This window comes from Trifolium pratense, linkage group LG6 (assembly GCF_020283565.1).
Source record: "Trifolium pratense cultivar HEN17-A07 linkage group LG6, ARS_RC_1.1, whole genome shotgun sequence".
In the NCBI taxonomy this organism is placed as follows: Eukaryota; Viridiplantae; Streptophyta; class Magnoliopsida; order Fabales; family Fabaceae; genus Trifolium; species Trifolium pratense.
The window spans coordinates 30,205,628-30,273,215 of NC_060064.1; the positions used below are offsets into that span (position 1 = coordinate 30,205,628).

Consider the following 67,588-nt stretch of genomic DNA (forward strand, 5'->3'; position numbering starts at 1 on the left):
CCCTTTCCGATGTAGCCTTCGTATGCGATGGTCTGTTCGGCCTTCACGGCGGCGTCACCACCTTTATACCTCAACTGGGGTTGTAAATCGTTCAAGGTTTGTCGGTTAACTCGTAAGGGTCAATTTTCTAACGGTTGCAATTTGTTCGTTGTTGGATCTGGACTCGGTCGATTTGGGTTCTCAAAGATTTTTCTAATGGATTGCTTTCGCTGGTTGGTTGGTTGTTTGTGCTAGAGACGGATTGTCATAGTCACTGTGGTGGTGTTTGGTGGGACAGTTTTGCTTTCCAGCAGTTTCAAATCGGTTTTTGCATCGCACCCCTGTTTGTTGGTATTGGGCAAGTTCTTATTTGTTGTGTTGGTCATGCTTCAAGATCTGATTTGTTTCCTTTCGGATGTTTGATATCTCGTCTTTGTTTAATGTGGGACTGTGACTCGAAAGAGTCTCTGATGTTTGCTGTGATTTATTGCAGGGGGTTGTTGGTACGTCACTCGATTCGTGTTGGTGGCCGACTCATTCTCCGTCTTGAGTTGTACCCTCGTCATTATATGTTTCACGCTGGATTGTATGGCTCGAAAGAGTCCTGATTTCTGCTGTTATTTTCTATGGAGGGTTGCTAGTACGTAAATCGATTCGTGTTGGCGGTTATGATTATTGAGGAATTTTTCTTTTTGTTTTCTTTTTTTCCTTTTATTTTGGTTCTTGAGGGTTAGGTTCGGCCCCTTCTTGTATTATATATATGAGCACTTGGCAAATGATTAGGGTTTACAACGTGTGTCAGATCTGACATATCTTATATTCTCTTTGATGTCATTATGCTCTTAAATCACCTAAAAAAATATATCAATTCAATAAAAAAAGATAAATGTTGTGTCCCCGCATGAACTTAACTCAGTTGGCAGCGACATCGCATTATATATGTAGGGCCGGGTTTCGAACCCCGAACACCCCACTTATTCACTTTAAAGGTGGAATTTCTAGCTACTAAACTACTTGACAAAAAAAAATGCGTTATTGGATTCATCATATTTATTCCTCCCTATTAATATTAGGTGGTTCTTTATCACACATCCTTTTAGTACATTTATTCTTTTATTATTTGTGGTCTATCTTGAATTACATTAATTTGTGATTTGTAGGTTTGGGGGCAAAATCATTTTGTGTATTTGGTTCGTATCTTTACACCCACAGATGCAAATGATGGGACCAACAATAGTGATATTGATACCACAACAAATGATAGTGCTGATGATGAGGGAGTGACTTACTTGGAGAAAGATTTTCAGATTTTCAACCAATGGAGCCTCCTCATGATTTCGTTACTTCAGGTCAGTAAGAGATTTCTTAAATACAGCTATTGTGCAATACTTCTGAAATAATGTGGAAATTTTAATGAACAATATTAGGTGCTCAAGAGCTATGCAGCACATACATCAAACATGACATTGACACGTCGACACCGACAATAATCTGAAACAATTACACAATTTAATGTAATTATAAGTGTCGGTGTCGTGCCGAGGTCTGACACAGACATGTGTCCAACATCGAAACACACCTAATCTGATAAGTGTATGTGTTTCATAGCTCAAGAGTAAGAGTCAATCGTCAAGCAATTGTCTAACACCTCAATTCCATCAAGAAGATTATATGAACTTATAGTTGTATGCAATTCTTGTTGGGTCATTAGGAGGTCCGGGAATCATCACATTGGGTCTTGAACAACGACATAAGTGAGTTGACACCACATCTTAACCCTAAACTTTAAGACATTAGGTTCATGGGTCCTCTTACATATGAAGTGTTCAACGTCCACTTATTTATCCAATGTGAGACTGAACTCACACTTGTAATACCAATAATCTACCCCCTCGAGTGTGAGTTCATCCATTCCTTATGGTATGCTCCCCCTCAAACATAAGTTTTTTCGTGGAAGCTTTTTCATCCACTTGCAACGCCATTGGGAATCCATCAACGAGACATGCCGCTTGAACACCTTGTCAGGAAGACTTTCAACATAAGGAATTGGTTCAACCATTGGCTCTGATACCACTGTTGGGTCATGAGGGGGTCCGGGGATCATCACATTGGGACTTGAACAACTACATAAGTGAGTTTGACACCACATCTTAACCCAAAACCTTAAGTCATTAGGTTAATGGGTCTCCTCACTTATAAAGTTTTCAACATCCAATTTTCTATCCAATGTGAGACTCAACTCACACTTGAAATTCTAACAATTCTTCCCACAAGTAATCCAAATCTTTAGGATTTATTTCGTCGGCATCGTTTTTCGATACATTTTCTCATCATCTCTTTTTCGGTACATTTTGTTCCTCCTTCTGTTCCAACTTGCTTGTTTCTTCATTGATGGTTGGCTATTCTTCAATTGGGCTTAGAGGATTATGACGCTGCTCCTTTGGGCTAGCTTTGGGCCCAGTCCAGAGCATATCAAATGTGAGACTCAACTCACATTTGAAATACCAACAATATCCCCTTAAAGTGAGTCCATCCATTCCTTATGGGTATGTTCCTCCTCAAACATAATCTTTTTCACTGAAGTTTTTTCATCCACTTGCAACGCCGTTGGGAATCCATAAACGGGACGCGCCGCCTAAACACCTTGTCAGGAAGACTTTCAACACAAGGAGTCGGTTCAACAATCGGCTCTGATACCACTATTGGATCATGATGAGGTCCGAGGATCATCACATTGGGCCTTGAACAACTTCATAAGTGAGTTTAACACCACATCTTTACCCAAAACCTTAAGACATTAGGATAATGGGTCCTCTCACTTATAAAGTATTCAACATCAATTTTCTATTCAATGTGAGACTCAACTCACACTTAAAATATGAAAAATTCTTCCCACAAGTAATCCAAATCTTTAGGATTTTCTTCCTCATCGTCGCTTTTCGTTTTCTATACATTTTCTTCCTCGTCATCTCTTTTCGATACATTTTATTCCTCCTTTTACTCCAACTTGTTTGTTTCTTCATTGATAGTTGATTCTTCTTCAGTTGGTAGACTATCAAAATTCTTCATGTAGGTATCTACCATTTCCTTGCAGGCATCAAGATTTAACGATCTACCACCTCTACGATCTTGTTCTTCATGAACATGATTTCTGCTTGCAAAAATGGAATGCAATCTTTTTGTTTGAGCTCTTTTTTTCAAATGTATCCCTTCCCATTTTCCTTCAAAATCCATATCATTGAACCATTAAATCGCATCGATCCTCTTAAGCTTAGAGAGAAGCTTAAGAGGATGCGATTTAATGGTTTAGATGATATGGATTTTGAAGGCAAATGGGAAGGGATACATTTGAAAAAAAGAGCTCAAACAAAAAGATTGCATTCCATTTTTGCAAGCAGAAATCATGTTCATGAAGAACAAGATCATAAAGGCGGTAGATCGTTAAATCTTGATGCCTGCAAGGAAATGGTAGATACCTACATGAAGAATTTTGATAGTCTACCAACCGAAGAAGACCCAACTATCAATGAAGAAACAAGCAAGTTGGAGCAAAAGGAGGAACAAAATGTATCAAAAAGCGATGATGATGATGATGATGATGATGATGATGATGATGATGATGATGATGATGAAGAAGAAGAAAATGTATCGATAAGCAATGATGAGGAAGAAAATCCTGAAGATTTGAATTACTTGTGGGAAGAATTGCATAAAAATCTTGATGGAACCGAGGCAATTGCTTGACTCTTACTTGTGTATTTATTTATATGATTTGTTTTTTAGTTTAATGTTTATATAGTTGTTATATGTAAAATTTTACTTATAAATTCGAAAGTCACCGAGGGTTTCGACAAGGCAGCTTCGAGCCATGCATCAAAGACATTTCGACAAGGCTTATGTTAGTCGATTGGCTTTTTGCATCTTTTAAAGCAAATGGGCTTATTTTGGCCCACAATCTTTCTTTTTACATATTAACCAATCACATTGTTAATTTTATAAATTTTAAATTAAAAAAATTAAAATAAAAACAAACTGCACATTTCTTTCTCATCGTTATGTTATTTTGATTAAAAAAGAAATATTATTTTAAATTTTTCATTATAAAGTCACGAATGTGTTTATCATAAAAAAACAAACAAATATTTTGTTATTTTTTATTACATTTGTTTTATTTATTATTTATATATTTCTTTTTTTTTAAGACATTATTTATATATTTTAAAAATTATATTTAATTGTCATCGGTTGAACCCTAGTTCGATCCCAGTTGAACCTTTGAATCTTGAACCTTTTATTTATACCAGTTCAATGTTCAATCCGATTTTAATTATCTTGGTATTTACCATTAAAATGGAGAAGATAAATCCAACTTATATCAAAACTAAACTATCACAGTTTTGACATCATTTTAAAATATTACAAGCGGATTAATACACACTCGTAGATAGTTTCATGAAAGAAAAAAGGAGGATAAATGATAAAAAAAAAAGGGGGGGGGGGGGGGGGGGGGGGGTCAAAATAGAGGACAATATTTATATGTGACTCTCTACCGAGACAACTCAAAAAAGGTCACCGACCAGGGGCCAAGACTATGAACACTCATCAATACCTAGTTTGAATTCTAGAGTACAAACAATCAAAAACACACTCCGAGTTTTAAAATTCAAGCTGAATATTTCTAAAAAATGAGAATGGCTCAAGAGGCTTTTTTTTTTTTTGAGGAAGGCTCAAGAAGCTTAGAAGGAGAAAGTCATTCTACATTTGATAAACAATTTAAAATTATTAGACAATTTAAAATTATTAGACACACTAACGATAGTCAACAATACTCTTTTGCTTTTTATTATTTTAATTGAACGGAAATGCTTAACACAATTAGAAACTCCAAAAAAAAAAAAAAGTAATTAAAGTCTTCTAAAAAAGTATTGCTTCAATCTGACCTAGTCATTATCTCAATCATAAAAATTATTAAATATGTTAAAATTTCAAACTGCGTTAAAATTTTCAAACTGCATTAAAATTTTAAATATTTTTTAAATACGTGTCTATGACGGAACACAAGGTGGTCCATATTTATACTGGTGTATATACTATGAAACAAAAAGTGATCACTTTGAACGATTCAATGTAAGAGTGCAGAAATACATAGCTTTTACATACTTTCTTTTAGGTTTAACAGAAACATTTTAGTTTAACAATACAAACAGTCATCTCTATGATGCCATAGCAATCAATCATAAGATGGTATATGCCACAGCTACAATGCAGATTCAGCGGACACAACATTTATTCAACATAGCTCAAACCCTCAAACATGTTACCCCCAACTTATCCAATGATGATCCGCCAAAAACTACTACTTTCCAAGCTTACGCTTCATGGAAAATCTGCCAAAAGCACACAGCAGGCACACTGAAACCTATCTATTATATCGCATAATCTGTTGTTTAGGCTGCGGAACCAGCTTGTTCACATAGGTCCATTAGATCCAGGGTCTGCAAAAAATTCAGAAATTGCAACCCATCAGAGAGAAACAAATAATAAAAAATTATTATCACAAAATATTGTTGTTCTAAGTGGAAAAACAATATTCCCTCATACCTCTGGAACTGACAGCTCAAGGCGAAACTTTGGACCATCATAATGATGCAATACTGGCCTGAATGAATCTTCTTCCAGTGCCTTGCAAATTTTCCTGACACGGATTCTTACCTGTGTATGATGAGGAACACATTATTATCCATTCAACATCTTCCAGACAAACTAATATATGGATCCACTCTATCAATTCAAAACCATAGATTATACCTGAGCTGGGAACCTTGACTCGCCTTTGCATTTTTTATCCTCCCATGCAGTTGGATCAATGTTAGAGCCCCCAAAAGTTGCTGCCTGCAACCAAGGACTTTCAATGTAAGCAAATTGACTAAAGCACATTTGGTCTATCTTCAACTTTGTACTACTACTATTCAAATTGAGGATTGGCAAGGAAATATATAACAATGGAGACAGAAATCAAGGGACATATTTTCAAAGATAGATGACTGTGTATCTCTAATCAGAACATAGAAAATAGCCAAGTAATGGAGACAAAAACAATAGAGGCCATATTTTAACAAAGTCATTAACATTCATTGAATTAGGTAATCCCGTCACCAGATTAGCCCCTATGAAAATTTCTGCTCAACCAAAACTCCCAATCACTACCCCCTACATCTAATTGCATCAGTGAACAGTGATAGAAGAATGTTCCAAATTTACAACATAGAGGTATTAATGCCATGCCTATGTTTGGCAGAGAATTTTAGTTCCTAAGCCACAAGAATAGGTTTCAATTACATAGCTCCCAACTGTTCTTCGATGTTATCCTCATTTCTTACCAATATCATTTATAACTTATAAGCACACAATTTCAATCCTTCATAACCCTAAAATATTATAGTATTTCCCTGCAGAGACTGGAGAACCAACGAAATTAACTGTAATCGGAGAAATTAAGAATTGCTCACCTCAAAAATGCCATGTAGCTGATGGGTGGTATAGTTATACAGAAATAGAGGTAATCCTGGTGTTATTGCCCTGACAGAATCTCGATACCTAGGAGGCAAACCTACCAAAAAAAAATTAAAAGTCAGCTGTCAGCAAGTATATGAATAATCATCAGGATTGAAATAGAAATTACACTTTGGTGCACACACCAAATAGCTGACGCTTTAAGTCTTCCTGCATTGTGTCATTGTTACAGACAAAGATATATCCTCCAAGCACCTCATTGCGTGGGAGTGTCTCTGCTGCAGGCAAGGTCTTGAACCTTTTGTCAGTAGCATTTGTATTGTTTTCATTGTTGTTGTTGTTGCTGTTATTGTTGTTGCTGTGGGGATCTTTGTTGAGCTGAACATTACCGCTATACTTGCTACTGTTCATATTACCCACCAAGTTTGCATTGCTTTTCTGGTAAACAGCATTCATGTTATAAACACCATTTCGAAGCGAGCTTTTGCTCATACTCTCAGTAAACTTAGAGTCCAAGTTTAACATGCTCAAATTAAGCGTGTCAAATTTGTTCTCCTCTTGGAACCCAAATTTATCCCTTGGCCTTGTTTCAACAGGACCCTTTGAAAGATCAAGGTTGTTAAAGCGCTCAGCCTTTGATCTCTGCTCAGCCAACTTAGAAGCAACCATTAACCATTTGTGATCCTCAGATGCTTTTGAGTGTCCGCGAAGCTCATCGCCCAACTGCCAGAAGCTATTCATGTTGTCCATCTTCTGAAACCAAAATTAAGTTTTAGATGCAACATAATTAAATCTCATTAAAGAAAAACAAAATTGTGTCAATCAAAAATTCCGTCTCAACTCTCAAGACTAACACATCAATATAAGAAACAAAATAAGTTTCTACTGGAAGAGTTCAAAAGCTCAACCAGATCTATAAACAGATCATAAAATCAAAGATTAATAAACAAAATCAAGCAATTACAAGCGAAAATTCGTACTTAAATGTTCAATTAAATTAAATAAATATTGAATACAAACAACTACAATTAACTACTAGTTAGTTACTACTAATTTGACTTGATTCTAAGCTATACCAAAATTGATTAAAATTAAAAATTAGGCACATAATTAAGCTTCTTCAATTCAATATTTCAATTTACTACACCATTGAAGTTACCAGCATAACAATCGCAATTACAAATCGGGAAGATAAGAACGCGAGTTAAAAGCTCAATAAAAAAAACTTAAAGCAAAAAAGAGCATAATCAATTGAAAATCGAAGATCTAAATAACGAATTTACAAACGAGAGAGGAATTTACTTAAATGAGTAGAGAGAGAGGTGAAAAGGAAGGTTGGGAATGGAGAATTGATGGCAGTGAATTGTTGAAATTTGGCAGATAAAGAAGAAGCCCTAGATTTGGGGATCGAGAGAGAGAGAGAGAGTACCTTTTACGACTTGGCTGTGAAACTCGAAGACGCAAAGTGTTTGGGAGAGAGAAACTCAAAGACCAATCAGTTTGCTTAATAAGCTTTCTTTTACGGAAATGCCTGCTTATGTTTCGCCCAATTACACATATTGCCACCTGTTTAAAAATAAGGGTGCTGTTAACATGTGCATATAGGGTACATGTTAAGGTTTCTATAATTAGAAATGTGTATTTAATATTATAAACGAATTTAATGCTTAAAAGATATAATACACATGTTTCGAGAAAATATTTCTATATTTGTATTCTTAACATATGCCTTAGGTGCACATGTTAACATTTGCCTAAAAATAATTACTATTGTGCAGAGTACTCTCTTTACTCTTTACTGTGCAGTTAAATCCAAACCCCCATGAATCCAAGTTGACCGGATTTGGATTCGGGTGACATCCGATACCACGGGTTTAGTTTTGAGATCACTCAAATCCGAACCCGAAACCCAAGCACCCACCCGAATATATATATATAGGGAAGGGATCAAATTACACCTGTGTAACATTTGAGTAATGTTACACTGCTCAATAACGCTTTAACGAATACAAATTTTACAAAATTCACCGTTGGATTGAAAACTTATATCGTATAGATCATCCATGTTGAATTTTACAAAAATATAAAATCGTTTGATATGTTATTAAGACCGATGAAGATTAATGGTTTATGCGTTTTTATTGAATACCGTTAATCTTGATCTATCTCAAAAATATATCAAATGATTTTAGATTTTTATACAATTCAACATGGATGATCTATGCGATATAAGCTTTCAATCCAACGGTGGATTTTGTAAAATTTGTATTCGTTAAAGCGTTATTGAGCGGTGTAACATTACTCAAATGTTACACCGGTGTAATTTGATCCCTCCCTATATATATATATATATATATATATATATATATATATATATATATATATATATATATATAATTTAATTTCTTGAAAATCTATGTTGAAAACTATGTTACCAAACTATATTATTGACCTATACTAATTACTAGAACTTCGACTCGTGCAGTGCACGCCCTGGTCTGATTAGTTGTAATATGTAACGATGGAAAATATGGTAGAAAATTTTTAATATTAAATGGTATATGAAAAATTGTAGTAACATTAACCATTAGTTCAACAATAAATTTAGATAAATTTTCATACAACAGAGATTATAATATATTACGAAATATTTTCTTATAATGTAGGTGTCTTTAAAACATGAGTTAAGTTTACTATATTACCCATTGAAAAGTGATTTATGCCATGAAAATCACATAAACTTTTGAAAAGTGAAATGATTAAATAATGGTATATTAGAAATAGTAGTATTAATTAGTTTAAAAGTAGTTAATTTTTGCTTATATTTGTATCCAAAATTTGAAGTATTTTTTTCTTATATTTGTGTCCGGAGGAAGTATAAATTATAATAGATTAGAGGAGTGCTAGCAACACACTCCAATAACAAACACACTCTAACACACTCTCTTCTATTGGTTAAAATTTATATGGGTCCCATAAAAGTTATATGGGTCCACATTTTTTTATGGGACCCATGTGAATTTCAACCAATAAAAGAGAGTGTGTTGGAGTGTGTTTATTAAAGAGTGTGTTGCTAGCATTATTCAATAGATTATTAACTAGACATTATTTACCGTTCTTTCCTTAAAAAGGTTAATATAAAATAAAAATAAAAACTACTATAATATTGACCATTTTTGTGTGTAAACTTTGTACTGGTGGTGACGTGGCGTTGTATGAATGTGTACTCAACCTTGATTTCACGTGGTCCTCGCGTTTAGACGCTGCCGACCATTTTGCCATAAATTTGTTTAGAGTGAAAAAAAATTGGTGAGCCTATTACGGCTACCATACCTCTTATCCTCTTATTTTTTGTGGTATTTATTTTTTTAAAGTGGTTTAGTGACTAGAAATTTTATCATTAAAATGATAAGTGGAAAGATTGGATTTGAACTCAACTCCCTGCATATATAATGCAATCATGTCAACTGAACTAAATTTACGAGATTTTTGGTGGTATTTATACAACAACTAACTAGAACAAACCAATGTTGAATTGAGAGATATGCTTAGCTTTGAATTTGAGATTGGATTCAATGTTTGTGAGGTTACTATAAATTAGATTTCTCTTTAAAAAACTTTACAAATCTATCTTAATAAGTCATGGATGTATATGTAGTTGTCAAGTACTATATTAGCATTTAGCCTTGTACAAATACCTCATCAGAACTACCTCTTTTGTCAAGTTACTTAAAACAGCTTTTCATTTGAAGCAATTTTTAGATTTAAAAAATAAAAATAAAAATTTGTAACTAAGACAAGCTGTATGTCTAGCTGGACGGAGACTGCAAGAATAGAGCCAGCTATAATAATCATTAAGGATTGAGATTGAGACAAACATTAATATATAAAAAAATGAATTGAGGAAGTTGTTAAATGTCGAAGCTGTGTTAGACACCATTAGGGGTGTGCAAAAAATTTGGTTATCCTTAACCAAATTACTAACCAATCCATATTTAATTTTAGTTTGCAAAATCCATTTAAAAAAAAATCACATCACTTCAATAAAAAAACACCAATTATAAACCATAACCACATTTTGTAATTTGGTTTGGAATTGGTTTGAAAATTTAGGCCCAATAGCTAATTCAGGCCCAATCTTCAATTTTTTAAAATTCTTTATTATATAATAAAATAATTAATCAAAAGAGGGGTGGAGGACCGGTGGTCAACGCCGGACCATCGGCGGCCGGTGCGGCGGCGCTCCGACCGGGACGGCGGCGGACGGCGGTTTCCGGCGGACCTCCGGCGGCTTCCACGGCGGCCGGTTGTGGTGCTCCGGCGGCCGGTTGTGGTGCTCCGGTGGCCGGCCACCACCAACCACCCATGCTATTTTAATATTATTTTATTTTAAAAATCAGATTTTTAATAATTATTTTAAAAATAATTAAAAAAATCAGTTTTTTTTAAAAATAATTAAAAAATCAGTTTTTAATGTTTTTAGTTTTTCAAAAATTTAGTATTTTAATTTTTTTCCTATTTATTAGTTTTTTTTTTATTTAAAAATCAGATTTTTAAATTTTAAAAATTACTCTTTTTTTAAATAATAAAAAATATTTTTAAAACAATATAAAAAAATAAGTTTTCGGCTAAGTAAAAAATAATTTGGGTTTAAAAAAAATATTTTGTGGGTTGATTATAAACCAATTCAATCATAAAATTAATGAAAAATTATGTTTTTAAAATAATTAATAAATCTATTTTTTTTAATCAACTAATAAAAAAAACTAGTTTAAGTAAAAAACCTATTTAAAATTGGATCATGTGAATAACTTAAATTTTATTACAAACCGGTTATAAATTGGTTCGATCCGGTTAATAACCAAATCCAAATTAGTTTTAAAAAATAACCGGTTTGTTATTGAAATGGTTTTGGTTTAGAACCAAAACCATCAATTAGGTGTGGTGTGGTGTGGTTTCCAAACCATGCACACCCCTAGACACCATACATTGTAAACAAATGTAAAGAAATAGCAAGCATGTGGAATGCACCAATGACCACAATGTAACATGTTAGCCAAATTCAACACACTTGTAAACAACTAAGACAAGCTGTATATAATACCTCACCATTTGATACTTCTTCCATACTATATTCTTGATTCTGTAACACAGCACTACACTCTATACTACTAGGGACAGTAGGGACAAAAAGTGCTTAAGAATTTAGATTAGCAACAAGCCACCTACCTAGATATGGATTAGGTTAAGTGTGACACACATCTCGGTTGTCTAATTAAGATTGGATGATTCAGACTTTAAATTATTTTTTTAAAAAAAAGTTAAACCGTCAATCACATTTTATCATGGACAACTATAAGTCAATCACATGGCTTAACTTTTATCGGTGTAAGTTGAGCTTAACAAAACAGGTTAAATTCTCGCAACATGGTGGAATAAAGTTCAAATCTCGATTAGGAGATTAGGTCTCCACATTTGACATCCAACAATAATAATATGATTATCTCAAGTACAGGAAACTAATGCAAAACAAAAATTGTATAAAGAAGATCACATTCTCTTGAAACAATTATAAACAAAGTTATTTAACTTAATAACTCCTTAGTAACACCGAATTTCATCAAACCAGCCGTGAGATTGTAAATTTGTATTGAATAAATCAACCCCGTTCATAAAATTTTAAAAAACAATTAAAATTGTAAAATTAAGATTACAGAAAGTAAGCAGTAACCAAATATAATTAAAGAATGAGATCTTTTTTTGCCGTCCTATCTGCTGTGCGTTCTACGGGTTTCCAGTTTTACCCTTTCGCTACTAAAGTAGCGGCAGGCATTATGAAAATGGGAATTTTTTGACAATTGTCATCCACTACTTAAGTAAAGAACATTATTAAAAACAAATTTTGTAGAATGTTTTTGGGGTGTACTGTATTTGCTATCTAAGAAGCAGACACGAGTATTTTTATAGATTCGTAAGACGCGCGAGAAAATTGCGGGATTGCGATAGAAAATCTCTTAAATAATTGAAATGTAGTTGGAGTGTGCATATCCTCCTTGGGTTAGATTAGGCCAGGTGTTGGTTGTATTTTCAAGGTTTTTGGCCTTAGACATTTTTTATGGACGATCGATCATTTATCCAACAGTTAATAAAAACAAATTACATACATCTAAATTAAATTTTGTTAAAAATTTATTTACGTGGTTTGTTCTAGTTAGTTGTTGTCTAAATACCACAAAAAATCTCGTAAATTTAGCTCAGTTGACATGATTGCATTATATATGCAAGGAGTTGGAGTTCAAATCCAATCATTCCACTTATCATTTTAATGGTAAATTTTTTAGTCACTAAACTAAACCACTTGAAAAAAATAATAATAAATACCACCAAAAATAAGAGGATAAGAGGTATGGTAGCCGTAGTAGGCTCACCGATTTTTTTTTACTCTAAACTAGGTACATACCCGTGCGTGCACGGGACGCGCTTTTGGCGTGTTATATTGCGTCGGGGCGTTAGGTCGTAAGGGGTCTTCGGCGCGTTAAGAAGTTGGTTTCAACGAAGTTAATTTTATAAACAGAAAAAATTAGTTTATTTAAATTGTTGTATTATAATTTATTGACTCAACGATCAATTTAATTAGTTTATTAAAAAGTCTATTAGTGAAAAAAATTCAAAATATTGTTGCTTTACTGATAAATATATATGATCATGTTAAAAATAATATTTGTATGCTATAATAATTAGAAGAATAAAGATTAACAAATTAATTTTGATTAAGACAATTTTCCGTAATATAAATAATTTTCAAAATAACTTTATGGGACTAAAAATAATGTCTTCAACAATGTTGTTGAGTTTGGTAACATAATACAGATAACAATATAGGAAGACAGTACAATCAATTTAATTTAAAAGACAATACAACTGTGTAGTCTACATAATACATAATAATGAATGCAGAAAAATGCAGTCATATCTATTATCAACTGAATGAAGGCGGATTCTATAGACAAAGCCTTGTATTACTTGTTAAAAGCCATACCTCACTCTTTCAGATTAGACAAAGCCTTGTATTACTTGTTAAAAAAAGAAGATAGATTTCTATTATCTAAATTCCAAAATCTCTCAAGTGAAAGTCTTTTTGTTAATTAATGTGATTACATTGATATTGTTCATTTATCAATTAAGAGGCAACCAGATTATGAAAATTGATCTTGCTTGCATGAGGCAAAGTTATTTTGGTATCATTTAGACTTCAGAGTGGTTTAGACCAAGGTAGTCAAAAGTCGAGATCCTAAGTAAGATTGGGGAGGGGTCATAAGATCGTGAATCGGGGGATCGTAACATGGATTGTATGATGCTACTTTATTGAAGATCCGGAAGTGAAAAAGACTTTATCAAATTGGAAACAAATGAAGATACAACGTGAAAGTGGAGGAGAAGGTGATCAACTCAAACAAATAAAGATACAACGTGAAAGTGAAGGAGAAATTGATCAACTCAAACAAATAAAGATACAACGTGAAAAAGATGTTGCTCGACTCAAACTTGAGCAAATTCGAAACACCATTCGTTTTAGTGAAAACGAAGATTCTATGTATGATTTTCATAAGCTCATTCGATGTTCTTTCACTTATTATTAGAGTTTGATAGGTTTGTATCAATTATGTTGATTGATGTTGGAATATTATCTTGTAAAAGTTGTACGATCTTTTTCTTTTTGTCAATATTTTATCCGATTAAGTTTTTTGGATAATGTTTTTAATGAGAAAGTGTAGTTTTGTATCTTATCTTCCTATTATACCCTTATTTTAATTCACCAATATTTTTTTTTCACACACTTTCTCTTTCCAATAAATTTAATATATTATGTACAAAAAAAAATGTTATGTACCAAAACAAAATTTTTAAAAAAAATTATTTTTTCAAATATATATTAAATCTTTTACGGACATCGCATTATATGTGCAGAAGCCCGGGTTCGAATCCGGAACACTCCACCTATTCACATTTAAGGTGGATTTTCTAGCCATTAGACTACTTAACCAAATAAAAAAAAATGTATCAATGAATATATTTATATATATTTATTACTTTATTCGTTCATTTTTAAGTGTCAATTTAAAATGTATCAATGGAAAAATATTTCACATTATCTTTCTAATATATCATAATTTTAAGGGTTCCGCTAACATGTGCCCTAAGAGCATATTTTAAGGTGTAATTAATGAACTAGTATCTCACTTAATGTGTTTCAAATATAGTAATAATCAAGTTTATTAATTAAAAGATATGGTCCACAATATTTATTAATTATTTAAATCAATTACAAAGGCAAATTGTGATACTTGCCAATCATCATCATGATTACACGCATCTGACATTATATGCATCCTTAATAATCTAATTTTTTCGTTTTGTTAACAATCAAGATATCCTATTGTAAAAAAAAAAAAAAAAAAACAATCAGCATATCTTTATGCATCCAAAATATGGCCAAAAGTTAATCATTTAAGTATTTATTTTAAGTGTTTATTTTTTGGATTTAATTAATCATTTAAGTTTTTTTTTGGTGAATAAGACTGAGTATTATAGTATTATGTTGTGATGGAAACGATTGTTAGTGCTATTTTGGATTTTGAATTGCTAATATGTTTTGGAATTTTATAATACTTATAATTTAATATTTTTAAGTAAAAAAAAAAATATTTGACAAAAAAAAAGCTGCTTTTGTACCAAAAAAATTTAGTTGCGCGTGTAATCATATGATGATGGTTGGAAGGTATCAAAATCTGCCTTTGTAATTGATTTAAATAATTAACAAATATTATGGACCATATCTTTTAATTAATAAACTTGATTATTACTATTTTTGAAACACATTAAGTGAGATACTAGTTCATTAATTGCATCTTAAAATGTGCCCCTAGGGCATAGGTTAGCATTTGCCTAATTTTAATTTAATACACCAATAAATTCCTATTTTTAGCACACACTTTCGCTTTCCAACAAATTTAATACTCCCTCCGGTTCTAAATATAAGAGACAATTTATTTTTTAGATTCGTTGAGAATCTAATGCATCTAGTCAATAATATGAACTAAATACATTAGATTCTCAATGAATATAAAAATCAAACTTTCTATGTTTAGGACCGGAGGAAGTATATCATTTACAAAAAAAAAAATTTAATATGTTCCATTGAGAAGAATCGACAGTTATCTCGAACCACCGAGAAACAGAGAGGGACCCATACCACGTAAGCAAAAACAGTTAATCTCATTCTTCACTTTTCATGAAACTTCTCGAATATTCCGAAACCAACAATATTCATTATAAAAATCTGCTCCACCAGTCTTTCAATAACACAACAACAACAGCAACATTAATTCTCTCAAAAATCACTAACATTATTAACACAACTACCTTAATTCTCTCAAAAATCAGAAACATTATTATTCACATTATTATTGACACAACAACATCATGATGCAGTTCAACAACAACAAGAGAACACCAGCAACACCACTTTCCTTGTACGGAAACCAATGTAATTATCCTCGTTACAACAAGACACCGTCGAAGGTGGTTTCAATTCCAGTTCGTTTTGTTGGGTCAGAGAGAAACAGAGCCGATTCAGCGACGAAGATTCAGAAGGTTGCAAGAGGGTTTCTTGTGAGGAAGAATTTGAAGAAGATGTTGAAGATTAAGGTGGAATTGGAGGAGATTGAGAACAAAGTGAATAATGAAGAAACGGTGAAGATGATGAAGAAGGAGCAAAAGGAGAAGATAAGGATTGGTGAAACTATCATGAATTTGCTTCTTAGGTTGGATTCTGTTAGAATTTTTAATTGTTGTTATGCTCTTAGGGACTTAAGAAAGTTGCTTATCAAAAGGGCTATTGTTCTTCAAGAATTTGTTGATCAAATTCAAATGATGACAATTAAGGTTGAAGATGAAAATGGTGAGGGTAAGTGTGATGGGGTTGAAGAGATTTGTTTGGAGAAGGAAGAAGTGGGGAGTGAAGAGGAGAATGAGGGTGGTAAAAAAATTGAAGCTTTGGTGAATAGCATGGAGAAGGAAGATGGGGGGTGTGATGAGAAAATTGAGGGAGGTGAAAAAATGGATTCTTTGGTGAATGAGGAGAAGGATGTGGTTGGTGGTGAGGGTAAATATGTAAAAGAAGAAGAGAATTGTTTGATAGAGGAAAAGGAAGATGAGGATGAGGAGAAGATGGAGGTTGAAGAAGAGAAGGAAGAGAGTGTGGGAACAAGTTTAGTGGAGGAGGAGGGAATTGAGGTGGATAGTGTGGTCGTGAAAGAAGAGGAGGGTAAAATTGGAATTGAATGTGAGGAGGTTGATGGGAATAGGAAAATGTTGAAAAGGATGATGGAGGACAATGAGAAAATGATGGATATGATGGCACAATTGTTTGAGAGAAATGAGAAGCAAACATCACTACTTACATCTCTCACACAAAGGGTGGAGCAACTTGAGAAAGCATTTATTTGTGATAAGTTGAGTAAGAAGAATAAAAGGAGGAATGTTGATGCCAAACATAGATGCTATAATGGTTACATATGATGATGAGTTTTGATTTGATTTGTAATTTTGGCTTCTCTTTTGTAATGTATTTTGTTGTTTCTCAAGTAAGTTTTTATTGTTATCAATGTAACTAACTTCATTGAACTTTTTTGCCAATGGCCTTTTGAATTTTGGAAATGAATTTCTTTTTCTTTAGTTATGAATTTCTCTTAACAGAAAATCTGATTTTAAAGGAAATATAGTAAGACACAGAAATGAAGTGGCTTGGAAACATAGATAACTTGAGTTATTCATAGTTTGCTGCAACACCGAATCTCAACAATCAAGTTTTCTTTGCTGCCAACTGCCACTGATGCTTGCTTTGAAATACTTCTTGATCAACTCATCTTTCCACAACATGTTTCCTTGAGTAGGCCACAAATTCAATCAAAGATTCAAATAGATTAAGTGAATGTGACTATAGTACTATTTTTATGCAACAGAAAGATAACAAGGGTGGTTTAGCCTTCATTAATTGCATTGTGTGATTCTGTGCATATCATTTCCAAGGCTTCTTACCATGTTACTTTGAGTAGTCATGACTTTAAACCAACTTATGTGCATAAAGTAGAAGGGACTGGAGTCCAACAAAGCAATAAGGCACTATCATTAACATTGAATATGTAAGGCAGTAAGCAATTAAAATTGGAAAATTAACCTTTGATTCAAGTGAGGCAAAAAATGTGTAGTCCCTTCAATGTGAGACTTCTACAACTTCTCAAATTCACACATTAATTCCAAGTCTTATAACTTTTGTTTATTTCTTACCAAGTTTCAACCAATCTTTTCATACAATTTCCAGCAGGAATGTAGTATTATGAATGGTGTTTGGAGCCGGGTATATGTATTAACAACTGATTTTCTTTGCGGTCTTGGTGTTTTTGGTGTTGTTGTTTTAAGGGCGTGGGTTTTTCTTTTGTTTGGTGGGATGGTGTTTTGTCTTTTGTTTAGAGTTAAAAGTGTTCCCTGCCTGTTTGTATCTTTCTTCTCTATCCCTCTCTAGGCTCTTCTTGTGCCGAGAGTTGTGGTTAATAAATTGTTTGCTTTTAAAAAAAAAAAAACAGGAATGTAGTATTATAGTAGTATGTCTTTTAATATCATTGTATTGCTACAACCTCTGCAACATTTATAAAAAAGTCATGGTCTTGCACTTTTATAATCAATATAAATATTAAGTAGTGTATATTACTTCCTCCGGTCTTAAATATAAGCAAAAGTCAAAATGTATTTAGTCTAAATCTAAGCAAATACATTTTGACTTTTGCTTATATTTAAGACCGGAGGGAGTATATTATTTTAGTCGGAAATGATGGCTGGAAGAAAGTCAACACTTCATGGCAAATTACCAAAAATCTTAATTTGTCAACAATTCAAGCCTTTGGTGTCAATGCTATGTGTCATTGTATTTTAATCCTTGACCAACCGCTATCAAGAAACGTTTCAAACCCTCCATGTAATAAGCCAACCGATAAATAGAAGCTAATCAATACTATAGTTACATACAAAATAATAATCCTAAAGAAGAGTTTAAGTTCATAGAGCCTGCTAATTTCCAAATATAATGGTGTGCTTTTTTCTCCCCTTGTTCTTATTGCTTCTTACTCAATTTCCTGCAAATATTTGCTCATTATGCAACCATCATGACAACTATGCCTTGCTACAATTCAAGAACTCATTTGTTGTCAACACTTCATATGAGTGGTGGTCTCCTTGTTACTCCAATCCTTCTATGAAGATAGAATCTTGGAATAATGGTACAGATTGTTGCGAGTGGGATGGTGTCACATGCAACACTGTATCAGGTCACGTGGTCGGTTTGGATCTTAGTTGCAATGGTTTCGAAGGTAAATTATCTCCTAATAGTACTATTTTCCAGCTCAAGCAACTTCGACGACTCAATCTGGCTTTTAATGATTTTTTGGAATCTCCTATCTATTATAGAATTGGTGATCTAGTGAGTCTCACACATCTCAATTTATCATCCACCAGATTCAGTGGTAAAATACCCTCCACAATCTCTCACTTGTCGAAATTAATTTCACTTGATCTTAGTGGTTCGATGAGACTCGATCCATTCACATGGAAGCGTCTCATTCTTAACGCAACTAATTTAAGACAACTTCATATCAAAGCTCCTTCTCCTCCCATTACTCTAATTTTGGCCTTGACTTTATTGTTAAACTTACTTTTACATGTGTATCAAAATACCACTAACAAGAAGATACACATTCAAGAATATTTTTGTAACTAGTTCGATGAGACTCGATCCATTCACATGTGCATTGCTACCAATTTAAAAATTCATATATCTTGTTCAAAAGATTCGCACATATGCATATGATATGAAGCAACATAATTTAATATAAAACGATTATGGCCATGATCTAGCACGCACAGGACAGGGACAGGGGTATCAAGATTGTGATTCTGTCTACCTTGGTTTAGACTCAGTTGAATAGAACACCTGGTAATTGATTATGTTAGTTCCTTTGTTGTTTACCCTCATTGCTCAGCTCAGTAATCACTGTCATACTATGATAAAGTATTAAAACTCTCCGTCTCATAATCATAATGATTAAGACACTGAGACAAGTTTGCTGCCAAGGGACATATCCTGTTTTTCCTTCTGTGCAAGCATTGATCTAGTGCAATATCCACATTGTCACAAGCTTGCATTTAGTCAATTCTAAATGTTCAGAAGCAGAATTTGAAAGAACAAATTGAAATAGATATGTGGATCTAGCTAGTTAGCTCAATGACTTCTGTTTAAGGTATGCAGCACCGAGTTTCTTTTCTTTATAGTACTAAGCACTATGAAATACTGACAGAGACATAAGTCATATCATCGACAAAATAACTAGTTACTTGTAAATTACTAAAAGACTAAATGAGCTAAAGGCTTGGTTAAAACAAAATTGAGCTAAAGGCTTCCAAGAGCTAGTTTTCACACCATTAAGCAATTTCATGCTAAGACTAATCTAAGACTAATCTCAACTTCATGCTAAGATTACTCTAAAATTCTAAATGACACTGCATATTCAAACATGCTATGAATTTACAAACGATTCAAATTTCAAACATTTTGCATATTATACTATAGCATATACAAATTCAATCACATTATTTTTTGTATATGAAATTCAATTATTGCTATCCATGAAACACTATACACATCAAATCTAACCTTTTATACATTTCTCCCCATCAGAAAAGCCTATATACAAATCACATTCCATCTATTTCACTAACTCAGTTCCGCTATCAAGCAATCCACCAACGCGATGAACAACTACGAATTCATCACGATACATATCCGGAACAATAATATTCACACCATTAAGCAATCTACGACGAGGGAAAACACTTACTCTAATATCAAAACCATCAAAAAGAGTCTTCAATCGAGCATCATCCGGAAAACGAATCAAATCACGCCACCTAATCAATCCAAGAACAACATGTTTCTTTAAAATCGCCACATTTCTAACTGCCTCATCGGGTGGTGCAAATACAGTTATCTTCGCGCCAACTGTTAATTCTGGTAACAGATTTTCAAGAAACACGGCGGTTAGGGAACAATTATTGGATCTGAGGATATGACCGAGAGATTCCGGTTGGGGGAGATAGAGAGAAGATGAATTGAAGAAATCGTGGAGAGAGAGGATGAGAAGGGAGGGGTTTTCGAAGAGAGGAGTGGTTGAAACAGTTACGTTGTTGATTGAGAAGTGGTGGTGATGAGAGAGAGAGGAGGTGGTGATGATGAGAGATGAATTTGGGAGGAGAGTGGGTAAAGGAGTGGAGATAGGGAGAGATGTGAGATAATGGAGAGGGATTTTGGAAGGGATGATGTGATATTGAAGGAGGGAGAGAGGGAGGGGACCATGGCGGCGGAAGGCGGTGTCGGAGGGGACGAAAATGGTGGCGGAGGTGGTGGAAGGGAGGGAAGAAGAAGCTAAACGGAGTGTGAGAGACATGGAGAGGAAGTTGGAGTTGGTGAGGGTTTGTGCGGCGGTGGAGAAGAGGGGTTCGGTGGATGATGTGGCGGTGGTGAGTGTGACGGTGAGGAGGAGGAGGAGGAGAAGAAGGGTGTTAGGATTTTGTTTCATTGGAATTTGAGATTTTTGCGGTTTCTTTTCTTGGAAAGAAGAAAATGTAGTTTTCAGTAATGCGAGAATGAAATTGACATTTTGGCGGGGAAATACACGGATTGCAAATTTGTCTCGAATCCAGAACTATAGTTAAGTAATGTAAAATAAACTCGCGTTATATCATTTGAATACTCATGGATAAATAATTTTGTTGTTTCTTTACCAAAAAAAATAAAAAATTTGTTGTTTGTTCATTGGACTATTAGTTTTTTTTATTTTTAAATAAATTGTATTAGAAGTAACATTTATTATTTTCAAGATTAAAGGAAACTATCAAGTTTCGGTACAGATTTATAATAATAAAATAATTTCATCGCTATATGAGGCTTGTCGAAGTCTTCCCGAGTTTCCGTCACTCGTAAGAAGGGTGGTTTTGATCACTATCAGTGTTTCTGTTAGCCAGGCTTGGGTTATGAATGGAGCGAATTTGGTAGTCGGTATTGAGATGCTTTTCCAGTTTTCAGATGGATATTGTAGAAGGAATGAGATTCTGATTTCAAGGCTTCGAATGAGGCGGTGCAAGGAATGAATATTGCGAATTTGGGGTTGAGTAACATTACAAACCCTCTTCTTGGTCCAAGGCTTCGAAGGAGGCGGTGCGAATAGAAATGGATAGGATTTTAACTCAGAAAGAACCACCCTTTTCTTTAACTTGCATGGGCTAATTAATGGATTGTGGCCTAGTAGAATTGAATCTTTCTTTTATCACCTCCCGTGTTTCTTTTCTGCCCCCATTTTTCCATTTTTACCCTTGTTTAAAAACTTCATAACGCGTTTTCCGAAATTTTTCTAGTTCAAATTAGGAAAAAATTTGAAAAACATATTTCGAAGTTTCGGGAGCTAAGCCAAAGCAAAAAAATCGGAAAACACGTTCAAAAATATTTAGTCAAGGGCAACAATGGAAAAACGAGGGGTGGAAAAGAAACACGGGAGATGGGGAGAGAAATCTTGAGTAGAATTTAACTTGTATGGAATAATTATTGGATTGCGGCCCAGTAAAATTATCGCTCAATACTTCAAATTTATTTCTCAGCTCACGACCTAGACTAGAGTTATCATTATCGTACTTTGATTAATAATCATGTAAAAAGTGAGAGATAATTTTGCCATTCATATTATACTTCATAATATAACATAAATACTCTTTTATTTAAAATATATCACGTAATATTTTAAAATATATTTCATATTTTAAAACTCATTGCCCTATATTATAAAACTCATTTGACTGAAATGGCAATCATGAACTAAAAAAATTTATTGTTTTTGGTAAGTATAAGATATTAACCACTATATTAAGAAATATATCATACTAAATTGTTTAGAAATATTTATATTTTTGAAAAAAAGATAATTATTTATATAAAAGTTGTAAATGTAAAACATTTTTTTAAAAAATATTTTTTCCTATAAAAAAACATAATTTTTTAAATTTTATAATTAAAGTTGTTCAAATTCAAAAAAAATATAAAGTTTGACTGTATGTTTATATATGGAAAAAATATAAATCATATATTATTTCTTTACTCTGATACTTTTTTAGGTGAATTCTTTGATATTAGTTTTTTATATATATATAGACCCTGAGTTTTGATTTTAATATGAATAAATTGTATTACTGCTATTGATAATACTAAAGCTATTCAAAATGGTCAAGCTTTCCTTCGTGCCAATTATTGTCTTGTTCCTTATTTTTTCAGGTATACTAGTTTTTATATCATATTTTATGGAAGTGTGTTGTGGAAGTGTTTGGTAGTGTTTACTAATGACGATGGTTGTGGGTTCATATAATGACTAACATTTTTCATTTCCAATATTTTTTTTTGGAAAATGCTAGTGTATCAGATGCACTAGTTAAACAAATTTAAAAGGAAATTTCGTCTTGAAACAAGTGTCCCGGATACTGTTTAAGATGACAATTTTATTTTAATAAAATTAATTACTTGTGTAAAATAGTTTAACAATATAGTATAACATCTGTGTTGACTGTTTGGAGCGGACTGCGAGATGGGGACTTAGCTGCCTAATTTTTCATTCTACTGTTGCCCCATTTATTTTTGGCTTGCGAAGCTGCTTTTGTATTCTGATGGGCCGATCACTTTTGATTCGAGATCAGGAGTTAGAGTCTTAAGTCATCTTTTCGGGTCGGGTTGATGGTGTGTTGACTGTGGAGTGTGTACTAGGTGGTGTCTGTTTTTAGCTTTATCATTGGTGTTCCGCTTATATACGGCGCCTTTGCTTTGTAGTTCCATTTTTCCCGTTCTTTGTTCGTCTTGTGCAGAGACCGATTATTATTAATAATATTTTGCCGTTCAAAAAAACAATATAGTATAATTATAATTTTGTTTTCACAGTTCTTTTATAATATAATAATTATTTTTTTTTTCCTAACAGTTATAGCAAAGCAAAGTTGGGCAGATCAAATGTGCACCACCAAAAAAGCAGGTGACTGCGACCTTAATTCATGCAACCAATGGTGCATTCAAGCATTTAATGGTCATGGTCATTGTAGTGTCTCAGGGGACCCTCGTTCAAAAGCTCAATGTATTTGTATCCACAAATGTTAAGCCTAGAACAAAAATATCACAATTGCTCTATTTTAATTTTAAATGTAAGAGAATATATCAAAATAAATTTAATCAAATCGCCGGAATCATATTTATATTAGTTTATTAAGTGTTTTGCATATTTATTGTGATCTAAAATATTATTTCAACCAAGTTGCTATTGAAAAAAGCCACAATTTTCTTTCAAAAATTTATGCGGGATATGCTAGTTTTCAACTTTGTTTTTTCGCTATTTAAGTAGTGTACATTATGAAAATGAGAAATTTTGCAGAATTTTTGAAATCCATCATTCGCTACCCGTAAACGACAATTGCTCTAACATACTCATATTTTTTTTTAAAACAACATACTTATAATTATAGTGCATATTTTTTTTACAATCAATAATTAACACTTTAAAGATAATATAATCAAATGTAATAACACAAATGTTAATAAATTTAATAACACAATCAAATTTCTTAATCTTGGTGATTTTTTCAAAAGGATTTAATATTTATGGATAGTATTTTCAAAAGTTAGAAATATTAGTATTTTCAAATTTATAGTTTACTGCTTATTACAAATACAAATATTAGTTAGGCTTTGTATGTGGGGTCATCTTTTCATTTTACGTGGAGTAAAAGTATTAAACATTAAAATATGGGTTCAGTGAGTTTTGCTTAGTTGACTGTACACAGTGGCGTCTCCGAGTTTTTGGAGGCCCCGTGCGAAATATGAAAGTGAGTCTTTAATAAAAAAACGTAACTTTTTTTTTACAAAAAAACCATCATCGATTTAAATTGCAAATAACATAAAATTATAATCATTCTTGTAATTAACATAAAAAAGATTCATAGTCTAACAATAACAACAAAATACATTATAGCTACTTTGCTTATAAAAAAAACATTCTCCACTTTATAGAAACAAAAGAACATCCCTATCGGTAATTAACTTTGGGAGAAAAAGAATGATGAGAATTGGGAATTGGGAAACACAATTAAAATAAAAAAATTGTGATTTTACATTGCAAATTTTAGAAACCCTAACTTGTAAAAATTTAGTCTTTACCTTTGTTTCAACTTTAATGAAGTTTTTGAGAATAGAAGGAAGGAGGTTAACCGACATTAATGCCGCCGGTGATGGCGGCAGGTCGACGCCTGGTGGTGGTGAATTATTGGAGTTTTTGAGAAATAATACGTAGAACGCAAAACGCAAGATAGACTTCTCTTGTCTGCTATTTTTTTTTCCTTAGGAAAACGGGTTGGGCTGGACCTTACTGCCCTTACAACATTTTCTAACATAAATAATTATTTTTTACACCCCCTAACTTACTAATACCATTACCCTATAAAAAAAATTGTGGCCCTCATTTTTATGAGACCTTGTGCCACGGCCCATGTCGCACATGGGCCTAGGCCGCCCCTGACAGTACATTGCATTATATATGTAGCGGTTGGAATTTGAACACTGATTATCTCATTTATTTACCTTAAGAGTTGAATTTTTAATCACTAAACTACTTGACAAAAAAATATTAAAATATGTTATTAGTTAAAAAAATATTAGTTAAGCGAGGTCGTAACGTTCAACACTAGCAATTTTAGTATTTCTATCGGTTGAGTTAGGATTTGTGGACGATATAATTTACATTTAATTTTAAAAAAAAAGTAAAAACAATTATTGAAGAAGTAAAAATTATTTGCCCCATTAGATTAGCTTGGTTCATAGAAATATTACACTATATACAAGAGGCCGATGTTTCATCGTCGTTCAAAACATTTATCCACATTAATTTAAAACTGAATTTTTTTGTTTTGTTTTATTTATAAAGTAAAATGGAGGTAGAATATTATATTCCTCCTCCGCCTAAATAGTAGTATTCTTGTTAGGTCATACTCTTTTTTTCAAGGGTTATGTTAACTTGTGCCCTAAGGACACATGTTAAGCTACCTAAAAATAGAAATATAGTATTTAATGATACAAAAAATTTAATGTTTAGATAATTAAATACACCACAAGTTCAATAATTTTTTTCCACATTTATCTTCTTAACATGTACCCTTAAGGGCACAAGTTAACATTCTCATTTTTTTCAATTTCAAATCCCCCAATTAATTTTTTCTTTTATTGGTGAGACCGCCAATTAAATAATACCGCGTAACTCAAATATTCCCACCAATCCAAAAATTCCCAAATTTTAAACCTCCCTCTTCATTCCACATCCATTCATTTCAAATCCCAACGCACCGTTTCATCCTTATCAATCATCACCCCAAGCCCATTTCCGTAATTAAACACCAAAACCACCACAGATTTTTCTATGTTAAAATCCCCGTATTACCCCTCCCAAATCTTCTCATGAAAGCTTTCCCAAAATATTTCAAAATCACGCGCGTTTGTTTCCATCTTCTCCCGCACGCTTTTCCCAAACCAAAACCCCGCAAAATTTTCAAAATTCACCCGCTCCTATTTTCACTCACAAAATCTCTATTTAAACCCTTTCACTCTTCACTCATTTTAACACCTAAACCTAAACCCTAAACAACACCAACAACCAAAATCACTTTCTCCAAATAATCACTTTTCCCCAATTTTCCTAATTCACCAAACATGCCTGCATTTCCCGATGAACCACTTCTCGCCCCAAACCCTGACCGTTTCTGTATGTTCCCAATTCAATACCCTAAAATCTGGGAAATGTACAAAAAAGCCGAAGCTTCATTCTGGACCGCCGAAGAAGTCGATCTCTCGCAAGATCTTCCACACTGGCACAACCTAACCGACGGCGAACGTCACTTCATCTCACACGTTCTCGCCTTCTTCGCCGCCTCCGACGGTATCGTCTTGGAGAATCTTGCCGGAAGATTCATGAAAGAAGTCCAAGTCTCCGAAGCACGTGCTTTCTACGGTTTCCAGATCGCGATCGAAAATATTCATTCTGAGATGTATAGTCTCTTGATTGAAACTTATATCAATGATTCTATTGAGAAGAATCGTTTGTTTCATGCAATTGAGACGATTCCGTGTATCGCGAAGAAAGCTGATTGGGCTATGAAATGGATCGATTCATCTGATTCATTTGCTGAAAGAATCGTTGCTTTTGCCTGTGTTGAAGGTATATTTTTTTCTGGAAGTTTTTGTGCAATTTTCTGGCTTAAAAAACGTGGTTTAATGCCTGGTTTAACTTTTTCAAACGAGCTTATTTCACGTGACGAAGGTCTTCATTGTGATTTCGCTTGTTTACTTTATTCGCTTTTGAGAAAGAAACTTAGTGAAGAGCGTGTGAAAACTATTGTCCGTGATGCGGTTGAGATTGAGAGAGAATTTGTTTGTGAAGCGCTTCCTTGTGCTTTGGTTGGAATGAACGGTGAATTGATGAGTCAGTATATTGAGTTTGTTGCTGATAGGTTATTGGGTGAGCTTGGTTGTGGGAAAATTTATAATGTTCAGAATCCTTTTGATTGGATGGAATTGATTTCGCTTCAGGGGAAAACTAACTTTTTTGAGAAGCGCGTTGGGGAGTATCAGAAAGCTTCTGTTATGAATAGCTTAACTGCAAATGGTGGTGCTCATGTTTTCAAGTTGGATGAAGATTTTTAGATCAAGAAATTAGGGTTTATCTATTTACTAATATTTTAATTTCATTGTCTTGTTTAATTTAATTAATAATTTTAGGGTTGTGTTGATCTGTTTCTTGAACCATTTTAAATGGTTGAGTTGTTTCTTAGTTTTATTTTTCTAGTTTTTTATGATGATCATTGTATAAACGCAGTTTACAAATATTAATGAATCTTCTTTCTTCTGTCAATAATTATTATTATTATTATTATTATTATTATTATTATTATTATTATTATTGATCTTGTTGTTTATTTGTTCATTGATTTAATTTAAATATTTTGATCTTGATTTTGACTAAATTAACAGTTCGAAATTGATGAAATATGAAAATTAAATAAATTTAGTTTCTTCTGTCAAAATTAATTTTGTATTCAACTAATTAGGGTATTTTAGAAAGAAAAATAAAGATGTACCAAAAAAAATAAAATAAAGAAAGGGTCATCTCCAAAAAAGAAAGAAAGAAAAGGCAATATCAATTTCTTTTACTTTGATTAATTTTTTGTAATTTTTTTATAATTTTTTTATGAAAATCGAAATTAAGAGTTAAATATTTAATTTTTATGAGCTTTTATGGAAAACGAAATTTATAAGGGTTAAATGTTTAATTTTTGAGGTTATAAAAAATTGACATAGATAAGATTCGTTTTAGCTTAGATTCACTGTGAGGAGTGTTCATTTTGAGCATCTTTAATGGCTTCTGAAATGCAGAGCAGTGGAATGTTAACTAGAGAACAACTTTTCCATCTTTTCGAGCGTTTTGCTACTCTTACATCCCAACCTGGTACCCTAATTTTGTTTCACAGTTTATATACTATCTATTTCAATGCTTGATTTTTCCAAACCCTTTTTGAATTTTCTTTCAATATTGTGTTTGTATATGGTATCTGAAGATGTGAAGAAAAGGATTTTAGATGCTGTTCTGGATAAGCAGGTGAAATTTTCTGGGTATTTGTCTGGAGATTTATTTTTGTTGTTCCTCCCTGTTCTTTGCTCTCTCTGTTGGTGTATGAATTGGGTTTAAATTTAATTGGGCAATTCATGTTCAATTTTGAAGACCAAACAGGGCATTATGTTAAGATCTGTTTACTTACATTTTTTTCTTCTAAAATGTGTTCATTTTAAATTATTAACAAGGAGGTGAAAGATTCATGTAGTGAATAATTGTGATAGAGTGAAAATAGAAGTAGATAGCTAGAATGCATTTTTAGAAAGAATTAAAATAATGTTAACATTTTCGGAATTTCTTAAAATGCTGAATCTGTTTTCAAAATTGTTAAAGAATATGGACAGAGAAGTATTGAATTTATATATTCTATAATGTTTATTGGTTGAAGCAAAAATGAACCAAGGAAACATGGAAATAATAGTTTTGACTAGGATCTTTCTGTGGGTTTGGCTTGAGTTTTATGAATGAACAGACTATTTGAATTCATCGTATCAAATAAACGTCCAAATTGGTTTCACATTATACTTAAGCTCTTTTATGTTATAAATGTCAATCTGTAATGTGTTTTTTTTTGGTCATTTTTCTTGAATTCATAACTGATGAGCAGGAAGCTGTTGCTGTGACCACTACAATACAAGAGGAAATATTTGTGGAGATGGGTGTTGGTATGTTTTTGAATTGAAAAATATGTGTGTAATTGGTTGTACTTTGGATTTGGAGTATCAATGCCTTGTTTTTCATATCATTAATCTAAATAGTCACAACAGTTTTTGCTTTAACTCAACTCATCCTCCTGCTTGTCTCACAGTGCATTCCTTCTTGAAAGTTCAACTGTACATGCGCTCGCACATCTATAAACTATAAATTGATAGATAGAGATATATGCATATTGCATATATGTGTACATTTTTCCCCCAGGCCAAAACTAACTGATGCTTCAAATGATATTTGCTTTTTATCAGTTAAACAGACACAAATGATAAAATTTGGACTCTTGGTAGTCACTGTGATGGACTTATGATGTGATATTAGGTTTCTGAGTCCACAAACTGAGTTATAACAGCCTCTTCAAGGTTCACTAACCTCCCTTTTTGTCGTATCTGCGTCTATTTAAATTCCAAACCACGAACTAGGCTTTATTCTCTCTACTGCACTTTTTGTTTCCCCTGTATTTCTTTGCTTCATAAAATTCTTCTACGCCCCCCACTAAATTTCCTTCTTATGTTTGTTTTTCAAATTCAAATTTTGAGCTTGTTGTTTTGGGGTACCCTGAATTTGTGTAGGAGCTCAAATTTGTTTATGTGAAGTTTGAATGTAATTCATGTACTAGTTTGTGTTGTTACATGAATTTTAGTTTATGGGGTTTTTGGGTCTGCACAAATTGCCTGTGACAGCACTTTAAGTAAAGGGTGGTTTCAGTTAGCTACTATTTTGATTTGAACCTGTGATTTTGATTGGTTTTAGTGGAGGTGAATGAGGTTTTAATCAAAAGCTATTATAGGGAGATGAATTGAGCTGCCTTGAGTTTTGGAATTCAAAGAATTTAAGTTTGAATAAGTAAAGTATTTAAAGATGAATATGAGTAAAAACAAGCCAAGTACAACGTCACTACTTATGCTGTTTATATGGTTCTTTGGTTTTTCTGTCAATTATAATTTGGTATTTACAATCAACTGCCATTAGGTTGGAAATTTAGAAACAGATGAGTTAGGATACCTTGATCCTGTTATCAGGATTCTTCGAAAGGTGATAGGGAAGTAAATTCTATGTTTTAGTGACCGCAACAGATGCAGTTTACAACCAATTGCGATACCGGTTTAAGTACTACAGATAGGTCACAATTCCCTTTTGTGTGTAACTAGCTCCTAACTGTCATTAACTACTCCCTAGCTATTGAATGTGGGCACAAGTGCACAACTAACACTTCTGGCCCATTTCGCTTAGTGGACTTCTGTCTTTCCTCTCGAACACTACATTTTGAATCAAAGGCCTACTAGTGTCAATAACCTGCGGGGCTGTATCTGTGATCCATAACCTGTGCTTGCTTGGATTTTAGTTTGTATGATTGAATTTTGAAATACAGCCTATTGGAAATTCTGCCATGGTTGCGGTCCACCCCTACCTGCCTTAAGTGTGTCATTTGGAAACATGGCCTACATTGGTTTTAGTCTCACATTGCCTTGAAACATGGCCTAAGTAGCTCTTATAAAGCTTCAGCACTCTTACTCTTACAAGTCGATTTTGTAGGGATTGAGTTAGGCCCAACTTAAATTCTAAAAGATGATATAAAAAGCTGTCATAGATCTATTGTTGGGTTTCCCACTTCATCCATGGGTGTGAGTGGGTGTGAATACTTTGAAGGTCTAACTGCACCATTCTCTCATTGAAAGAACTCGAGTCCTTCATGTTGCTCTGGCTACCCCTTCCGCTTCCTCAAATTCCTCCACAATCTTCACCTTGAAATGTTGCTTTACAAACATGTTCAGGTGTGAAATTTTCATCACAAGTGAAGCAGAGTTCTTCCTTCCTTCTCTCCCAGTATCCTCGATACCTACTCACTCCATTTTAATAATATCTAAAAATCAAACACAAGAAACTGAAGTAACTCGTCTAGTAATGATTGACAAGGTTGTTCAAGTATTAGAAGTGACTTTTGAGGATTTTCAAGCCAAGTCTCAGCAGAAATCACCTCTTCGACATCAGCCTCTTCCAAGCAGTCTTTAACATCACCCATATGCATTCTTCATAGCCTTTGATGGCTTTCCAGTCTGTTTGAAATTTATTCTCCCCCGTAGTTCTCATTCCTTGTCACATTCCACGGTTGTTATAAACCCAGGAAACTGCAGTTCAGAACAAGGAATCAATGTGTTCATAACAGAACAAATAATCAAAGCAAATGAGAGCAGAATCATATTTGTGCAGTAAAAATAGGAAAGTGAATCAGTTTTAAACCTTTTGTATGTCAAAAAAATGCTAGCTGGTGTTTTAACCCTTACACTTCTTCCTACCCAAAAATAGATGGAAGCCATGTCACCACAACATAGCCGGTTTTCACTATGCACGCATACTAAGCCTATCAGGCATGCCAAACACAGTCAATTCAACTCAACATTCCATGCTAACTATTTGATGGCAAGTTAGCGATTTGGTCACATTTGCATAATTTGAAAATTGTGAGGATCAAATTGGACAAGTCCTAAATTAGGGAGATCAAAAGGGTGATTTAGCCATGAAACTTAAGGCATCTTGATATCTGTGGGGGTAAGGTAGACATTAATATGCAAACAATCTGTTTTGCATTTCTTTTCTCTCTATTTTAGTTTAGTACAACTGTGAGGTAACTTGCGGCATTTTGATACTTCGTACTTTGATTGATATATGTAGAATCTGTGTTATCATCTGACAATCTGATCAAACTTGAAAGTAATTTATTCTGGTGACTAAGGCAACTTGTTAGCAATTTTGTACTACTTCATCACTTTCTTAAGGATATCTTGTATTATACACATCTATCTATTGTATGTATATTTTTGCCTATATTTATCTATTCATTTGTTTGTTTACACAACAGACCCAAGATTTGGTCTTTCATGCTTGGGAAAAATCAGTACTGTATATGAGAATGACCAAGATTTGGTGATTCAATTTTATAAATTCCTTGCCAAGTATGTTCTCTCTATCTTTTTGTGTAGCATTAACTCATTTCTATCCTGTTAAAAATTCTCTTCAATTCTTTGAGCAATTCATGAAAGAAAGTACATATAATGTCAATATCTTTTTCTAGCTTTGAGTAGCAAAATAATTGATACCCCCTTATTAAGGTTTTTGTTTGGATTGGAAGAAGTTGCATGAGAAGCAGGGATCGGCTTCCTAAGCAAGTATGACTAAAGGAGGTCTAGGCCACTCGAAGTGACTGGCACATCTGTTTTTGATTCTGTTCTGTTGAGTGCAAATGGAGATGAGAGTTTTAGACTAATTTTCTGTGCAAACTTGTCTTTCTTTAATATCACATGATATATGACGCATAATTTCAAAGTTAATACAGAAGTAATCAGCAATTTCTGGTCTAGTTCTATTTTTTACAAAACAAAAAAGGAATAAGTGACACCGCTTTCGTCCTTTGAAGCCATAGAATCTTCATATTAGTTGGAATAAGTTTAAAGTTTTTATTCGTGCTGGAAAGTTTTGAAAGAAAGTAGTGCGTAGTTATGTTTATCTTTTATTCATTTTAGTATTCTGGATCAGTCTTTCTGTACTCTCACTTCTATCAAAAGTCTATTTTTTTATTCTACACTTTATCTCCTATCCCTTCAAATAAGGATTAGCAAGCAGTTTTTTAATGCAAAAATGGCCTTATACTATGAAATGGCAGAGAAGAGATGGCCTGCGATGAAGCAGAGCTTGGAGAAGAAGAATTTGCAGAAAAAATGCACTATCAACAAAACATACAGGAACAGGTAATATTTTCAACTTTATGTTTTAACTTTTCGGTACCTACATGTGTACACTGCTAATAGTCTAGAGAGTAAATCTTCACAGCAACTAGAGATGCTGCAGCACATGCGCAAGTTTAACTTGGATGATCAATCTGCTATACTTGAGAAGGTAAACGCTAGCTTTCAAATTAGAGGCACTTTTCTTATCAAATTATGCTTCCAATAAGACAAATACAACAGTCATTGTCATCTGATGGTTTACAAGAACTTCTGTGTATAAATCATAATATTATTTACATGTAAGTGTGATTGATAATAGAACAAGTAGTTATATGCAGTCTGATAGTATTCGATCTTTTGAGCTTTCTTAGTTGGGCTATGGATTTATAGAGCTTATGCAAACAACCTATGACATGTAGATAAGGGTTTTCAGCTTATTTCCATAAATTTTTTCATGATAGCTTATGATAAACATGAAAACAGTTTGATTTTATTTTATTTTGCAATAATTTATACATAAGCACTCACATGCTAAACACTTATTAGGCAATTTATCCAAACAGAGCCTAGTTTATTTGAATTACATTACTTATATTCTCATAGAAATATGATTAATATCCATGTAAGTTGAATGATGAATTCAGTCTGTATTGCTCTTTCTAAAACTTCTGTATAATGTACGAATAATTCAACTTGGTTTTGCTTAATTGCTTTGCACATAGTTTCACAGATTGACAATATTTATTTCTTGTTGATAATTATGTATTAAGTTAAAGTAGTTGAAAACAAATTAATGAGATGAATTTTCTAGTTGCACAAGCAGATGGAAAATGGCAATTATGAAAGCGAGACATCCATTTTGTCAGTTGAGCAGATGGAAGAGATAATTCAAAGGAAGGTGTCCCTTCTGTTTGCCCTAAGTTAGATCATGTTGAGAGTTATTTTGTATTTGTATTGTATTGGCCAAATCCATAATCCATGATATGTATAATACTTCACTTATCAGCCAAATACCTATTATTCCATGATGTGTTGTATTATTTCATTTCATTTAATTTCATTTAGCTCTTACACTTCTAACGTAACTGAATTTTATTAAGCCAAACCCCACCTGATATTTGCATTTTAATTCTACCAAGTTTCAATGCATTTCCTAAACAGTCAACTTTATTTCATTTTAAAGGAGGATTGAAGACATCAAAGATTCAATCTTGTAATGAAGTAAATTTCAAGAGATTCGATTTCGCAATTTTTGATGTCCTATGATCAAACATTGTTTGGCAGTTAACCGTTTCCAAACCAAGTGAATGTTAAGAGAAGTTTCATATCGGATGTGAGATGACCTGAATATGTGTTTATAACTGAGGGCAATTCTCATCATACAAGTCGGTTTGTAGGGTTGAGCTAGGTTCAATATCAAATTCTGGTATCAGAGTCTCTCCAGAATCTGTCGGGTCATCCGATATCATGCCACCTACCATTTATATCCACACACCAAATAGTATTTATTTTTATTTTGCTTTTGTTCCTTCATATTTGCTCCAATGAAGGGTGCAAAGGCGGAACCATGGCCACCCAAAATGGAAATTACTAAAATACCCTTTATATTTTTATAACACTATTGATAAAAAAAATGATTTTTTCCCTCATAAAATATATTATTTTAATGTATATAATTAAATTTGTTGAAGATCAAATTTATGCTATGATTTAATTTTTTTTATAAAATATAATTTTTATAATGTAATTTTTAACTCTTCTAATGTAATTTTTTTGGGTACCTGGGCAAAGGAAATGAATGGTGCTGCATTCTGTGTCTCTATTAACTCTTCAAAAAAGTTATGTACAAATTGTTAGATTTTTTACAACTAAACTACTAAAAGCATAGATAAATAAGAGGGGAAAACAAAGAAAAAAAATCACAATTACAAATTGTTGGATTTTTGTGTCTATAGATGTAGTTTTTTAGAGGATTAATTTTGCCATTTAAAAAGGATTAGCAACATAATTTCTTGTCCACCTAACTTTCATTCATGTGTATTATCTTGAAAATATTTAGCAACATAAATTAAAATGATATTTTAATTGATTGTAGTGTGTTTGTAATTGTTGGTGGATAATCAAGTATTATTGCTAAGTTAGAGATCAAACTTGGATATTTTGACTCATAAACCTATTACCAGACCAAACTACTTCGGGTTTAAACGGATTGGTTTGAATTGAATCTGCACTTGATCGAGTTCGGGTAAAATGCGGGTTGGGTCACCGGGTCACCCAAACCCGTGAACTCCGCTAACCCTAGCCACCAAGTCATCTATATAACTACCATATATCATGACATTTAAATTAAAAAATAAAATACACAATTTATTTTCTTTTTCTCATGTACTAAATATGACTCTTAGGTCTGTTTGGGAAGGGGAGGGGAGAGATTTTAATGAAGGAGAGGGAAGGGGAGGGGAAGGGAGGTAATGCATTTTAATTAATATGTGTTTGGTTCAAAAGAGATAGAGATGAGGAGAGGGGAGGTGAAACATTTTAATTGAGTATATGTTTGGTTCACAAGGGGAGGAGAGAAGTTTTATAATTAATTTACAATTTTAACATAGGTGCTTGTTGTATGTATTAATGTGCATTAATTAATTTTAACATAAGTTGCAATATGGTCTGACTAAATGTTTATAAACTAGATGCAATTTTCACTTTATAAGCCGGTTTTGTACGGTTGAGTTTGACCCAAAACTCAATTCTAAAATACCTAAAATTATATAAATGAGTAAATTAGAAAAAATCTAAAAATAATTAAAAGAAAAAATCTTGTAAGTTGCGATCTTTAGATTCTTATTTTTTATTTTTATTTTTATTTAAAATAGAAGAACACAGAAACAAAGTGATATCAATAGAAAGGTGAGGAATGACTAACCAAGTCATTGGGCTCAAATGGTTAATGAGCTTCATCAAAAAGAATGGATTTCAGGAGAATCCGGGTTCGATTTCTGGCCAGACTTTACTTACCTCGCGGCCGAACTCTGGTTTAATAAGGCCTCTTTCTCCTAGGAATCCGAGGGTTATAAACCAAAAAAAAGAAATGTGAGGATTGACTTCTTGCCGGTAGTGTTAAAATTCAGCATTTCCCTTGTATATATATAGTATTACTAGATTAATTTGGCGTCTCTTTAAATATGGTGCTCTGGGTATATAAATATTTGTCGTTGGAAATGGTATAAATAATATTGTTTGTCACTCCTGTCAGAATTAAAGTAAACCTCAAATCTCTGCGAAGCTTTGTATGAAGATTAATCACAAGTGTATGAAGTGGCTTAATGTCATAATAAATTCTTCAAAGAAAGAAAATGGAATGAAGAAAACACTATAACCAATTTAGCAAAATCCATTTGCAGTATCAGTAACATTAGCAGCTGGTGGAATAACAAAGTGCCAAAGTTTCCTAATACCACCAACTCTATATTTCATGCACAAAAATTCCTTAGCATAGAGTTTCTCAACTTCCCTATCCACATCATGAACAAACACGTGTGTCACTCCGGCTTTTTTTCTCCCACGCGCCATCACTGCTGCGGAATATATAACTGCCATCCTCCCTGGAGCTGACGGAAAGTATCCCCTTGGCGCATCGATCATAATCACATCCCAATCTCGATCATACACTTCCTCTGGCAACTTTCCCAATGCCAGCCTACACCGATGATCATCTTTGAGTGGGTGATCATCCGTGCTGACTGCCCCACAATCTTTCTTGTAGGAAGATAAGAGTGTTTTCGCCTCATTGAGGCGCGTGTTATAAAACACTGTGTGCGCGCGTAGGATAGGAAAGCGTTTGAGGGAAGACATTGCCCACTTAGGATCTTCTTCGAGAAATAGCGTGACACCAAGTGGATTAAACGAATCCCACATTAGCGAGTCATGACCAATTCCAAAGACAAGAAAGTTGCATGGCGCTAGGGATTGTAACACGTCAAATGGTCTTCGGATCTCGCCTTTGGTTTGTTGGGGAACGTCACGCGCAGTTGCATAATGGAAAATCGTCACAAGAGGGATCGCAGATGATTCAAACTCCTCGGCAATGATGGATTGGGCTGGCGTGAGGGATCCGGCTGTAGAACACAAGCCTTTGGGATCTATTTGACGGGAATAGAATAAGAAGAGGATGGTAGCGGCTGCGATGATTGTTACGACGTAAAGATAATATGGATTGTTGGAATTAGGAGTGTTTTGGTTTTTCTTTTTGTGGGAAGGTTGTTGGAATGATTTTGGAATTAAAGATTGCATAATGTTTATTTGGGTATGATAATGTGATGATGAGGTTTGAATGAGTGAGTAATGTGATCATGGAGAAAAGATGCATGGAGATGAAAAACGAATTCATAGGTGTTAGAGTTAGAAATGGCACTTCCTTGTTGATGATGATGAGTTTTCTAAAATTAGCATCATTTAGACATTGTCACCTTAATTTGTGTGGTAAATTGTTGAAAATAAACACTGTTAAAATACTTAATAATTAAGGTTAAATATTAACTTACAATATTATGCACCTAATACCTATCATGTTTAGTTAAGGTACGATGTATCAATTTTTAGTCCTCTTTTGAAAAAAACACTGCTTTTGTAAATTAGGAGAACTAAAAATCGATAGAATTTTTATAATTATAGATCAAACTTAGAAATCTAGATTTTATAAGAACTATTAACTATATTATTAATTATAATTAGAGAAAATATACAACAGAAATTAAACAGAGTTAGTAAAGACAAGTGTTTCATCAAATTTTTAGTTACCTTCATTGTTTGATTTAACTCTTGTACAATGGAAATATAACTTTTTTTTGCACGTGCAATTTTTTTTTCCCACAATGTAAAATCTTAGTTTTTGTTTGTTATAATGACCAAACAAGGAGGCTTCAACCGAAATTACCATAATCGACATTAACAGTCAAATGTGACATGTTCTGTCCTTTTTGTCTTCTATAGTAGAAATCATAATTAAGTGGAAAGATAATGCAAAAAATAAGAAGAGCCTTGGCTTAAGACAAAAATTGAAGCTAAAAACAATAGGAAAAAAATAGTGCAAATTCTCAAGGATTTTAGAATTCTATGTAATAAGAACAAAAGTAAATCCAATCAACTTCCTTTAAGAATAGAAATATGCTGAAATGATGTACCAAAAAAAAAATAAAAAAGAAATATGCTGAAATTAACAGGAATAGTGTAATTAATCACAATAATTGTCAACAAGAAACTGCAACCATTTGCAATGACAAACATACAAAAAAGCTGCGAGAGTAATTTCTTTCAACTATATAATAATACCAAACTGGCTATTCAGTAAAGAGATTATAAGTTTTTTTTGAATAAGCTAAATTAGCCCACCCAAATTGGCACCAGAGAGAATCGAACCTCAGACCTCAAGAGGAGCACACTCCCAGGTCCCAAGCCAATACCAATGCACCAACCCAAGTGGGTTTTTAAAGAGATTATAAGTTATATGTCTAAATAGCTCAAAATCTCCAAATCATTAGCCAGATATACATTTCATGGGAACAATGCCTATATTAGGCTCACTTAGCCCAAGTGAGAGCACAAAAAGATAATCTAAAAGCATGCTGTTATTACATACTCCAACATGATTATATTTTCCAATTTTCAACTTAATCAGCTACTTCAACCTTGGGACATAAGACATCTACAGGGATTTTGTAACAAGACAGTATCCGGAGATCAATCGATCTATCATTCATCAATCAAGAATGCAGATTGGTTTGAGTGAAAGCTTATTATCTCTTTGTAACGGATGAATCTGAGTTTGATCCCTTCCCATGCTGAACAGCTCGTGGGACAAATGTCATGCCTTTGGGGTTACGGCGACCAAAGCTGATAGATGAAGGAGTTGAGTCAGAAGTATTCAATTTAGAGACTGCTGAAACAAGGTCATCTATGGCTGCATTTTCCACTTCCATCATTCCTGAAGTATCCTCCTTATGAGAATGAGAAGGTTTTTTGCGTTGAGACTTCATCCTGTGTTTCTTTGAAGGCAGAGCCTTCTTGAAAAACTCGAATGATGTAGGGAATTTATGCTTGTCGACCAGATGCTGATGCCTACTTTTGTAGCTTTTGAATTTCAAACCACAACCTTCCACTAAGCATTCATACTGTATAACAAATACAGAAGAACCATGTTATGGAATTTAATATGTGAATGCAAACAAGTAACATGCTAAACTACCCAAAAACAGCATCGACGACGGCTAAATCCTTTTTTCATTAAGTGAGGTGGGTTACATGAATCAAATGACATTATAATATCCCTATCACTAGTTATCTATAATGATAACGATAGATAGTTTAATTCCAAATCCTTCTTAGTGGTTCGACCTATAGTTTTCTTTGGTTTCCCTCTACCTTTAAGTGTAACTTTTGGACTATCTTCCATTGGATGTACCTTCGTACAAACACACTATCTTCCATTGGATGTACCATTGGACTATCTTCCATTGGATGTACCTTCCAAGCATTATTCGAAATAACTGAACCGTAAACAAGGTCTTTGTTGATGCAATTTGAAAGATTATAAATTTAAGTACGAAAAAAATATGGGAGTACTTTACAATAAGGAAGTGAACAAACACCCAACTAGTTAATTCTTCAATGTCAAGTGTATGATAGAAACAATACTATGTAAAAGTGTTTCATGCCATCAAATCGAGACAAATTTAGAGTTTAGACATATAGTACCATGTCATAGCCACGTGCAACTTTTGCCTGAAAGAACGAATCATGAGCTTCCGATACATGAATGCTAAGCAAACGTGATGTTGGGTAGACTCTAAAACACACAGAACAGGATGCAGTATGTCTTGCATTATAGTGATTTTCAAAGTCCTCCATTGAAGCCAAACGCGCTCCACACCCAACAATGGGACAGAAGACTTCCCTGCGCAAAGGAATAGGATACAAAATGAGGCACTCACACAAACACATTGTCATTTTATAAGTCCATCATACAGTCTTCAACAAAGGTAGGTATTGAGTCTAAAACCAATCAAATTTTGTTTCTCAACATAACTAATTAGATGTAAAGTAAAGGAAAACATTTTCGAGATCTAGAAGAAAGTAGAATAAGAGAAAACTATATAACTAGAAATGAGAATCCATCAAAGACGTTTCTCAAAATCTAATAATAGCAACACCTTCTATCAGACATCTGCTGAGTATTGAGTAAAACCTAATAACAGTGCGTTAAATTACCATGCTTTATTCTAATACCTATTGAGTATTATGTATCATATGTCTATGACTCCATGTTACGAATTTGTTAGAAAAAGATCCACCAACGCAACATAGGTCTCAAAAATAATGTTTTTTTAATGTCTCTGTTAAGAGTCCCACATTGGATGAGAGATAACCTGAAGATATGTTTATAAGTGGGGGCAAGCCTGACTTTCTAAGCCAGTTTTATAAGGTATTTTTTAATGTCTACAACCACGATTGAGGTCTTATAAGTCGTATTGAATCGTGATCTCCGTAATATCAAGTATTACGACACAACCAAGGTTTTAAATATCAGTCAATTAAATGCTTCACAATCCTTGATATTGTGGAGAGCCGCAGTCAGATGTAGCTGATGCGGCTTTAACCGCAGCTGCATTGCGGTTTCAATTCAACAACATAAAAAACTGTAATTTTGCATTGCGGTCCGGAAGTCGTGGACCTCTATTTAAAACCCTAGACACAACAACATTTTATAACCAAGTTATCTATTTCCTCTTTTCATTTCAGCTTAAGCCCCAACATTTGAAAATCATATACTACTTCTATTCATGCTTTAATAATTAATCAAAACAAGAATATGAGCTAAAATACAGTTATGAATATTAAAATAAAGTAAGCAAGATTAATTAATAATAGGAAAACAATACCTTCCATCTTCTTGTATGAAATCCTCTAGCTGTTCCTTCTCTTCAGTTAATTCCAAAGCAACCTTATGAAATAAAAATAAAAATAAAGTAAAAATTCACATTTCAAAATAAATTGATTAAATAAAAAAAGAAGATAAAAAATTAGAACCTGTTTAACAAGAAGTTCTCGTTCGAGGTTACCGATAGCGAAGAAAGGGGAATCGGGTTGGAATCTACGAGGAATGGGTTTCCAGAACGGAAACTCTGAATCCGGATTCTGATTTTCAACATCCATTTCACTCTTCAATCAGAGAATTGAGAACTGATTCTGAAAGAGTTTTTGCTTTGTTTTAACTTTTTTCAATTTTGAATGTTAAGTTTGAATCCATTGATATACGGTGACCATTTTTTTTTTCTTTTCTTTCGGGTCATTAGTTTTGGGCCATCTCCATTTTCGGGTCATTACTCCTGAAAATTTCTACTCCGACCCCGCATGTTTCTTCTATACCCCCAATTTACCCTTTTTTACCATGAAATATTGACTTTGGTTTCTACAAACCGAAATACTTAAACTTGATTTCTAGAAACCGAAATTTTCAATCATTTTCCAGTTGCATACTTAATTGAATCGTTATTCAGTTGCATACTTAAACTAATTGAATCGTTATTCAGTTGCATCCAAGAGCGTACGACAGAGAAATTGAACATCCAAGAGCATACGACGGAGAATGACGGCGGTTACCAACGGGATCGAAAAGCGTACGATGGAGAATTGATTTGAATTGAATTTATTCATAGAAATATTTAAACTTTTGAAAATTTCGATTTATAGAAACCAAAGTTTTGCAATATAGAAACATAAATGCAACTGGTGTGTTTAGTTACAACAGTGATGTTAGTGATAATTACCTTATGTTTGAAAATTTCGATTTATAGAAATTAAAGTTTTGATTGAGAATTTTAATTTCTATAAACCAAATTTTCGCAAACCAAAAGTCAAGGGACAAAACAGGATTATTGAGAGGTATAAAAGAAACGTGGGTTCGGAAGAGAAATTTTCATTACTCATTAATTTGAACTTCAGTAAAGTTCATGGATTTTTCTCTCCCCATGTTAAATCACTATTTTTAGTCCATAACATCAACTTATTCGGCCAAAACAAAAAAAACGTGATGTGATTATACTTGGTCACACATGATATTAGTTGAAGTGAAAATTAAAATAAAAAATCTCTAAGGTGTTCCCAACATCATAATTTAGTTAGCATTTAATTTTTTTTTTAACTTCTAGGTTTTCTTTGGAGGAGTTTGGAAGTGGGAGAAAGAGTGAACGTTTTGGAGGAAGAAAAATAGAGAGAAAAATAGAATTTTTTTTCTTCACAATTTATGAGTATTTTTGTAGGGAAATATAAATGAATGTTTATGATAAATATATTTATAATTTTAAAAATATTATAACAACATAGATTGAATTTGAAATATAAATTCTCCAAAACCCTTCAAAAACCTCATCCGATGCCAATTTTTGAGTTCTTCTAAATTATGAGAATTTTGGATTATAAAAAACAAATATCTCAAAACTCTCTCCTCTCAAAGTGTCCCATTCTTTTCACTTTAAAGAATTAATTTGTAACGAGTATGAGTTTGCCAAGGTAGATACAAAATAATATATATTTTTTGGTGTGTAAACAAATGTGAAAAGAAGTTGTTACTTTTATTTATTGTTACCAAACGAAGTTGTTACTTAGTGAAGTCATTAACAACCATAAGCAAATAAGCTTTGAATGAGCATAGCCTATTAACTTATATAAATAGATTGAATTTAAAAAATGAACAAAACGAGAAATGGTAAATGCAAAATGAATTGAATTTCCATGTTTTGTCAAAAAAGATTAAAAAAAAGTCAATAAATTTCCATGATGTGAAGTGATAATATATATAGAAATATAGAATCCAATTTGAAGACGTCGTGTGGATGCAAATGTCAAAGTTGCACTGGATACATCTTAGTCAGGTTAAGGAGTCAAAATCATCTAGTAACTATCAATGAGCTCACTTCCAAATTTCCAGTTTTTATTTTGCACCAATGATCATGTAACATCAAATAACTTTACACATAATTAAATCAATTATTTAAAATCAAAATCTACCTAACAATATGTTAGTTTGTACTATAAAATTTAGAGCTTATGACTGTGGAAATATATATATTATGAAATTTTGATTCGAATCTGCGTCCCAATATAGTAAAGTGTAGAATAATATATTTAAATTCGTGCCCTAACACGTTAAATATCTACGCAGTTATTATCTCAATTGTTTATACGCGATCAAGTGAGTGAAAACACTTGACATTATGTTTTAATTCAGCGTGTCATATATTAAAATGTCATACAATCTTTTCTACTCCCCCTTTTCTGGATGAGTACTTATACATGGACACTCGATAAATGAGTACAGCCCACTGTTGTGGTGGTTGATGGTTATCGAAAGCAAAACTCCGATTACACCAGTGGTTGGTGGTGGTGGCGGAGTACTGGTGACTTTATAATGATTGGTGGACAGTGGTGGAGGTAGGGCTGACCTAAGGGTAAGCCAATAATCTAAGAAAGTCTAATTAAGATTAACAGCACCACCCAAAATTTAGATTGGGCTCATGTATTCTGGAAAAATAGAAGGACTAACCTCCACCAAAGGAAATGAGTCAAATAGTTTTATTTTTTTTTGAAGAAAATATTCTTTTAAGCTAATTTGATTGAGTAATTTTGTTTTATTTCTTAGAAATGCCTTCAAAATTAAGCTGACACGGTCATTAAAAGAAGGTAATTTACATCAAGATGTAAGATTAAATATTAAAAAAGTAAATAATAAAAGATCTCATTCGTCAATTTATGATCAGATAGTTCACCTACATTATTACGTCACGAAATAACGGCATAAAATGATGTCCGGATGTCTCTCTCCTGCCAAAACCCCAAACCGGTTTTCCCCTAAAAATATAATTTTTATAATTATAAACAAACACAAATTGGTTTCTGTTTTACTTAAAACTTTCTTAAAAGAAATTTTATTTTATTATTTTTTTTTGTATTTTAAACAATAGAAAGTACTAGTTGCATATGTATAGAATATTTCCCATATATATAATATAACAAAAAAAAAGTATACATGAGAAGATTTAATCTTGATGATTCAGTCTAACACGACAACATCTAAGGGGAGGCTTTCATCCCTGCGGGACCCTGACTTTTGTTCATAACTTAATATAAGTCTTTTGAATAATTAATGAGAAAATGCATGTTTTTAGTGTTAAATATGCTTGGATCTCAACCCCAAAAGTTAGCTCAAAGGGTGAGTTTGCCCTCACATATTTATACACTTCACATCCCGGGAACCTAAGCAATGTGGGACTTCAAACACAACAACCAACATATTCAACATTTAGGTGGTTTCGTTTTCAAGGGGTGTGTTATATGAATACGTTTTTATAATGGAGACCATGTTATTTTCAATAAATTTTAATAAAATATGATATATCTATTTTCTGTATTTTGTCATTATGATTTTCTTTTACTAAAAATAGTATGAATTCATATATATATATATATATATATATATATATATATATATATATATATATATATATATATATATATATATATATATATATATATATATATATATATAAAAAATAGTAAGAATTCATTTTTATTAGACTCTTTTGAGAGGTCTTATGGACCCTACATTTAATATTTTTTTGGGATTTCATTTTTTTTAGTTTTCATATCAGTATCCGACCTACTGGACCGTTTAATCTGATTCGAGTGTCAGTTATTTATTTTGAGATTTCTTAACCAATTAATCGTAGTTATTTAGATGAGACTAGTATATATTTTGAGATTAGTATATATATATATATTTCGTAATTTTCTAATAAATTAAGAGCTTAATAAAATCCCAAGTGAAAACTTGAAGAGGAAAATTTTCATTTTGACAAGTTAAAATGACTGAAGCTTGAAATTGACCAAGACATTTTCCAGCTATATATATATTTATATTAACAACTAAAACAAGTGGTTTGGAGGGTAACCATGTAATTCAACTTTTTCTCATTTTTCTTTAAAATTTACTTTTAATATAGTGCTAATTATCTCTATCACACGTATATAAATAGAAGAAGAATAAATCATCATATATAGTAGAGTTGTGGATACATTTGAATATAGCTTAAGCTTACAAAAATTAAAGAGAGGTAGAAAAAGATGGGAACTATAAGAATTATTTTTATGGCTTTGGTTATGGCTCTTAAGATTTTATCTAGTGAAGGCCAATTAGTAGAGAATTTCTACACTTCAAGTTGTCCTAATGTTGAACTTTTGGTGTCTCAAGCAGTGACCAATAAATTTACTCAGACTATCACCACTGGACAAGCAACTCTTCGTTTATTTTTGCATGATTGCTTTGTTGAGGTATTTATACACTTAATATATCCATAATACATAGATTAATCTTATCTTTGGTTCCTTTCTTATTTCTTGATTCTCCATTATTGTTATTGAATTGTTTCATTCCTTTTTCCTTCTTCATATAACCCTTTGATTTTGTGAGTATCTTATACTCAAATTAAAGGAGTCAATTCAATAAAGTTGGGTGATTCTAAAAAACACCCTTCGATTTTTCGGAAAAAGTCTTGGTAATAGTTTAGCGGCAAAATTCATATACACTGATGAATTAATTTATTTGAACATATCTACCGATATAAGTTGTGTGAGACTGTTTTAAAGAACTTAAAAAACATATACTATGACATATTGTTCATAATCTGTTTTCAACTTTACGTAAGTTTTACAAGATATCTTATAGTTATATGCAAATAATTTACTTTATTTTATCTTAGAAAAAAAACTCATACATAATCCTTTAACATAATCATTTATTATGATAAACATTTTGCCTATAAGTTGCAACTAAGTTGTTTATGTTAGGATCGGAGCCCAACAACTTATTATCTAACCGTTTATCCAATAAACTTAAATGTTGAGAAATTTTTCTGCTAAACTCTTTATAAAATAGAAAAATTTCACTTGTACCAAAAAAAAAAAAAATAGAAAAAATTCAAGCTAAAACAATTTTTGGTTAAGACATAAGTAAAGTATATTCAATATTTATTTCGGTTTGTCCTAAGGCCGGATACCAAATTTTAAAAAAAAAAAAAAATTTATTCCGGTGAGGATTCAACTCTGGGTATTCTTGATCATTTGTCGTTAAATGAGACTCAAGTATATGTAAAGTAACTAATCTCATAAATTAATGGTAACGAAGAAGAAGATCATGCCATAATGTCATGACATTGACATAATTAATTAGTACGTAGTTTTTTTTTTTGTTGTGATAGATAGTCGAAATTGACAAAGTTATCATAAACCCTCATACATAAGTGAGGAAGCCAGGGTTCGAACCCCAGTTATGACGTAGGACTTGTGGACAATTAGTAGTTTCTCTTTGTTGCTTCTAATGTTTTTTCTTTCAAATTATTTTTAATATGTTTTATAGTCATAAGTGCATTTAAACTTATTAAACCTTTGCGACTTTTATGGCTAGCTGGTGGAGGCTTATTCTTATTTTTCATAGGTCTTTATCCTAAATATGACATCCACTAGAATATTTCAGTAGGTCATATATAGAAAATATTTGAAATGGTATGCTTGGCAATTGGCATATACCATCTTATTTATTTTTAGAAGTAAATGATAAGAAATAGTCACCACACACAAGTAGTAAATCACGTGGTAAACAGAAACAATCCTAGGTCACAAGAATTGTAACTTGAACTAGAAGACATTGACAAAGAAAATAAAAATTAATATTTTTATTCTAGCTCAATAGCTTCCAAATTTGATTTGGCTTTGGTTTTTTTGTTTTTATAGAAAAAATTAATATATAATTATTGAGTGTCATGGTCGACTTAAGGGCAATATCACTAAAAAATCCTTGCTTTAGGCCTCCTAAAAAATAACTTGGATATTATATTAGTAATAGACTTAATTTTTGCTTAAAAAATATCTATAGATTTTAAATATTCTGAGCCACTCATAAAAATTCTCTTTTGTGTTAATCTATTGCGAATAATAATGATTTATTTATTAGATCACAAACAAAAGAGCGCAATATACTGTCCTGTGAGCTTAACTCAATTGACAGAGACATTGCATTATATATGTAGGAGTCGGAGTTTGAACCCTGATCATCCTATTTATTCATCTTAAGATGTAATTTCTAACCAATAAACTACTTGACAAAAAAAAGAAGCGCAATAAACAAACACAAAAAAAGTAACCAAAAAATGACAAACACAAAAGAGTGGATTTTTTTGGACACCAAATTTCTATGAATGTATCAGTGTATGGTGTGTGTATGTGCACATGTTTGTGTTGCTTATAATTTTTTTTTACACAAGATATTAAGAATCTCAAGGACCACTTAATTGTTATGTATAGGGATGTGATGCTTCGGTTATAATAGCCTCACCAAATGGGGATGCAGAAAAAGATGCAAAGGAAAATCTTTCTCTACCAGGAGATGGGTTTGACACTGTGATTAAAGCAAAAGAAGCAGTTGAAGCTGTATGCCCAGGAGTGGTTTCTTGTGCAGACATTTTAGCACTTGCCACTAGAGACGTTATAGTCTTGGTAAGCAATATTATTTTAATACTAACTTCCAAAATTTACCAAAACCGAATTCATTTCATTTGTCACATAATAGTTTACGTTTATAAAAGAGAATAATTCTCACATCAGTTGTGAGATGATTCGAATATATATTTATAAAAAATGATAATTCTCATTTTAGAAATCAGTTTTATAGAGTTGAATTAAATCCCTCCCAATTTTAAGAATGTGTAATATGCTATCTCAGATGAAAAATATATTTCTTTCTTTTTTTTTTTAAGCAGCAAAGAGATTAAATTAAAAAAGGGGCATGAAACATCTTTTTTTTTTTTAAAATTCAATATTCGACCAAAGAACTGACAATATGTTCAAATAATTGTGATCATATAAGATTTCATCGACTCCAATTATGTCATATTTTAATAAGTCGTAGAAACTTTCTAACATCTATAAAAAATATTATTTTTTTAAGCAACTTATAAAACTTCACCCAATTGAATATATGAAAAAGTTCACATGAAACTTATTTCATAAGAACAAAATGATTATTGAAAAATAAATTTAAAATTAATTAAAGAATATTTTTCTAATCATATGATCAAATAAAAACTATAATTAGTCAAATATTTTTTTATATTAAACCACTACATTAATATTTTCCAAAACCCAACTATATATTAATATTTCTTTTTTAATTATATGCAATAATTTCAGCTTGGAGGCCCTTCATTCACAGTTGAACTAGGACGAAGAGATGGACTCAATTCCAAAGCATCAAATGTTGAACCAAATCTACCAAAACACAGTTTCAATCTCAATCAACTAAACAAAATTTTCTCAAAACACAACCTAAGCCAAACCGACATGATTGCACTTTCAGGAGCACACACCGTTGGATTCTCACATTGTGACCAATTCACTGACCGTATATTTTCATCTCCAGTGGACCCCACATTAGACCCAACTTATGCACAACAATTAATAGTAGATTGTCCTAAAAATGCTGACCCAGGCACAGTCATAGCTCTTGATCTTCAAACACAACATGTTTTTGATAATTTGTATTATCAAAATTTAGTTAATGGTAAAGGGTTGTTAAGTTCTGATCAAGTTTTGTTCACTGATGATGCTTCAAAATCTACGGTTGTTGATTTTGCTAATGATGGTGCTAAATTCTTTGATGCTTTTGTTGTGGCTATTAAGAAGCTTGGAAGAGTTGGGGTAAAGACCGGTCAAGAGGGAGAGATTAGGAGAGATTGTAGTAAATTTAATTAGTGTGATTATAAATGAGAGTAAGTTGAAACAAAAATATATTATTAGTTTGGATAGAGTGATTGTGATCTAAATGTATTATTAATAGTAATAATAATATTAATAATAATTTTTAAGTTTGCATATTTGTTTTAATTGGTTGTGCTCAATAAAATAATTCAATTACATGATGATGATGATGTATTATCTCACATCAATACAATATGTCATATTAATATTGCTTACTGTTCTGAAAGTTGACTCTTATGCCCATAATAAAATAAGAGAAAAATGAATATGTATTGACACTGTAAAATTATTTTATACTGTCAACCAATGACAGTCATGTATTTCGTCATGTCACTCAATTATTGATTATGACATGAAAAATTGATAGTTTATTCTTATTGGATGACCGTGTAATCTAAAACAAGATATTACAATACTCAATTAACACATATGTTGTACAAAATAGTACCCGTGTTTTATGAATTTCCTCTTTCCTATTATGAAAAGTTATCTATAACAATATATAAAAAGGATAGATGAGTTTGGGATGAACATTTCAATATACCTATTTTACCCTTGACTTAGTTTCACAACTTTCATTAACTAATCAATTTAAAATAATAATAATAATTCAAATCATAAAAATGTGAATAAGTGGCAAATGAGTTGCCTATACATGAATGATTACCAACTATAAAAAGAGAATACAAATATTTTTGGTGTCGATTTTTCATAATATTAACAATATCCTTATTTTTTTTAGCAATAAAAATCTTCTATTAACAAATTCATCATAATATAAGACATTTTTTTCTAGACATAAGTTAGACACAGGCAGGCGCGGAACGCGCCTGTCTGGCCAGCTAGTAAAAATAAAATAAATTTAGTAAGAAAAAAAATAGTTTCTTTCAATGGTAGTTTTTCATTTACCTCTTTATTAAGTTTTCTAAAGGACAAAATAACTTATTCATGGACTTAAGGGACATTTAATAATAATTATTTAATTGAGGTAAGGAGTGGAAATGAACTTTATAAATTATGTAGTGATAAGACTAATTGTTACATGTCTTGCGGAGAATATAATTATGGCTGAAATTATAAAGTTAGTTTATGATATAATTATTTTTCTTTTGCTATTTCTGGTCGTAACAAACGTTGAAGGTAAGTCATTCCTAATTTTTGACCTCTTAATTTTTATAAATTTACAATTTTAGCCTCTTAATTTTTAAAATAACAATTTTGGCACTCTAACATTCATAAAACTTGCAATTTTAACCCCTTGACGAAGTCAACGCAAATGTGACAAGTGATTATTCACTTTACGTCATTGTCCATGTGGCAAAACATGCTGATATGACATATGAGTCAATTGCTACATATACGTTCACTTGGTCAAAATTAGCGGGGTTCATCCTTTTTTGAAAAGGGCTAAATTAAGGGGTCAAAATTCCAAGTTTGTGAAAGTTAAAAGACTAAAAGTGTTATTTCGAAAGTTAAAGGGCCAAAGTTGTAAGTTTATAAAAATTAGGAGTTTAAAAATGCAATTTTAATTTTCCTTCTTTAATTCTTACATGTGTTATAACACTTTAGTATAATACTATTTTATTATATTTTGTCATTACAGCGCTTGATAAGAATAAATGTTTTAGCGATTCAGATTGTGCTAAATACATATGCCCAAAGCCTACCATCGCGAAATGTATGCACCAAAAGTATTGTAAATGTGTTCTACCGTGGACCATAAAAGATAATGTTATTTGATTATGTATGGTGTGTCTTACATAAGATAGTACACAAATGCCCTATTAATAAGAGTTTAATTGTTATGTACTGTTTGTGTAAAGTTATTTTATACCGACAATGAATATAATTTAATTATTATAATAATCCATAAATTGTTATTTAGTTATTGTGCTGGCTCCTAATAATTTGATTTTTTTTCACTCTGCTTTATGTAATTTCAAGAACCTTATTGTTTTGACTTTGTACCATAAAAAGGTGATGGTAATGCCATGAAATGGTCAGTGTCGAGATTTTGGAGGTAAAAATGAACTTCTAATAAAAAAAATATAATTTTTTTGGAGGCCCTATGCTGAGGGCTTGGTTGCCCTGGCCTAAAATTGGGCCTGGAAATAAGGCAAATGATATTTAAGTCATCTTCTTCTATATTAATGCGACTAAATAAGATAGATTTTCCTAATTGTGTAAAGAATTCGTTTTTATGTGGGGTGTCACTGTTTAATCATAATCCAACCATTTTTAATTTTTGTGTGATTATAGTGGAAAATTACAAGCTCGACTTCAGGACTAAATGACTGCAACAAATAGTTGGTTGCTAGACAAAGATAAACCTTTGTTTGTTTAAAATCCCTTAATTCTTTGTTATACGGTTTATAAATTTTTCAAATATCTTAAAGTTTATAGTATAAAATATATTTTTTGAACCAATCTAGAGTTCTATAATTATACAGAGGATATGATCAAACGACACCAAAGTGTCAAAGTTTAACTTGACACTAAATCTCACGCATTCAATTTTTTATGATTTTATTCATTCATTTTGTTTAATCTAAAGACTTAAAATCATCACTTAAACTAATTAATGTGCGCAAATATTTTATGATTTACTAGCGGGTTAGGCATGCGCGTTCCGCGCCCGTCTGTGTTTAACTTATGTAAAAAAAAAATGCCTTATGTTATGTTGAGTTTGTTAATAAAATATTTTTGTTGCTAAAAAAAAATGTGTCTTATGTTACGATGAGTTTGTTAATAAAAGATTTTTGTTGCTACTAAAAAAATCATGGGTATTGTTGGTATTATGAAAAGTTCACACCAAAATCATGTATTCTCTTTATATATAATATAGTATATATTTCATTAAATAGCAGTGTTTTTGTTGGAACATTTGTTGGGGGACTGCTGCAAATACTAGAACTAGAAGAAGATGATGAACGACATGATGAACATATTGCACAAATTCCAAAGCGTGTGTATCACACTAAACTTTAGGTTCGATTCGCCCCCACCATAAACTGGATGTAAAAGGGTTAACCGGCGAATCCCCTTCAGGATACTTTGGAAACCTTGACATGGATTGCATACACATATCAAGTATATCAATCAATAATATTTCACAGAATAAAGTTTCTTCAAATACTCTCGTGCACTAGAGAAATGAAGAAATAATTTAGATATTACAGGCATAATTTCTTACTCATGGAAACATGATTTTCTCTTATGTATTTTATGTCTCCTAAGTGTCTCTATTTATAGAGAAACTTATGTCAAATGATGAAGGGACACAACCTTTGAAAGGATTTCAAAAATGTAAATTTGAATTTCAAATTAACCATTGCAACCTTTCAAATATATTTTGGAAAATATCCAACAGTTTTCACTCAAAGAAAAGGTGCTATATATCGCGAATGAAGTTTATGGCGAATTCACGAATAGGCAATTTTTATGTAATCTTTTTGGAAATTGCTTAATATCTTGAAAGTTCATTTCGTGAAAAAAATGCGAACAACGTGAATTGGCCGACTCTAAAGCATTTTTTCTTCACCTCTTCTTGTTTAACAAAAAATAATAACATAAAAACAGACGCAGTCAAATTTTCAACATGGCTTCATCACCAATTCACCATCTCGTCTTTTGTTTCCTCCCATTTATCATTTCCACCGTGCCTCCATCAAACTAGTGAGTGTTATGCAACAAATTGGTTCTGCAGAGCTTTTGTTAGAAATTAAATCAAGCATAAAACCTAGAAGATCATAGAAGCGTGATGTGTTATACTCTTAGTCATCAAGCAAAGATTTGATCGGACCTCATGAGAAAGCAAGAGGCACAGTCGGAACAAAGAGCACATTAAGTGTGAATTGAAAATAAAACTCTAGAGTCTCATATCGGGTAGTAGAACATATTAGTATGTATAGTATACTATTGTGTATTTTGAGAATAAAATATTAAGTCCCACATTTATTAATTTGCACATTTTTATTGTGAGTGAGACTTTGCTTAAAACTTAATGGTTTCTATTTGATTTTTTCAAAGCTCATACCCTCACATGTACAGTTGAGGGCTTAGTCTTATTTTGTTATATATTTAGAGAAAGGAGCACTAGGTTATGCTCAGAAAACCGTGAAAAAACCACTACTTAATAATATCACATTTTGGTGGTTATATACCACTTGCTTTATCACCTCCAAAATCTGTATTCAAAAGAAGAAAATGGATACTGCAAGCTACTCCGTATATAGATATCATTCATTCTGGCCAAGATAAGAGAAAAAGTAAAAAGAAGCAAGGGAGAAAGAAATAAAGAGACGCGCGAGAGAGAGAAGAGGAAGAAGAGGAAGACAAAACTCACAACCAACCTAAGATTAATTGCTATTCCAAGCAAGGGGTTTAACCTTTCATTTAAGTCTCTGAATTTTTATGGTATGAATTCAGTCGTTTTCTTTGCCCTTTCTTTTCGTTGCAGCGTGTGGTGTTGTTGTTGTTTTGTTTTTTGGTGTTGGTGTTGTTGTTGTTTATGCTTTGTTAAAGTGTGAATTATTGTGCTCTACTATGTTATGTTGATTGGATTTGTGTGATATACAATATTTTGAAAGATAGAGAGAAGTTAGGGTAATTTCCTGCATAAGGAAATTATGATGTAGTTGGACTAAATTGGGTCTGAAAGCTAAGACGTAGTAGTATATTACTGGAAGTTTTGGCGACTTAATATAACTTGTGCATGGTTTTGTGATATTATGAAAATGACAGTTCTGTTTTATAATCTCCTATAAGTCAGTCAGCTTCGAAAATTAATATCTTAAGCTAGGGAACTCCTTTTCGAATGGGGCCAGTTGCCTTTGAAAGAGGACATATAGTAGTTGTTTATGTATGTCGAATTTCATAATTTTAGCACTTACCTACATGTCTCAGTAGCTCTGTGAACCCAACTGCCCTGTCACAGGATTTTTACAGCAAGTTTGTTAACTTATGGAAGAGTACAATGCTGATGATTTTGTATCGAGATCGACAATTAAATAATGGGAATTGATGATATGTTTGATCAAGTTCACGAAGATGATGTGGCTGATGATTTTGATGATATGTTTGATGATGGTGAAGAATTAGATCAAGAATGACAAGTGTAGTAGTGTGGCTTACTTTTTGTAGTTTTTTGAGTTAGGATATTGACTTTTTGTATGCAAGTCTTGGGATTAAGATTTGCTGCTGTAGAAAAATCACACAGTTTCACACTGTGTTTGATCTCAGCCGTCAATGTCAGATCGAACGGTTTATATTAAAACTGTGTCTTTTCAGTAATATTGATCATATCCGTTGATTTTTGATCGAACGGCAGAAATCAATTACTGCGTGTAACAGCGTGATAATCTGACGGCAGGGAATCTTTTTCCCAAGTCTTGTATGCAAGAATTGAAAGAGATTTAGTCTCCCTTTTGTATGTGTCTATGATAGTTAAGATATTCACTTATGATACTTGCAAATGTAGGTAGTAGTGATAACTTGGTCTTAATCTTGGTAAGTTTTGGTTGATTATGTATTTTTGGTTAAGTAGTAAATACTTAAATATAAATTTATTATGTTCATATTGTTGTCAGCATGAAATAGTTTGAGATATTAAATTTATCATGTTTAATTGCTTGGTGTGTATGATAAATATTAAATTAGATTCAAAAATTGCTTTCATGGGATTGTAAATTAATAATAATGATAATCATTATTAAAAAAAAATCATTAGTGATTGAAATAGAGACTGAACTTTTCACACAGCGTCGCTAATTCGGTCGCAATGAATTGAGAAATCCGTTTAAAATCGGTCACTAAATTAGTCGCTAAAATCAGTCACTAAATCAGTCGCTATAGCGTCGTAAAACGCGTCGCAACCAGCGACACAAATTCAGTCTCTAAGCCAGTCTCTAAAATCGGTCACTATTTTGGTCTCTAAAATTGGTCACTACTTCGGTCGCTATCAAATCGGTCGCTGGGTTGGTCACAACAGAGTAGCGACCAGGGTCGTAGATACTGATTTTTTATGGTCGCAAAATCGGTCGCTAACGGATTTAGAGACCGATTTTGATGAAAATCGGTCTCTAAATCGGTCGCTAAAGCTGAGTTTTCTAGTAGTGCTTGAAACCTAAAAGAAATGTAAGGGACCAAATTGACACTTTTTAAACGTAAGGGACCAGATTGAAACCTAAAATAAACGTAAGGGACCAAATGTGTAGTTAAGCCAATAATAAATAAACACTAAGTAATCTAAAACAGGATGTTACAATACTCAATTAACACGTATATATGTTGTACTCCCTCTGTCCCTTTTAATAAGAGCTACGTTGAATAAAATGTACTATTTATTTATCTTGTTTTGACATATTATTTTAATAATATATAGATGTAGATATTAACATATAAGATCTTGTTTAATTTGTTTTGATGTATTATTTTTAAAACATTAAGTTTTTATAATTTTTACTAATAGACAATTAAAGATATTAGTGATTAAAATTATGCATTGACGTACGTGGAGTGATCAAACTATGTCTTAGGTACTGAGATGGTACAAAATAGTACTCATCTTTTATGAATTTCTTCTTTCCTATTATGAAAGGTTATAAAAATACATGTCACCTCTTTATTAAGTTTTCTAAAGGATAAAATAACTCATTCAAGTATTTAAGGGACATCTAATAATAATTATTTAATTGAGGTAAGGAGTGGAAATGAACTTTATAAATAATGCAGTGGTAAGACTAATTGTTACATTTCTTGTGGAAAATATAATTATATGGCTGAAATTATAAAGTTAGTTTATAATATAATTATTTTCCTTTTGCTATTTATTGATGTAACAGACGTCGAAGGTAAGTCATTCTTATCTTTTTTAAAGTTTATTATCGGTTAAATTGTACTTTTGATCCCTTAATTTTTACAAATTTATAATTTTAATCTCTTAACTTTTAAAATAGTAATTTTGGCACTTTAACATTCACAAAACTTGCAATTTTGACCCCTTGACAAAGTCAACGCAAATGTGGCAAGTGATTCACGTCACGCCATTGTTCATGTGGCAAAACATGCTGATGTGACATATGAGTCACTTGCTACATGTACGTTGACTTGATTAAAATTAGTGGGGGTCATCCTTTTTTGAAAAGGGCTAAATTAGGGGTCAAAGTTAAAAGACTAAAAGTGTTATTTTCAAAGTTAAAGAGTCAAAATCGCAAGTTTATAAAAATTAGGAGTTTAAAAATGCAATTTAATTTTCCTTCTTTAATTCGTAGGAGTACATGTTTTTATAACACTTTAGTTATACTATTTTATTATATTTTATCATTGCAGGGGGATTTGACCATTTGTTCAAAAAAACTAGGATTAAATGTTTTAGCGATTCAGATTGTGTTAAATTATCATGCCAACGTCCTTTCATCCCGATATGTATAAACAAATATTGTAAATGTGTTTTAACGTCGATTCAGTGGTAAGACTTATTATGTATTGTTGTTTTGACTTTGTAATAAGATTATGTTCATACATGATCATACAAAATAGTACACAAATGTCCTATTATAATAAGAATTTCATTATTATGTATTGTTGTTTTGACTTTGTACTATAAAAAGTGATGGTAATTAATGCCATGAAATAGGGCAAATGTTATTTAAGTCGTCGTCTTCTATATTAATGCGACTAAATAAGATAGATTTTGTCGATTTTCAGGACTAAGGGTGTGTTTAATTGGTAACACAAATAAGCTAATTTATAACAAGGCCTAAGTTTTAGGAAATTGCACCTAATATCTTAATTATTTATATTTTGCACCCCTAAAATTATGCATTTGCACCTGTACCAAAGACTGACCGTGCGTGTTTCTAATGTACATATACTCCATCCGGTTCTTTTTATAAGAAATACTTTGGAATTTTTTTTTGTCTTTTTTATAAGAAACTTTGAGCAATTTTCAAATATTTGAAATGTTCAATTTCACTTATGCCTTTATTTATTATAGAGAGAATTTAAAAATAAGTAAGTTAGTTGAATAAAGAGTAATTAAATAGGATATACATGGAATAAATTTAAATTTATAAGAGTATTAAATGAAAATAACTATGTTAAATATGTTTCTTTGATCTGTGTAATTTTTTCAAAGTGTTCCTGATAAAAAAGACCGGAGGGAGTATTATTTATTAATTAATTGAATCACGTGCCTCAAATTCTCCTATTTTTTCAAGGTAATTTTTATTAAGAAAATGTAAAATAGTGCACCCGGTGCACTAGTTAAGCATACCAAAAAAGAAATTTTGTCTTGAAACTTGTGTATTCAGTGCATTGAAAATATAAAAAGTTATTATTATCAACATTAACTTTATGTTTTATTTCTATTTTTATTATGCTTAACAAGTGTACCGGGTGTACTGTGACATGAGTAATGCTTTAATCACTTGGCTATGATTACTTTTGTCGTACAAATCTTATCTTTTATATTACATATCAGGAAAAGAAAAATATCAAGTAGTATAAGCTTTTATTGTCAAAAAAAAGTAGTATAAGCTTTTCTTTTGGGTCAAGATCAAGTAGTATAAATTAATTACAAATAAATTAAAATTAAAATGGTCCTATATTCCGAATTTTGGTTTTGGTTCATAATATTAAAATTAAAATGAACATAAATTAATCATTATTGACTAAAAATATAACAAAAAACAATTAGGAATGAAAACATTAGATTTTTTTTATAAGGACAAAAAAATTTGCACCCGTGACTCAGGGTCCTGGATCTGCCACTAGCTTATAGCTTATTATAGTAGCTTATTAGAGGTGTTTGGTAACAAGTTTTTTAATAGTTTATAGCTTTTTTTCAGATGCTATATCAAGTAGCGTTTGAACTTATAGGATATAGTTTTTTACATTTTATTCCAATTTTAACCTTATTATTTTAATTTCATTATTTTTTTAAATAAAAAAACTACCTACGCACAAAAATAACCACCTACTCACATAAAATAACCATGCACTTTTATGCCATTTTATAATTACAAACGATAAATTTACCAAACACTTTAATTTCATTCTACTAACTTTTCAGACAACTATCAACTAGCTTATAGTTTAATTTTACCAAACATAGTCTAAATGACTGCAACAAATAGTTGGTTGCTAGACAAAGATAAACCTTTGTTTGATTAAAATTCCTTAATTCTTTTTATTTTCTTGACAAAACCCATAATAATTAAATGGTGTAATTAATACTTATTTGTCAAAAAAAATGGTGTAATACTTCAATTCCTTGGTTTAGGGTTTATAAATTTTTCAAATATCTTAAAGTTTATAGTATAGAATATATTTCTTGATTTAATCATGTCTAGAGTTCTATAATTATATATGGATATGATCAAATGACACCAAAGTGTCAGAGTTTAATTTGACACTGAGTCTCACCCATTTGCAAAAGTGCTTATTTGTCTCTTGTTTAGATGATATCAATTAAGTGCTTATTGTTGATGTATAGTTTTGCACGTGAGAAAAAGTGCAGACTTGAGAATGTTCTCTGATCATTCTTATAAACAGTTTTCAACAATTTCAAGTAGAGTGATATATAATGAATGAGCTTTTATTCCTGTCTATATTAATCACTCAAGAGCACTTGTTAGATCACAAAAAGATCAGAAATCACTTAAAATATAATTAAGATGTTTGTTATCTTTAAAACATCAAATTAGGATTTTGCCTCAACAAATCATTTATAAGCGAAACTACTAATTTTGGCACAATCCCAGTGGAGAACGATAAACTTATCACTTTATTACATGTTTGTGATTCTGTGCACTTGCAGAACCACCGTCAATAGTGTCATCCGCAAATTGGAGAATATTAAATATATTATTACTTTGGTTAGAGTGATTGTGATCTAAATGTATTATTACTAGTAATTAGAGCTGTCAAATGGGCCGGTGTGGCCCGGCCCGGCTTGGAGGGGACCGGTCAAATAAAGAGGCCGGCCCAGTCCGGTCCGTTAACTTCATTTTCCGGCCTGCTTAGCCTGACCCGATAAGCAAAAGACTACATGGCCCGGTGGACCGGCCCACTAATTTTCATAATATTTTTTTTTTGAAAAAAAAAAAATATTCTACTAAAGTTATGTTATATTTCTCAACTAAATCTTCAAGAAAATAATTCTTATCCCTATATTTTCTCACATAATCTCTCAAACAACAATATCTTCCTCTTTATCCTCATCAAACAAACAAACAAATCTATAACAAATAATCTCATTCTAATCCAATAATTTTTTTGTCATATTATTATTATTACTACCAAAAATAAATTCCAAGTTTTATATCTTTCATTCATCCATTGTAATTTAAGTAAAAAAAAAGAATATAAAATAAATACAATAAAAAGATGATAGGCTTAAAATAATCATATTCTAAGTTTTATATCCTTCGTTGTAATTGCAAAAAAATAAAAATAAAAAAAAAATAAAAAGATGATATGCTTAAAAATAGGAATAAAACAGATTATAGATAGGAACAAAACACAAATAATAACAATAAAATAACAAAAAAAATTAAAAAAAATTATATATGAATTTATGCATAAAAATAGGACAAAAATATAACAATAAAAAGATTATACAATTTTTTTAAATAATTTTTTAAGCCTTTAAGGGGCCGGCCCAAAAGCCTGTGGGCCGCCCCATCATGGTCCATGAAAAAGCCTGACCCGATAAGGTCCGACCCCCTTTTTATGAAGCCCGACCCGTGGAAAAGGATAGGGCTAATGGGCCAGCCCTATAGCCCGGCCCTTTTTGATAGCTCTACTAGTAATAATATTAATAATAATTTTCAAGTTTGCATAAATTTGTTTTAATTGGATGTGTTCATTAATATAATTCAATTATGTGATGATGATGTATGATTACTAGAGCTGTCAAAATGGGCTAGCCCGAATGGGCCGGTCCGCCAAGCCCGATTTTTTTCCGGGCTCGGGCCTTGAAAATTCTAACCCGAATTATTTCTGGATTTTTTAGCCCGGCCCAATAAAGTCCGACTAAAATATGGGCTAGCCCGAATGGGCCACGGGCGGCCCGCAAGCCCGAAAAAATTAAAATTAAAAATAAATATAAATAATTTGTTTTGGATGATTTGAACTTAGTTCGTAATATAAATTATAAAACACCTCCACTACTTAAGTAGTGGATGAGTAAAAATAAGGCACCCGAGAAACTCGTAGGTAGCGGATAAGTTAAAATAGGGCGCGTAAGAAACTCGTACGTGGCGGTTGAGTAAAAATAGGGCACGCGAGAAACTCCTAAATACCGGATGAGTAAAAATAGGCGCGCAAAAAACTTATAAGTAGCGGATGACTAAAAATAGGACGCGCGAGAAAGTCGTAGGTAGCGGATGAGTAAAAATATGACGCGCAAGAAACTCGTAAGTAGCGGATGAGTAAAAATATAGGGCGCGAGAAACTCATAGGTAGAGGATGAGTAACAATAGGGTGCGCGAGAAACTCATAGGTAGAGATGAGTAAAATTAGGGCGCACGAGAAACTCGTAGATAGTGGATGAGTAAAAATACGGCGCACGAGAATTATTATATATATATATATATAAGTATCAGATGAATAAAAATAGGACGCGCGAAAATTATTGACCATATTTATAATGTTGAGTTTGAGCACTAAATGTAAAATAAAAAATAAAAAAATAAATCGGGCGGTCCGACAACCCGTACCGGACACTAATTTTAGTAGCTCATTTTTTACCCGGACTTTTTAACCCGGCCCGATGAAGCCTGGCCGGACCGAATTTGGTCGGGCTACCCATTTTAACAGCTCTAATGATTACACATCAATACATGTCATATTAATATTGCTTAGTGTTCTGAAAGTTGACTGTTATGTCCCATAATAAAATAAACACAACCAAACACACAAATAAAATAGTATTCATCTTTTATGAATTTCCTCTTTCCTATTATGAAAGGTTATAAAAATAAAGGAAATTTAGTAAAAAATTTAAAAATAGTTTCTTACGATTATAGTTTTTCATGTCACCTCTTTATAAAGTTTTCTAAAGGACAAAATAACCCATTCATGTATTTAAGGGACATTTAATAATAATTATTTAATTGACAAGGAGTGGAAATGAATTTTATAAATCATGCAGTGGTAAGACTAATTGTTACATGTCTTGTAGAGAATATAATTATGACTAAAATTATAAACTTAGTTTATGATATAATTATTTTTCTTTTGCTATTTCTTGTCGTAATAACAAACGTCGAAGGTAAGTCATTTTTGTCCTTTTTAAAGTTTATTATCGGTTAAATTATACTTTTGACCCCTTAATTTTTACAAATTTGCAATTTTATGCTCTTAACTTTTAAAATAGAAATTTTGGCCCTCTAATATTCACAAAACTTGCAATTTTGACCCCTTGATGAAGTCAACGCAAATGTGGCAAGTGATTCACGTCACGTCATTGTCCATGTGGCAAAACATGCTGATGTGGCATATGAGTCATTTGTTACATATACGTTGATTTGATCAAAATCAGCGCGGATCATCCTTTTTTTAAAAGGGCTAAATTAGGTGGTCAAAATCCCAAGTTTGTGAAAGTTAAAAGACTAAAAGTATTATTTTCAAAATTAAAGAGTTAAAATCGCAAGTTTATAAAAATTAGGAGTTTAAAAGTGCAATTTAATTTTCCTTCTTTAATTTTTACATGTTTTATAACAATTTAATCATACTATTTTATTATATCTTATCATTACAGCGGGACGTTACACAAAACGCGAATCATGTTTTAGAGATTCAGATTGTACTAAACAAAGATGCCAATCTCCTTTCATCCCGAAATGTATGTTCCAAAGGTATTGTCAATGTGTTCTACCGTGGCATAAAAGATAATGTTCATATTTGATTATGTATGGCGTGTCTTACGTAAGAGAGTACACAAATGCCCTATTATAATAAGAGTTTAATTATTATCTATTGTCAATGTAAAGTTATCTTACACCAACAATTTGTATATAAATTAAATTTTTACAATAATCCATGAATTTTCATTTAGTTATTGTGTTGGCTCCTAATAATTTGATTTTTTTCCCGCTTTATCTAATTTCAAGAACCTTATTGTTTTGACTTTGTACTATAAAAACGAATTCTTTACAAAATTAGGAAAATATCTTATTTAAGTCGTCTTCTTCTATAATATTGCGACTAAATAAAATAGATTTTCCTAATTGTGTAAAGAATTCGTTTTTATGTGGGGTGTCACTGTTTAATCATGATCCAACCATTTTTAATTTTTGTGTGATTATAATGAAAAATTACAAGCTCGACTTCAGAACTAAATGACTGCAACAAATAGTTGGTTGCTACTTGCTAGACAAAGATAAACCTTTGTTTGACTAAAATCCCTTAATTTTTTTATTTTTTATTTTGACAAAACCCTTAATAATTAAATCGTGTAATTTTTGTAAAAAAAAATGGTGTAATACTTCAATTATTTGTTTTCGGGTTTATATTATAGAATATATATGCTTAAAAAATATATAGTATATATTCTATAATATAATGGTTATAGTATTACACCATTTTTTGTTAATGCTATATATATAAACTTTAGTGTCCTTTGATCAATTCTTTGTTTTCAAGTATCTTAAAGTTTATATTATAGAATATATATGTTTCAAAAAAAAAAATTATAGAATATATTTCTTGATCCAATCATGTCTTATAATTATATATGAGACATGATCAAAGGACGCTAAAGTATCAAAGTTTAATTTGACATTAAATCTCATCCATTCATTTTTTTTTAATGATTTTATCCTTTCATTAAATAGCAGTGTTTTCACTCACCCAATTTTTTTTTTTTTTATAATTATCATCATCATTCTTCCATGTTCTTGTAAAAAAAAGTTATTGTTCCTTATTTTCTTCCCAAAATTACTTATATCCACCATATACATACTTCCCGTTAATATACGAGTTCTATTTTGTATATGTAAAAAATCATGAATCTAAATTTATTTTCCAACTAGAATAATTCACCCGTGCCAAACACGGGTTAATTTTTACTTATAAAAAAATAAATGTTATTTTTTTTCCTGTGAATAGAACGTAAATTTTTTAAAATAACATTTATAGTTTTTTTTCTTCGTTTTTGATAGAAATGTGATGTATTTATGTTACATAAAAAATAACCGAGCTCAAGCGGTTAATGAGCTCAATATGGTATGTAAGTTTGTATTAATTTTCAGTATTAAATGTTCATCGTCATGTATAAGATTTATATTAAACTTTTTTTTTTAAGAAAAAGGGGTGCAGATGGAGAACCAACTACAACACCCTAGATAGATTAATAAAAAGAAAGAAATACAAAAAGAGAAGGGGAGCATGGACCAAAACCTTCTCAACTAAAAAAGCAAAAAAAAAATAAAAGCAAAAGCTGCAAAACAAAACAAAGAAAAGAAAAACAAACGCAACAAAAAAGAACGAAGGGACACATACTACTTACTTCCCATAGAACGGGTATAACGAACCGGAAAACCCTTCTGCGATTTCTTTTACTTAGCCCTAGAAATCACATCAACAAAAGGTTCTTCCTTAGCACCAGAGCGGTTCTTCAAATAATTAATAGTTGTTGCAGTCTCTCCCTCATCAATATATACACCATATGCCCAATATCGCTAGCCTCATTATTTTTCCAATTTCTCAAAATATCCAAGTCATGAGCTACATGGGGATTTTGAACAGCATCCGAATCAGTGACGATTGAAGAAGTAAAAGTTTGTCACTGCGTCACTCCATGAACCAATAATCCGCAAGTCCGGAGCGATACTCTGTGGAACCACACTTGGTTTCTTAGCCTGATCATTAGCGTGAACCTCCACAACCTGCACTGACCGTGTAGGAACCGCTTCAACTTGTTCTAAAATCAAAGGATCTAATCCAATAGAACCTGCACTGTGAGACAACACTTCCTCAATGTCTAAAACATCTCTCTCTATCACTATCTCTTTAGACCTTATTATATCAAGAATAAGAGGGTCTTTAAATGCCACAGTTTTAGTGCAGCCTTGCATTATGTCTTCATGCGTTTTAGGAGCAAAAACATGTTTGACTTTTTTTGAAGGATCATTTTTAATGGCATCCAATTCTCTAGCGGTTTTAAGGTGTTAGTTTTCGGTTTTGAAAATCGTTTTTAAAATAATAGCAACTGTGAATTTATCGGCCGAGTCGCGGTTCGATACGCTCTCTTTAAGACGTTTCACGGCACTACCCAAGTTGTGCAAGGTAGACTATCAACCGTGAAGTCCCCAGGATAAAACAGCCAATTCAAGCGAAATACCGTTAACTACTGCACTGTAGTAAACGGTCAGAAAAACACCTCCGATGGTTACTACGAACCAGTCTAGATTGATATGCAAATATCAATTCGAAGTGGTAAACCACTTTCTCTGAAACAACAAGAAAAATTAATTTGAAGTAAGAATAATATTGAGAGAGAGAAGAGAGAGTTGCAGTTGTTTTGAACGTGAAATTAATTGTGAGAACTGATGTGTATTTATAGGGAAAGAATGCAACTGATGTGGAGCAAGAAGTGGGAGAGAATCAGGGCCAGCACATCAAAAACGTGGCCACGATTTCAGGGATCTCAGTTATGACTGAGTTCAAATTAATAACGGTAATAATTCCGTTTGACTTGACATTAAGCACAAAAAACATGTGCGTTTTTGTTGAACCGGTCACACTTAGTGAAAATTAATTATTAATTAATTTTTCACTTCTGAGTATTAAAAAATTAAGATATCACCAAGCCCAAGCCCAAGCCCAAGCCCAAGCCCAGGCCCGGCCCGAACCGAACCGAGCCGGCCGGACGGACGGCGGCGGCGGCGCGCGCGCGCGCGTGTGATATTCGACATTGTGTGCGGTCTCCCTTTCTTACAAAAGTGGGTACCCCAAGGGCACACCCTTGGTTGCCACTTTGTGGTATATAAACACTACTAAAGGTAGTGACCCATCCAATGTGGGACTTAAAAGTGAACTTTTTCAAATTCACACCTTTAGTTCTTTCACTTGTGTTTACATCTATGCCAAGTTCATCATACAAGTAGCTAAGTTGCTAACTTGTTCAACAATGTTCCAACAATCCCCCACTTGAATTTAAAAAAGTTGTTTCAGAAGTAACGATAAACGTTTCTATAAGATTATGCATAAGCAAAGGTGACGCTTGTCTTGAACCTTTACATAGCGAGTAAGAGCCCGATTTAACAAGAGTGACGCTTGTCTTGAACTCTATCTCAGATTTTTCTCAAACCCGCACATAACCTTTTCCTAAGGTGTTTTCTCAGCCCGTGCATTTCTGGCCCTGCACGTATATCCCAGTTTCATGAACGTTCTAGGAGTTCGCCCCATAAACTCCATAGGAACCGGCCTCAGTTCCACGTTCATATAGGTGAGTCTATCTAAAGTACCCCTGAAGTGTGGTACTCCTCTGACACAGAGAATAGATTTCATTAAGAGTTTTATTTACTCATCCTTTTTCACTTCAGGATACATGCTTCTTATACTTGCATGTTCATTCCCTATTACTCATGACTTGTTGTTTACCCATTGAAACCTAATTCTTGGGATCTCCAGTCTTTTAGGTTGGGTTACCATCATAAGTAATTCACAGTAGGCATTAGTCCCATCTTAACAGATGTATTGTAGACTTTCTCTCTAGCTAGTCCTTTCGTCAAAGGATCGGCTAAGTTATCATCAGTGCGTACATGATCCACTCTAACAGCACCTTTAGTGAGCAAGTCTCTCACGGTGCTGTGCTTTCGTCTTATTTGACGTCTTTTACCGTTGTAATAACGGTTCTCAATTTTTGCGATAGCCGCGGTACTATCACAATGGATCAACACAGCTGGCATTGGCTTTTCCCATAGGGGAATCTCGGATAGCAAGCATCTCAACCAGCTTGCTTCTTCACTAGCAGTTGCTAGTGCTATCATCTCAGACTCCATAGTGGACTGTGCCAAGATGGTCTGTTTCTTAGACTTCCATGATACAGCTCCTCCGGCTATACTAAAAATGAAGCCACTCGTTGCTTTGGAATCATCTGACAAGGTGTTCCAATCAGCATCACTGTACCCTTCAAGTACAGCAGGAAATCTCAGATAATGTAATCCGAGGTTCATGGTCTTTTTAAGATATCCCATGACTCTATTTATAGCTTCCCAGTGCTCATTACCAGGTCTACTGGTAAACCGGCAAAGCTGTCCCACGGCATATGCAATGTCGGGTCTAGTGCAATCAGTGACATATCTAAGACTGCCAATGACGCTCGCATACTCAGACTGTCTAATACTATCACCAGTGTTCTTAAATAATTTTACACTGGCGTCACAAGGAGTATTCGCAGTTTTACAGTCGAAGTATCCATATTTCTTTAGAACCTTTTCCACATAGTGAGATTGGTCTAAGGAAATCCCTTTTTCAGAACGAGTGATTTTGATTCCTAGAATCACACTCGCTTCACCAAGGTCTTTCATATCAAAGTTGTTGCACAACAGTGATTTCACAGCATTTACAGCAGAAAGGTTTGATCCAAAGATGAGCATGTCGTCCACATAGAGACATATCATAGTGCAAATGTTGTTATCTGACTTGAAATAAATACATTTGTCACTTTCGTTGAGTTTAAACCCATTTGATACCATTAAATTATCAAACTTTTCATGCCATTGCTTCGGTGCTTGCTTGAGACCATAAAGAGATTTTTCTAATTTACAGACCTTAGTTTCTTGGCCATGTACTACAAACCCTTCAGGTTGTTCCATATAGATTTCTTCTTCCAAGTCACCATTTAAAAAAGCAGTTTTAACATCCATTTGATGTACTTCTAAGTTATAAATCGCAGCAATTGAAATAAGTACTCGAATGGATGTAATTCTCGTGACAGGAGAAAAGGTGTCGAAGAAATCTATATTTTCTCTTTGTCTAAAACCCTTGGCTACAAGGCGAGCCTTGTATTTATCAACAGTACCATCAGGTTTTAGTTTCTTTTTCAAAATCCATTTACAACCAATTGGTTTGCAGCCTGGTGGCAAGTCTACTAAGTGCCATGTCTTGTTGGATTCAAGAGAATCCATCTCATCATTTATAGCTTCTTGCCAAAGATCAGCATCCATCGATGACAAGGCTTCTTGAAGATTTGTAGGATCTTCATCTAATGTATAGGCCGCATAGTCTGGCCCATAATCTTTAGCAACTCTTACTCGTTTACTCCTTCGGAGTTCTGTTTCTACTTCATCATTGCTATCCATATTTGGTATCACAGGAATGTGATTCTGTTTAGGAATATTACTCTGTTCGGTGCCCCCACTATTTCTCGATTTGAAGGGAAATTTATTTTCATAGAAATCTGCGTCAACAGATTCTATGACCACTTTTGCATTGAGGTCGTAAAACCTATATGCTTTACTGTTTGCCGCATAACCAATGAATACACATTCATAGGCTCTACTAGCAAGTTTAACTCGCTTCGGATCCGGTATACGGACATATGCTAGACATCCCCAAGTTCTCAAATAAGACAAGTTTGGTTGCCTTTTCTTTAATGTCTCATATGGAGAGATCATTTCTTTAGACTTGGGGACTCTATTCAATACAAAGCAAACAGTCAAAATAATTTCCCCCCACCAATGGGCAGCGGCACCAGAGTTCAACATAATAGCAACGACAAGTTCAGTAAGAGTCCTATTCTTTCTTTCTGCTTTACCATTCATTTCAGGGGAATATGGTGCAGTCGTTTCATGTATAATTCCATGTTGTTTATAAAATTCATTAAATAAACTAGAATTATATTCAGTTCCCCTATCACTTCGAAATCTTTTGATTTTTGTATTAAATTGATTTTCAACTTCGTTAACAAACACTTTAAACATATCAAATGCATCACTT

At 32.5% G+C, this 67,588-nt stretch overlaps 8 protein-coding genes and 1 long non-coding RNA gene across 13 annotated transcripts; 5 read left to right on the forward strand and 4 right to left on the reverse strand.

The window, feature by feature from the left end:
• Positions 1-5,067: 5,067 nt before the first annotated feature.
• Positions 5,068-8,057, reverse strand: LOC123891395 (B2 protein). 4 transcript variants are annotated; one of them, XM_045941257.1, is made up of 6 exons: positions 7,922-8,057; positions 6,678-7,245; positions 6,489-6,589; positions 5,788-5,871; positions 5,581-5,691; positions 5,068-5,474 (listed from the first exon to the last, which is right to left on the reverse strand). In XM_045941257.1, the coding sequence occupies exons 2-6, from the start codon at positions 7,240-7,242 to the stop codon at positions 5,427-5,429; spliced, it is 909 nt and encodes a 302-aa protein (XP_045797213.1). In that variant the 5' UTR covers positions 7,243-7,245; positions 7,922-8,057; the 3' UTR covers positions 5,068-5,426. The 4 variants fall into 4 exon arrangements, with proteins under 4 accessions (XP_045797213.1, XP_045797215.1, XP_045797214.1 ...); XM_045941259.1 differs by having other exon boundaries at positions 6,678-7,242; positions 7,922-8,026; XM_045941258.1 differs by having other exon boundaries at positions 7,795-7,966.
• Positions 8,058-15,816: 7,759 nt separating this feature from the next.
• On the forward strand, positions 15,817-17,202 carry LOC123891396 (BAG family molecular chaperone regulator 5, mitochondrial-like). The gene has a single exon (XM_045941261.1). The coding sequence runs from the start codon at positions 15,976-15,978 to the stop codon at positions 17,071-17,073; it is 1,098 nt and encodes a 365-aa protein (XP_045797217.1). The 5' UTR covers positions 15,817-15,975; the 3' UTR covers positions 17,074-17,202.
• A 3,107-nt stretch (positions 17,203-20,309) lies between these two features.
• Positions 20,310-21,179, reverse strand: LOC123892079 (putative fasciclin-like arabinogalactan protein 20). Its single transcript, XM_045941925.1, has one exon. It carries the CDS (start codon positions 21,177-21,179, stop codon positions 20,310-20,312), a length of 870 nt encoding a protein of 289 aa, XP_045797881.1.
• Positions 21,180-26,166: 4,987 nt separating this feature from the next.
• On the forward strand, positions 26,167-27,581 carry LOC123891397 (ribonucleoside-diphosphate reductase small chain). Its single transcript, XM_045941262.1, has one exon. The coding sequence runs from the start codon at positions 26,384-26,386 to the stop codon at positions 27,371-27,373; it is 990 nt and encodes a 329-aa protein (XP_045797218.1). The 5' UTR covers positions 26,167-26,383; the 3' UTR covers positions 27,374-27,581.
• Positions 27,582-27,980: 399 nt separating this feature from the next.
• LOC123891398 lies at positions 27,981-33,804 on the forward strand. Of its 2 annotated transcripts, none has more exons than XM_045941264.1 (7): positions 27,981-28,175; positions 28,285-28,325; positions 28,948-29,005; positions 31,912-32,005; positions 32,713-32,797; positions 32,880-32,945; positions 33,600-33,804. In XM_045941264.1, the coding sequence occupies exons 1-7, from the start codon at positions 28,085-28,087 to the stop codon at positions 33,699-33,701; spliced, it is 537 nt and encodes a 178-aa protein (XP_045797220.1). In that variant the 5' UTR covers positions 27,981-28,084; the 3' UTR covers positions 33,702-33,804. The 2 variants fall into 2 exon arrangements, with proteins under 2 accessions (XP_045797220.1, XP_045797219.1); XM_045941263.1 differs by having other exon boundaries at positions 27,989-28,175; positions 33,588-33,804.
• A 2,353-nt stretch (positions 33,805-36,157) lies between these two features.
• LOC123892080 (probable methyltransferase At1g27930) lies at positions 36,158-36,808 on the reverse strand. The gene has a single exon (XM_045941926.1). It carries the CDS (start codon positions 36,689-36,691, stop codon positions 36,158-36,160), a length of 534 nt encoding a protein of 177 aa, XP_045797882.1. The 5' UTR covers positions 36,692-36,808.
• A 1,458-nt stretch (positions 36,809-38,266) lies between these two features.
• Positions 38,267-41,065, reverse strand: LOC123891399 (zinc finger protein 511). The gene is made up of 4 exons (XM_045941265.1): positions 40,859-41,065; positions 40,711-40,772; positions 39,527-39,725; positions 38,267-38,943 (listed from the first exon to the last, which is right to left on the reverse strand). The coding sequence occupies exons 1-4, from the start codon at positions 40,982-40,984 to the stop codon at positions 38,569-38,571; spliced, it is 762 nt and encodes a 253-aa protein (XP_045797221.1). The 5' UTR covers positions 40,985-41,065; the 3' UTR covers positions 38,267-38,568.
• A 3,808-nt stretch (positions 41,066-44,873) lies between these two features.
• On the forward strand, positions 44,874-48,763 carry LOC123891400 (peroxidase 55). The gene is made up of 3 exons (XM_045941266.1): positions 44,874-45,157; positions 47,186-47,377; positions 48,071-48,763. The coding sequence occupies exons 1-3, from the start codon at positions 44,951-44,953 to the stop codon at positions 48,629-48,631; spliced, it is 960 nt and encodes a 319-aa protein (XP_045797222.1). The 5' UTR covers positions 44,874-44,950; the 3' UTR covers positions 48,632-48,763.
• A 6,614-nt stretch (positions 48,764-55,377) lies between these two features.
• On the forward strand, positions 55,378-56,289 carry LOC123891401. Its single transcript, XR_006803090.1, has 2 exons — positions 55,378-55,488; positions 55,967-56,289. It is a non-coding gene; the product is annotated as an uncharacterized LOC123891401 (long non-coding RNA).
• The last annotated feature ends 11,299 nt before the right edge of the window (positions 56,290-67,588 follow it).

Bases quoted from the DNA above. Each gene is read 5' to 3' on its own strand.
- LOC123891395 (XM_045941257.1), bottom strand. From the start codon at position 7,242: ATGGACAACATGAATAGCTTCTGGCAGTTGGGCGATGAGCTTCGCGGA. The intron at 6,590-6,677 runs GTGTGTGCACCA...TTTTTTTGGTAG, and splicing joins CTTAAAGCGTCAGCTATTTG to GTTTGCCTCCTAGGTATCGA. The intron at 5,872-6,488 runs GTGAGCAATTCT...CCTTGGTTGCAG, and splicing joins AGCTACATGGCATTTTTGAG to GCAGCAACTTTTGGGGGCTC.
- LOC123891396 (XM_045941261.1), top strand. From the start codon at position 15,976: ATGATGCAGTTCAACAACAACAAGAGAACACCAGCAACACCACTTTCC.
- LOC123892079 (XM_045941925.1), bottom strand. From the start codon at position 21,179: ATGAAACAAAATCCTAACACCCTTCTTCTCCTCCTCCTCCTCCTCACC.
- LOC123891397 (XM_045941262.1), top strand. From the start codon at position 26,384: ATGCCTGCATTTCCCGATGAACCACTTCTCGCCCCAAACCCTGACCGT.
- LOC123891398 (XM_045941263.1), top strand. From the start codon at position 28,085: ATGGCTTCTGAAATGCAGAGCAGTGGAATGTTAACTAGAGAACAACTT. The intron at 28,176-28,284 runs GTACCCTAATTT...TGGTATCTGAAG, and splicing joins TACTCTTACATCCCAACCTG to ATGTGAAGAAAAGGATTTTA. The intron at 28,326-28,947 runs GTGAAATTTTCT...ACTGATGAGCAG, and splicing joins ATGCTGTTCTGGATAAGCAG to GAAGCTGTTGCTGTGACCAC.
- LOC123892080 (XM_045941926.1), bottom strand. From the start codon at position 36,691: ATGTGGGATTCGTTTAATCCACTTGGTGTCACGCTATTTCTCGAAGAA.
- LOC123891399 (XM_045941265.1), bottom strand. From the start codon at position 40,984: ATGGATGTTGAAAATCAGAATCCGGATTCAGAGTTTCCGTTCTGGAAA. The intron at 40,773-40,858 runs GTTCTAATTTTT...TTATTTCATAAG, and splicing joins GAGAACTTCTTGTTAAACAG to GTTGCTTTGGAATTAACTGA. The intron at 39,726-40,710 runs GTATTGTTTTCC...TCCTTTGCGCAG, and splicing joins TTCATACAAGAAGATGGAAG to GGAAGTCTTCTGTCCCATTG.
- LOC123891400 (XM_045941266.1), top strand. From the start codon at position 44,951: ATGGGAACTATAAGAATTATTTTTATGGCTTTGGTTATGGCTCTTAAG. The intron at 45,158-47,185 runs GTATTTATACAC...TGTTATGTATAG, and splicing joins TGCATGATTGCTTTGTTGAG to GGATGTGATGCTTCGGTTAT. The intron at 47,378-48,070 runs GTAAGCAATATT...CAATAATTTCAG, and splicing joins CTAGAGACGTTATAGTCTTG to CTTGGAGGCCCTTCATTCAC.